At 42.4% G+C, this 71,178-nt stretch overlaps 5 protein-coding genes and 1 pseudogene across 10 annotated transcripts in view; 2 read left to right on the top strand and 4 right to left on the bottom strand.

The window, feature by feature from the left end:
- LOC127781583 (uncharacterized) overlaps positions 1 to 749 on the top strand; it is a 1,547-nt gene extending 798 nt beyond the window's left edge. The window contains exon 1 of the mRNA XM_052308559.1: positions 1 to 749. This exon is cut by the window's left edge and continues 798 nt beyond it. The gene's annotated coding sequence lies outside the window, so the exon portion shown is untranslated.
- A 7,904-nt stretch (positions 750 to 8,653) lies between these two features.
- On the bottom strand, positions 8,654 to 15,203 carry LOC127782299 (homeobox protein knotted-1-like 13). 3 transcript variants are annotated; one of them, XM_052309444.1, is made up of 6 exons: positions 14,461 to 15,203; positions 11,061 to 11,181; positions 10,431 to 10,618; positions 10,216 to 10,347; positions 9,172 to 9,308; positions 8,654 to 9,058 (listed from the first exon to the last, which is right to left on the bottom strand). In XM_052309444.1, exons 1-6 carry the CDS (start codon positions 14,974 to 14,976, stop codon positions 8,902 to 8,904), a joined length of 1,251 nt encoding a protein of 416 aa, XP_052165404.1. In that variant the 5' UTR covers positions 14,977 to 15,203; the 3' UTR covers positions 8,654 to 8,901. The 3 variants fall into 3 exon arrangements, with proteins under 3 accessions (XP_052165404.1, XP_052165405.1, XP_052165406.1); XM_052309445.1 differs by having other exon boundaries at positions 8,824 to 9,086; positions 14,461 to 15,200; XM_052309446.1 differs by having other exon boundaries at positions 8,939 to 9,078; positions 14,461 to 15,202.
- A 25,057-nt stretch (positions 15,204 to 40,260) lies between these two features.
- On the bottom strand, positions 40,261 to 45,244 carry LOC127783227 (peptidyl-prolyl cis-trans isomerase CYP28, chloroplastic). Of its 2 annotated transcripts, XM_052310459.1 has the most exons (3): positions 45,075 to 45,244; positions 43,541 to 44,385; positions 40,267 to 40,825 (listed from the first exon to the last, which is right to left on the bottom strand). In XM_052310459.1, the coding sequence occupies exons 2-3, from the start codon at positions 44,310 to 44,312 to the stop codon at positions 40,614 to 40,616; spliced, it is 984 nt and encodes a 327-aa protein (XP_052166419.1). In that variant the 5' UTR covers positions 44,313 to 44,385; positions 45,075 to 45,244; the 3' UTR covers positions 40,267 to 40,613. The 2 variants fall into 2 exon arrangements, with proteins under 2 accessions (XP_052166420.1, XP_052166419.1); XM_052310460.1 differs by lacking the exon at positions 45,075 to 45,244 and having other exon boundaries at positions 40,261 to 40,825; positions 43,541 to 44,368.
- Positions 45,245 to 45,444: 200 nt separating this feature from the next.
- LOC127781249 (uncharacterized) lies at positions 45,445 to 52,379 on the top strand (annotated as a pseudogene).
- On the bottom strand, positions 47,526 to 50,144 carry LOC127781248 (uncharacterized). Its single transcript, XM_052308178.1, has 3 exons — positions 49,653 to 50,144; positions 48,003 to 49,570; positions 47,526 to 47,914 (listed from the first exon to the last, which is right to left on the bottom strand). The coding sequence occupies exons 1-3, from the start codon at positions 50,079 to 50,081 to the stop codon at positions 47,716 to 47,718; spliced, it is 2,196 nt and encodes a 731-aa protein (XP_052164138.1). The 5' UTR covers positions 50,082 to 50,144; the 3' UTR covers positions 47,526 to 47,715.
- Positions 52,380 to 67,583: 15,204 nt separating the features above from the next.
- The window catches only part of LOC127782317 (homeobox-leucine zipper protein ROC6-like), an 8,398-nt gene continuing 4,803 nt past the window's right edge, over positions 67,584 to 71,178 (bottom strand). For 2 of the 3 annotated variants that reach the window (XM_052309472.1, XM_052309473.1), the window contains exons 5-10: positions 70,726 to 71,178; positions 70,543 to 70,644; positions 70,204 to 70,452; positions 69,375 to 69,546; positions 68,856 to 69,256; positions 67,584 to 68,211 (exon numbers count right to left, since the gene is read on the bottom strand). The exon at positions 70,726 to 71,178 is cut by the window's right edge and continues 216 nt beyond it. In XM_052309472.1, the coding sequence (XP_052165432.1) occupies positions 67,795 to 68,211; positions 68,856 to 69,256; positions 69,375 to 69,546; positions 70,204 to 70,452; positions 70,543 to 70,644; positions 70,726 to 71,178 (1,794 nt within the window). In that variant the 3' untranslated portion in view covers positions 67,584 to 67,794. The remainder of the gene's footprint in view (positions 68,212 to 68,855; positions 69,257 to 69,374; positions 69,547 to 70,203; positions 70,453 to 70,542; positions 70,645 to 70,725) is intronic. The other variant, XM_052309474.1, reaches the window with a different exon arrangement.

Below are 71,178 nucleotides of genomic sequence, written 5' to 3'. Positions count from 1 at the left end.
TCTTGGCTCTGAAGAACGTTGTTTTTTTGTTTTAGTGCTAGTATATGCTTCTGAGAAGAATGTTGTTTATTGGGGTAGCAAAATCTCAAGCCATTGCCTTGTTCTTTGAAAATACTAAGTTATCCATGTGTTATATTGCCAGCACCTGGACCAATAGATTCGGTAGATTCATATTTAAAAGAGTTTTAGTATCTAACATATGTTCACATGCTTCAGCTGTCAGAATCACACAACCTACTGCAACTGAAACTACAGAGTACAGACTACAGTTTGTATACAGATTTAAAGAAGGCTTTAAAGAATCACAGCATACGGTTAGATGACAAACAAACCATTAGCACATGATTGATTAAATATAATTATTAAAAAATATATGTTTCTTTGATTTTAAAATAAATTTTATATAATATATTAAAAAAATACAGTTTAATGGTTTAAAAAACATAATGTAAACGAAAAGGTTGCAAAACCCAGACTCTAACGAACTCGGCTCATGTCATCCCAGCTCTAAAGTAGGCAAAAGAAGCCCAACCCACAGCTCACTAGCCCAGAAGCAATCAGAATAGAGGGGTCACTCAACATTATTTATGTTTGGAAAAAGTATACTTTGGCTCCCTCAACTATCGCCCGAGTACGACTCATGTCCTCCAACCACAAAACTGGGTATATCGATTCCTCCAACTATTAAAACTGGTGCAAACAATGTCCCTCGGTGGTTTTCGAGGTGGTCCTACATGGCGGTCTTGACCAAGTCTTTGTCCTACGTGGCTCTTACGTGGCATTAGAATAAAAACAAAAATAAAAAAAAATGTGGGACCCATATATCATTCACACAAAAAAAAATGTGGGACCCATATGTCATCCTCCCTCTCCTTCCCTACTTCCTCCCCCTCTCTCCCTTCTCTCTCTCCCCTCGTCCTTTCTCTTGGCCGGAGCGGCTGCAGGCATGGCAGTGGCAAGCGGCGGCGGCGGCGGTGGTCGGGACGATGGCGGTGGGAGCGGCGGCGGCGGTGATGGGAATGAGGATGGCGGCAACCAAGGAGTGTGACGTAGCGGCAGCGTCACTAGCCGAGTTCCACGTGTCGCCCGCCGGTGTCCGCGGCCTCGTCGAGTCTGGCGCCACCGCCGTGCCACCGTCGTGCCACCGCTCTTCCTCTCGCCAGGCTACGGCCGTGCGCGCTCGCCGCCACTTCCACCGCTGCGACCGACGGCCTTTGACAGCAGCGGCGGCGGCTGTTGGATGGGTATGGTGGAGTAGGTGACGCCTCCTACGGGTGCTAGCGAGTAACACAGCGAGCGGGAGGCGATGGGCTGCTCGTGGAACGCCCTCATGGCGGCGACGGAGGAGGCGACGGTGTCGTGCGGGTCACCATGGCTGGTGACGTGGAAGAAGCCGCACGAGCATGCAGCGACGCGGATGACCGGGACGGTGGCCGAGCGCGGGAGGGAGGGGGTCCACAATCGGGATGGCGAAGGCCGTCGGTCGCGGCGGCGGAGGTGACGGCGAGCGCTCGTGACCGTAGCCTAGAGGGAGGAAGAGCGGTGGCATGGCGGTGGCGCCAGACTCAACGAGGCCGCGGACATCGGCGGGCGGTGCATGGCACTCGGCAAGTGACGCCACCGCGGCGTTGCACTCCTCGGCTGGCACCACCCTCGTCCCCACCGGCACCGCCGCCCGCTCCCGACCGCCGCCGCCGCCACTCCCCACTACCATCCTCGCCGCCACTCTGGCCAAGAGAAAGGCAGGGGAGAGAGAGAGAAGGGAGAGGAGGGGAGGAAGAAGGGAAGGAGAGGGAGGATGACATGTGGGACCCACATGTTAGTGGGTCCCACAATACTTTTTTTTGTGTGAATGATATATGGGGTCCCACATTTTTTTATTTTTGTTTTTATTCTAATGCCACATAAGCGCCACGTAGGACAAAGACTTGGTCAAGACCGCCACATAGGCGCCACGTCAGCCAAAACCACCTCCAAAACCACCTAGGGATATTGTCTGCACCGGTTTTGATAATTGGAGGAGTCGATATACCAGGTTTTGTAGTTGGAGGACATGAATCATACTCGGGCGATAGTTGAGGGAGTCAAATTATACTTTTTCCTTTATGTTTTGAAATGACAAAAAGTTTAATTGGCTCCCTGATCGAGTTTGAATAGCATCCCACAACCGCTAAACCACAAACGAGGTCCCAAGATGGTTTGGATGGCGGTTTCAGTTAACGTGGTTGGATTGACTTGATCCTCATCCCACTTAATCTAATACATGATCGAGTGGATGATTGAGCAATTTAAAAGATGGCACATATCTAGCCTTAAGCTTAATCGATATCATGAGGCAAATGGTTTCGTACACAAATACACTAAGGTTTGTGATCCCTAACTCACATGGTTCCTAGTCTACGTAGAAAATTTTTATTTCATGCTATCGTAGCCTACCCGTATCCCTTCATCACCCTATCTCCCTCTCTATCCCCTTTGGACGGCGGCAGATGTCGAGGTTGAGCATCGTCACCATCTTCCTCCAACATGACCCCTCCCTTTTCCTTGGCCATGCACGGTAGTGGTGGTGGCCGGTGGGGGGCGGAGGGGTCTAAAGGCCAGCGAGACGGTGCCTCTTCCCCTTCTCCCCTACCTCCCCGGATGCGGCCATCGGCGCCTCCTTCCCCTCCCTTCGGCGCTAGATGTCGAGCTCGTGTTTCGTCACCGTCTTCCTCTAGCGCAACCCCTCTCTCTCTCTTGGCTGCGCACGGTTGTGGTGGTTGCCTGCGGTGGCAGAGGGTGTAGAGGCCAGTGGCATGGAGGCCAAGCTAATGGATGTCCCGGTTTTACCGTTGTGGGACCCGATTCAATCAACCTCAATCATTAGATAAGAGAACTAAAGTGAACTTTTTCTTTTAAAATCGCTATCAAACGGATGGCCCCCGGGCCCTGAAGATAAAAGAAAAATGTCAATCCCATTTATTCTAAGCCAGAATCTTAACTATGACAAGTTTGGTTTTAAAATGGAACATGTTGCTTGATGATGGTCCTCTAGAATATTCACGGTAAAGAAGTGCTCGACCTGTCCTCGACAGCAGTTAAAAGGAACGCAAAATATAAATTCAAATAAACAAAACAGAAAAATAAATAACAAAACCACGTGCACCTCTATTGGGGTGCGGCTTCCTCCTAGTTAGAATGAATATTCAACTCAGGCAGAGTGAACGAAACAATTGCTCAAGGATTAAAGACATCGGCAAACATTGATATACATATGCCGTTGTTGATGCCAATGATGACAGCAGTGCCTCAAATATTTTATGGACGTATTCAGCTTGGTGGGCAACCACATCAGTACGAAGAACTACATCAATATTGGCCAGAAGAACCTCATCAGTATACGCATGGTGAAGAGTATCATTGTATGCAAGGAACAATGTCACATCACTATAACATGGACAATGTAAGGAATAATGAGTGGGCCGATAGAGATGATGAGAGAACAGTTTGGGATAGATCAAACCTATATGTATCAATGCCCATATCCTAAGTAGTTTGATAGGGTTCCAGATTTCTCTAAATCTTTAGGACAAGACAATATACCAACAATTGAGCATTTCAGTCGATTTTTAGCTTAGCGCGGAGAAGCATCAGCTGGTGAAGCTTTGAAAGTTAGATTCTTTCCATTGTTATTGTTTGGATCGGCTTTTATATGGTTTTCATCATTACCTTCAAATTCTATCAAAAGATGGGCCGATCTAGAAAAGCAGCTTCATAAGTATTTCTTTGCTGGAATCAATGAGATGAAACTCACATATTTGGCATTGCTTAAGCAACAAGTAGATGAATCGGTTTTGGAATATATTCAAAGATTTTGTGATGTTCGCGGTCGATGCTATAGTTTGAGCTTAAGTGATGCACAATTAGCAGAATTGGTATTTCAAGGATTGTCAACACCTATCAAAGAAAGATTTTTCCATTCAAGAGTTTGAAAGTTTAGCTCATCTGATGTAGAAGGTATCAACTCATGAAAACCGATTGCAAGAGGCAAAAGATGAATAAATTTTGAAGTCATAAAGATCAGGAAGAAGATAGTTTTGTAGCATGAGTTCTCATACTCCAAAATTAGGAGGCATGTGTTAACACCAAAATTTGGTACGGTTCTTTAGTGGATTCAATTAAGGAAACAAATTGATTTATCGATGGAAGTTTATCCAGATCATGCGAGGTCAAGGAGGAAATCGTGAAGACTACAACAAAGGCAGTTTCATATTTTTAGTATATCTCTTAAATATGTAGGTTTAGTTATTTTCCTTTTCTTGTTAGGAAATTTTATATCGTGTCTAATAAAATGTTGTATCAATCTGAGATTATAAATATGTACACCCGAAGTCTTTGTAAGACATCTTCACATATCAATACAATTCCTTTTGGTGCATTGTGTCACACCCTGAAGTTCTTTCCCAAGCTTAAATTGAATTTATAATCCACCAGAGAAAATATCGGTGTAAAAGCAAGAGAAAACCCTAATAAATTAATGCAAATAATAATCGGATTTGGCATGTGGAATTTTTCTTGAGTTCTACATGTCGAAATACGCTAACAAGATTTTTAGTGGAATTTTCAGAGCTCTAGAAATAATTTTAACCAATTAAAATTGAGCACAAGCAATATTTAATCCTAGGAAAATCCATTTTCCTTCTTTTCCCTTTTTCTTTTCTCTTTTTCTTTCAATTGGGCCGCCGGCCCATTCTCTCTTTCCTCCCCTTCTTTCCGCTGGGCCGGCCGACAGTCCGAGGCCCAGCCGAGCCGGCCGCCTCCCTCCTCTCCCCGGGGTCGCCGACAGGTGGGGCCCACCTGTTAGGCCCGTCCCCTTCCTCCAGCCGGCGCCGCCGCGCCCCTCAACCGCTGCCGCGCCCACATTCCCGCCTCCTCCGGGCCACGTCGGCCACGCCGCGCATGCGCCGCGTCCCCTGCACCCACTCCCCCTCCCTCTCGCCCGCGCCGCGCCCGAGACGGCCGGGATTCGAAATTCGAATCCCGTCTCTCTCTCCTCCCCCACTCCCCCACGTCGGCCGGCGATTCCCGCCTCTACCGGCCACGTCCGGGCTCCCCCTCCTCTATTTAAGCTCCACCGCCACCCCCTCTCTCTTTTTCCCCATCTCGCCGAGCCCTCCCGTGCCCTCTAACGCCCTAGTGCCGTCGCCCTCCTCTTCGCCGCCGCCGCCACCGCTCCGGTCGCCGCTAGCCGCCGCGCCGAGCCGCGCCGACGACGCGCCGCGTTCGCCGTCGTGCGGGCCACCCCGTCCACCCCTCTTCCGTTGGATCCCGCCGCCGGAACCCACTCCGCGCCGTTCGCCGGTGAGCATCGCCATGGCCGTCGCCTTCGGCCGGCGTCATCGCCCTCTTCCAATTCCCTCTCCCTCTCTAACCCCTTCCACCGTGTTCGCTAGGTGATTCCGGAGATCGTCCCGCCATCGCCGCCGCCCTCCGTCGCTCGCCGTCGTCGGTCGTCGTCGGTGAGGTCCCTCCTCCCCTTCCTCTCTCTCTCTCTCCCGCGCCGCTAGCCGCCGCGCCGCCGCTTAGCCGCTTGGCCGCCGCTTCATCGCCCGCGTTGTCGCGACGCCGTCGCCCTCCGCCGCCGGCCGGTCGCCGCCGGTCGCCGCCTTGCGTCGCCGCTGCACGCGCGCCACGCCGCCGCGCGCCATGGCCGCCGGGCCGGCTTGAGCCGTGCCCGCGCGCGCCGGCCACGAGCCACGCTCGCCGTCCGATCTACCGGATGGTAGATCGGAGCTGTCCGTTCGGCCGCCCACGTGGCTGCCGCGTGGCCGCCGCGTCGGCGCCACGTCAGCGCCACGTGGTGCGCCGTCCTTTCCCCGGTCTGTGGACTCGGTCCACCGCGGCCGCCACCCGTGTCACTGCCATGTGGGGCCCGCATGTCGGCGCCGCCCTCTCTCTCTCTTCCTGGGATTTATTTATTGCGCAATAAATCAATTAAGGATTTTTCTGTTTATAGTAAAAACATAGTGAATCTTCTAAAATTCATAACTAAATCATCCGGGCTCCGTTTAAGCCCATTCAAGTCTCAGTAAATCAAGAAAAATGTGTAGAATCCATTAAAAATGGTTTTGTTCTCTGTTTCAGTAGTCTTATAGCCTGTTTGTATTGTTTGCTTTGTATGTCGCTTAGATTCCGTCTCTCCCGACGCTCCGGTGTACCTTGAAATAGTCGCCGAAGTTCCTCTAGCTGCAGAGCAAGGCAAGTCATGCTTGTCACTTGAACATGTTGACCCTATATTGCAAATGCTCCATTGTTTTCCTTCAAATGCTGCATTGTTTTATAATATCACTATGGGATGTTTACCTACTGTCATAGCCATGCTGTCTTGTACCATGTTCCTTTGTTAGCTTGGGATATAACATGACTAGAGATTGGACTAGGGAATGCTTAGTTTTGCTTAGTTCAACTAGCACACAATGGGGAACTACATTAAATGCATAGATATCAGATTCTAGGATTGATGTTGGTTATTGCTCACCGCTCCGGTGTTGGCTAATTAATTAATATTAAATGGTGGGCCGTGGGTGCATGGTTTTGATGGTCGCGCCCAGGGCAATTAAGGACCGCTTCACGGGAAACCCTGGAAGAATTCCTCATACTTACCACAAGCCAGCGTGGGCAACGGCTGGGCTTGTAGTGTAGCTTTCCTCTAGTCGACGCATCCAGGCAAGGGTGGGCGTGATGGAGTTTGGATGGGCCCTGCGACGGCCTATGCGGCTTCCGGATTCACCTAGGCACGAGAGGGGACTGCCCGCTGCCTTGCAAGGAGTGGGGGTGAAACCTGAGGTGTGGTGTGCTTGGTTAGAGGGGGTTATGCGAAGGGTCCTGTCACGGCCTCTTTCTGGTATGTCGTGGTGGCATGTCGGCGCACGGAAACGTGTCGTGGGGCTGTGTCTTGTGGGTACAGTTGTACACCTCTGATCAGAGTAAAACTATTCGAATAGCCGTGCCCGCGGTTATGGGCGGTCAACCAGATTCACCGTGATTAGACTCACCCTAGACTAGTCTAATGGAATTGAATAGTATAGGTGGATGGTTGGGCCTATTGCAACGTGGTATAGCGTTGGACAGTGGATGATTAATATTGATTAATTATTACAACTGTTTTACTGCTTTCAACTTCTATTTATAAATGCCCGCTTTATGCAAACGAACCATTATAGCTATCCCTTGATAATTCCCTGCATCATACCCCTATTCCGGTATGACTTGTTGAGTATAGTGGGTAGTACTCAGTCTTGCTCTATTTTCCCCAAACCCCAGAATTTGAGTATGCGTCAGATGGTGGTTTCTCCGAGGAGTAGGCTTCGTCCGTGTCGTCGAGGATGCCTGTGGAGTGGTGTTCCCGCTGCAGTCCAAGTCAAGGCTTAGCTCCAGTTATCCTTTAAGTTTTCCGCTGCATTTATGTAAGACTTTTATAATGTTTGTAAGACGTGGATCTGTATGTCAACTTTGTCGTTTGTGTACCCCGGCCGGTCCTGGACAGGGATTTTAATGCACATTCTGCTTGGAATTCTATTCGGGAATTTTTGGGTGTGACACATTGCCACATTTTATTCTAGTGAGTTCTTAGTTTCGATCTCCGACAATGAAGTAAGTTTCATCAACTTCGCTTGTATTGGCGTGGCTAGAACTTTCTCGGTTAAGTCCGATATTTCTATCTAGGTTGATGAGAACATCCTCCACTATTACCCGTTGGCAAAGACGCAAAAGTCGAGCGGCGACCGTGTGAGTCTCTGAATAATCCCACCTTGCTTAGCTTGAGAGGAGGAAGCCACCTTAAAAGGGAGAGCCACCCTTCCCCTATTGAACTAGTCTTTTAGGGAGATTAGGCCTTTCCCCGAGTGGGTGGGCCTAAGAACTGTTGGGGTCCGGGCAACCTTAATTTGTTGGGCCTCGGCCAACCCCACCAATAAACCCCTACCACTATGTTTTGATAATATATTTTATATTTTTTATGCAGGAGTTGACGGTTAAAGTTTTCACTTAACGACCATTTATAACTATCTCAGTTAAATCCGATCTATCAGATTGCTATTAATAAGCTGATAAGTTTTTGTGTAGTGTTTCATCGGAGCGATAAGTTATTTTGTGATGATTTCTAAATACTGTATTGGCCTCCTAAGTTGATATCGGCTCCCTAAGTTGATGATCAACATCTTGATTATCAATCTATTTCCATCTTGTTAGTTGTCGGATCAAACTAACTGGCGCGCTCGAAACTCATAATACATTGAAGTTAAGCAATTTTCCTAGGTTTTCATGTATCAAACTCAGTGCTTTTTTTTTTGCAATATACTGGATTTTAAGGGCAACGTTGGTGTTATTTGAAATTTTTTTATAATTAGTATTTTTGTTATTATGAGATGATAAAACATGAATAATATTTATATTTTTTTAAAAAAAATTCAAATAAAACGGGCAGTCAAAGTTGAGCGCGAAAAAATCATGGCTGTATTTAAAAATGGGACGAAGGGAGTAGTATAAAAGAATGCAAAGTATTCATCATGTGTGATATTTTCTCAACTCTTGTGCACAAATTAACAAATGATACTTAGAATATATATAAGTGATTAACTGATTAAGCACACAGAGTGCAGCAGAACACAATAGATAAGCTAAATAAACCCACAGCAATACATACATATATACGTGTGAAAAAAATCGTCTGAAGCGGACGGTTCAACCGCTTGTCTACGACGCATGGAGAACAAAAACATCAACACCAGTGCTATGAGCAGTATTACCCAGTGGTATCTAGAAACTGAAATATAAATTTCGCCATTTTATACAACCCCTTTGGAAAAATTTCCCCTTTTCTTCAAATCAAGCGCTTACAGAACTATATATGTTTACTTGCAATTAGTTTTGTCTATAAAATATAACTGGTTGTCTAATATACGGCTCCTGATCCTGATCTTGCAGAACATTTCCTGATCTAAGCAATTGTCCTCCTATTGCTTTGGATGAATTCCTCCTGCCCTGTAACCCAGCATAGTGTTCAGCCCTCGGCGACAATCTGCTACGAATTGTTATCACCTGCATTACTTTTTTTTGTTCGAATTAAGTGCAAATCAATGGATCGGCAGAACTCCAGGCTATATGACAGATGTGCAAAGATTGATTTGGTACCTCTTGCGTTTGGTTTTGACGCTGGTGGAGGAAGATGGGTTACTGTGCCAGTTTCTTTTCCTTTGGTTGATGAACCAGTTGTTGATCTGCTTTAGCTGTAGCCCTGTTTCTTGGACTAGCCGTGCCTTGTCTTCCTCCTACATGACGAAAAAAAAGGGAGAGAAATTCAGTTATGTACATCCTGTGATGAACACCCAAAATGGATAAAAAGAGAGGGCACAAGTGGCCAAACGGCATTGCAACACAACAAGCGTGACAATAAAATAAGGTGCTTGAACAGTATAGGAGACCATAACAAGTTCAGAAAACTCGCAAGATTCAGAGAAGGCAGGACACATGGAAATAATAGACTTCTAGACGAGTAAAATATACCAACGATTCTTAAACTTGTCAGGAGTTTTCACTTAGGTGCACGAACTTGTAAAGCGCACATCGAGATCACTAAACTTGGTTTATTGTATCATACCGGTCCAAAGCCGCGTTTGACTGTGGTCTTGCCTACGTGGCACACCACGTGGACAATGACATGGAATTTTTTTTTATTTTTTTCTCCCTTCTTCCTTCTTTTTTCTCTTTCTTCCTTCTTTTTTCTCGGTGGTGAGAGGCGACACGAGGGGAGGGGTTGTCGCAGTGGTGAAAAAAAGAAGAAGGGAGAAAAAATAAAAAAAATCCATGTCATCGGTCAAACATGGCTTTGGACCGGAATGATACAATAAATTAAGTTTAGGGCCCTCGATGTGCGCTTTGCAAGTTCGTGGACCTAAGTGAAACCCCCCGACAAGTTTAAGGACCGCTGGTGCATTTTACTCCTTCTAGACTAACCTGTGAATGCAAATACTCCCTCCGTTTCATAATGTAAGACTTTCTAGCATTGCCCACATACATATAAATGTTAATGAATCTAGACGCATACATATGTGTAGATTCATTAACATCTAAACAAATATAGTCAATGCTAGAAAGTCTTACATTGTGAAACGGAGGGAGTATATTAGTCATAAGGAAGCTAAGCATGTGAATTGTCTCACTCTCATCATCACTTACTGTTGGATATGGCCACTTTGCATGAGACTGCCACCAAGCTTTTAACGTAGAAGTCGTGTCTCCCGGTAGCTTTCCCGCTCTTCGCTTGCGAAGAATTTCTTCTCTTATGTCAATCAGCTTCTCTTTGTAACCCTGAATTTGCCAAGTGATTAGTACTGAGATTCATCATGTCCATTTTTCCCCCTGAAAAGCAATTATTGGAATCCATTTCAAACCTGCTTTAGTTCATGCTTTAGCTCTTGACGGACACGCTCCATTAGGGATCGCTCGCTTTCTGTGGGAAGGCCGAAACCCATGTTATCCGCTCCATCCAAGCTTGGATCATACATGTTTGCCTCGCTATCTGCCTGATCATCTTCACCGTCTGACATGGTTGCTCCCGTGCCTTCACCGGGCGAGGCACCTGTCCATGAATTTCCAGTTTGTCATTTTCTTTAATCAATTTGATTGCTACCAGTCTACCAAAAACTAACTTAGCAAAATACTAAAACCCTCTCAATTTACGCTCTGATCGTGTCTGTAACACTCAAAGCTTTAGAAATAGAGAATGCTCACAAACTTGGAGTTTCTTTCTTTTTTTTTCCTTTTTTAGAAAATGGATTAAACCGGACTTGGAGTTTCTATCTGAAGCAAAAATCTTGAACTGAATGTTCAGCGCATATCGTGCCAGACTAAGCAAGAGCAAGGAACAAACAATTCGCTGCTCCAACAATATGCCATTTCCAAACCATTAGTCAATTCTTTACTATCATTGCATTACCAAGAAAAGTTTGGATTTTTTTTCCTAATAAAAGTTTTACTTTTGTAAATTATGAAAATTGAAAGAGATAACAAAAAGGTTGTACCTGTCAAACTCTGAAGGTTTTGTTCAAGTTCCCAGCATGCCATTACTGCTTCCATAGCATGAACACGGACATGCTGCTGTAGCTGCTCTTTAAACGAACATAATAGCAAGACGTAGTGCGTCTAAGAAAAGAAACAACTACAGGTTACTAACATGAAGTGATAAACTCTAAAACAAATGTAGTGATCAAGTATGTTGAAAGAATCACTATATATATAAAACAATATCATAAAATAGATGCAATACCCAAAGGCAATGAAAGGCAGGAGATGCAAAGAGAAGATGTCACATGGTACGTAGGACGTCCGAAAAGGGACGTGCAGAAGGATCAATCTTTGATTAAAAAAAAAGGAGATCAAACACCAAACATTAATAGCATTACACAATCTGTATGGCAGACCGAGCACACAAGTACAATTCCTCTGCTCTGAAAAAATCCATGTTGTGACATTGAGGTTGTCAGTGTCATACCAAGTTCATTAGCTGTAAGGCAAACGAAGGGCTAAATTGGAAAAATATATGGTCCCAACATCAGTAGTGCGTTGGTGCTGTTGCTAGCTTAGGCGAAGCTATCTGAAGCATAATGATGCTTTATGGCTGCTACCTATTATTACAAGGTCCAGCATACCAGCCAGGACATGACCAAAGAATCAAGAAACTGACCAGGACCACCAAATCAATAATGATATCTTTCTTGTGTTTTCTATCCAAGGCAAATTAAAAAAAGGGTGAATCCTTAGTTGCTTAAAAATAGATGGGACCGAGACTATATTGCATCGTAGTTCTGGTCGTATGACCCTTGATACGATCAAAGGCCTGCACTATAAGTGGACAAAAAGAAGATGAAACAACCAGTATCTTGGACCACTGTTGGCATATTTGTGTTCTGGTGGTCCTGTTCAAGTGTGCAAATACAAGATACTTACAGAAGATGTTTTGCGATGGTCCTAGAAATCAATGTAGATTGTCCATCTTTTCTAATCCAATGGACTGTGTCTAGTTATACTACCACCTCAATTATCAGTGGTAGAATATCTTTTCTACTGTTAAGGGATAACTAATAATCAATAATTCAAATCACTTCTAAGTTTAGACACATCGGCCACACGGGGTAAATGAGACAGTATTTTAAGTCCTAGAAGACATGTACCCGCATTTCTTGCATAGGGACCAAAAAGTACACCATATCACAAGCCTTCAGTGCAAGTAGGTACTGTAAGGACGGTCCTGCCCATGCTTGTATGGGTATGCATCATTTATTCAAGATCAACCACTACTTTTTTCACATTGCAAGGCACATTAGACACAAGAAACATAATATAATGTCACGTGCATTGGCCATTCTCAGTGTCTTGCCATTCTAGTACTATTATTTGCTTCTTCTGTTTCAAAAGAAAAAAAAATGTATTTGCTTCTTCACTCCTTAAAATATGGGAAACGTGTTTAGTACATGCAAAAAAAAAGTTCCATAGTATCCATTCCTACAATAATATACTCCGGCCTACTCAATCAAACTCTACTACGTTGTATTCGTCTGAGTAGACGCAACAGAGGGAAAACGATATCAAAATCAAATGAATGCTGGGGCTTTACGCATTATTATTATCAGCGCTGCTGAAATCAACGCTCATTTATAATTCACATTTTGAAACTCGCTGAGAACTGGACCATGCCTTGACTGATTGCCAAGACAACAGAATAACATGCATTTGCAGCTATCACTGCACTGGCACAAGGAGATATAGTAAACGAAAAATGTCCTAAAAGAAACCATACCCAGTCCTCTTCATAATATTTGTCCATGGCTCACTGTACGAACTAAGAACAGATCAATAAACCTCAAATTAAGAAAAAAATCAATGAGAAAGGACCATAGATACCTCTACATATAAATGCATGATACAACATCTTACCTCTTTTGGAGCATTCAATTAGAAACAAGGAATGAAAAATCGTAATAACTACATACTGTTAGCATTCTTAACAAACAAATATGTATGTGGAAACGAATTCTTCAGAACAATAGACATATACACAGGGACGGAGACGGCTAGCTTGACTGCTTGAGCATCCTAGGCTTGTCTCCATCCCTTGTAAATCCATTCAAAAATCCATGGAAAGTTTGAAGATTCGACGAATCGCATTGGTTGAGCCCTGATCTTTATAAATTCCTGGCTCCACCGCTGATATACATTTTGTGAAAAAGGAGGGAGCAAAGAACACACAGGTGGATCTAAAATGCAAAGGCCCTAGGGTACAATGGTGAGAAACATCACAACCAAGCCCACCCACAATCTTTTCTTTTGCACCCCAATGACCACCACCACCCACAACTGGTAACGGCAAGTCCCTACACCATTTATGGCGTGGTCAAGATGCACACACATAGTATTCTACATACACCCTCTCCCATGTCAAAACTGGAGAGGGAGAACCAGAGGAGAGAGAGAGACCAGCCCAGCTTTGGGAAAGGAACAGAAAATGGCAGCAAAGGTGGTCAATATTGCAGCAGAGGAGATAAGTGGGAGCCATGGCTGATTGTTTCCCTCCCCATGATCCCCCACGACTTGCCCGTGACCTCCACATTTTTGAATGCAGGAAAGAAACTGGTCGAAATCGGTGTGAAATTCCAGGCGAAACCGAAACGTGATATGTTTAGCGTGAATTCAGGACTCAGGTTACAGCGTCCTACGTCACTTGTCGCACCAAACTCATTTGAAAGATTGTTTCCATGAAAATTGTAGACCCCAGTAGAAACAGTCAAAAACCCTACTTGATTGCGAGCACACGGGATCTCAGAGCTAGAAGCCAACCAGCAGAAACCAGATTATTTCTTAAAAAAACAAAGGTTATGTTAATTTTTTTCTCTGTGAAAGGAATAAGCAAAGTTATCAGATGACATTGCTGCAAGAACAGAGCAAAAGGGTAAGAAAAAAAAAGAAGAAGAAAGGCAATGGCAGTACAAGGTACGGTTAATTTCTGCTTCAAAATCGATAAACCAGTAGGCCAAAAAGCAACAGAAACATGAGGCTTCGTGATTTGAAAACTGAAATCGCGTCTGAATAGCAACCGCGAATCCTGACACAAACCCTACGGAAGCAAACTTGGGAGAGAAGAAGAAGAAATAAACAAGCTTGCAAAATCAAAAAACGCATCAAAGGACGAATAGCTTTTAGCCTTTCACCCCTGAGTAATAAAGAACAGATCGCTTGAGCCTTTTCCCGCGATTAAATTAAGATAAACTAATCATCCAAATCCCCCTAATTAATCCCGCGGAACCACCAATCCCAAGGCAATCCGAACAACCAGCGGAGGGCGTGAGGATGACGAAGGCCGAGAGAAGAGAGAGAGAGAGACAGAGAGAGAGAGAGAGAGGTAGGGTAGGTTTGTGATGTGCTCACCATGAACTGGTCGAGCTCGCGGCCGTCGTCCCCGGCGGCGGCGGCGGCGAGGGCGGAGTACTTGGCGACGACGCCCTGCGACTGCGCGAGCTGCGCGTCGATGCGGGGGAGCTGGTCGACCGGGGTGGCGATGCGGAGGCACGCCACGTGCGCCGACAGCAGCTGCTCGTACAGCGGGTGCGCCAGTATCTCCGCCTTGCACCGCGCCGCGTCCGCCTCGCCGCCGCCGCCCATCGCGGCCGCCACCGCGTCCTCGCCGCCGCCGCCTCCACCCATCCACTGCTGCACCCCGGCCGCCGCCGCCGCAGCCGCCGCCGCAGCCGCAGCGCCAGACGGCGACGCCGACGAGTCCGACGTGGTCTGCAGGTGCAGGAAGCTCCCGTCGTTGTACCTCATCCACGCCGGCGCCCCGCCTGCCCCGACCCCACCCGCCGCCGCCGCCGCCGCCACCGCCGCGTCGTCCGCGTCGAGCGCCTGCATGGTCATCTCGTGCGGGAGGTGGCCGTGGAACGCCATAGCCTCCTCCCCGTCCGGCGGCGTCGCCCCCCTAGGTAGCAGGAGGACTAGCTAGCTACCTATAGCTAGCTAGCTAGAGAGGTAGAGAGCTAGGAGTATGAGGTGTAGAGGAAGAGGAGGGTAGGCAAAAAGCCAAGCGGAGCGGGGAAAGGGACTCCTGCCTCCTTCCCCCTTCTTCTACACTCCCTCTCTTCTTCTTCTCATTCCCTTGTATTCTCTCTCTATATCCTAGAGAGAGAATGCTATAGCTAGCTACAGCTCCCCTCTATATCTCTATATTTCACTTTCTCTCTCTACATGCTCTAATGAGGAGTATATAGTAATAACCTCTCACTGTCCATCTAGGGTGAGCATGGCTGCATTCCCTGATAAAATAACCCTGTTTTGGTGACTGTACCGGTTACATAGTACTACTACTATATGCCTACTAGGAAATGGTAAGCTTGGGGAGCTCCATCTTGTGCTAATAATGATGTTGCAATGGGGGGAGAAAAGGACCTTACCTCATGTAATTTTCTATGTCCAAACCAAAACAAGGTAGTAGCAGTGCCACCAACATCAAATTAAAAGTGCCCTCCTAAGAAAACGATCGATTTCGGCCGCGAAAACCATGCAATAATACATATCCATCGGTTAGAAAGCGTCGATTCATCCGGGGCTTGTCATCCGCGAATAACATGAAAATTTTTGTATCCATAGTTTTGTTTCACACGTAGACGGTTTTTTCGTCCGTCTTTAGAACAGTTTAACGGCACTACGTTGAGAACGAAAAATCTAGAGTTAGGTATTTAAATTGCATAATTTTGGAAGAGTGGTTGTGAGGAAACCAACAAAGAGAGGGCGTTCCATGTTTAATAAAGGGGGTGGGGTTAGTTAGGTGGGGGCTGGGATTAGTGATATAGGCACCCGTGCTGTTGTGATTGCTGCGCTGCTGTGCTGCTGCAGGCTTGGGGATTTGCTAAATGCGTTGATTATTGGCGGGGACTGGTGCAATTAGAATGGTCAGAGCTTCCACAAGAATCTTTCTCAGAGCCCGTTTTTTTGTCTCTGCCTCAAGCCCTCAACATTTTAGAAAGAAAAGGTAGCTGTCATGACAATACCTACTAGTGTTGTTTTTTCACTAATTAACTTGATCGCCATGATTAATTATGTGTTCTTTCTGGGTTAAGTGATTATGTTAACGTTCTCCGTGCCAAACTTTGCATTGTGTGCTCCATGGGGTTTTAGTGTTTGCAACGGTAATTTTATACAGTACTTCCTCCATCCCATAATATACTAAAGGATATTGGGTGGATATGACAGGATGGAGGAAGTAGTAGTATATATGCCTGCTAGGAAATGAGAGGGTACAATTTGCACATAATTCCATGATTAGGCCCCTCAATATTGCATCTTAGTTCTTCAGTATATTAATGTACATGTAAGACAGTACAAAGCAATGCAATAATTTGGACAAAGTTGCTAGCTCTACAACCTTTCTTGGATTTTTACCGTTAATATTCACCAAATATTTGTCATTTTAAAAGTCTATATGTACGTTCAATCATATATATCGTTCAAACTTGTGTACGACGTGCTTCTAAAAAATATGGAGTAAATTATGTAAAACTACAAATATATTTAACAGAATTAGAAAGAACGTAACAACACAATGATATAAGAATGTATAAAAATTCAGGATAAAAGCATAAACCTATATTTTGTTTTTCCAAGGATAAATATACCTATAATTCTGTTCATCAGAGAGAGCCTAGAGACAACAAATAAGAGATGAAACAATCACCATGGTGTTTGGTTCCCTTGGAATCAACAAACAACAAAAACCGATTGCGATGTCGGTAGTCTTACATCGTATAAAATTTCTCACAAAATTTTCATGTTTTTTTTTTGCAAAAAAAATATGTGTCACAACTCACATAAGCCTGAAAATATGTCAAGTGAAATGATTGTGGAAATCAAAAGGTACTGTTTAACAAAATATATATCCAACTCAATCATTTCAGCTTGTCTGTTTTAAGGATTTTTCTGTCTTCATTTTTGTACATATCAAGAATTCAAAGGGAATTGTGTTGTCCTTTTGATAGTTTTGTTGCTGAATTACTTATTCTTGAAATTTACTTTAAAATAATGTGGTAATGCAAACAAGAATATAGTTGCAACAAAGAAATTATACAAAGATAAATTAAATCCCATTAACTATTTGATGTATGTATTATGCACAATGTCATTTTTTGCAAACCTACTTGGCTGTAAGAAGGCTAAAGTGAAGATTTAAACGCAGTGAATGAAAAATGTAACAACTAAATTATGGCAAGGTTGTATTTATAACTTTTAAAGTACATCTATATAGCTAAAGCTTTCCATTTGAAAAAGTGTCTTCTTTATTTAATTGTGCAGTTGACAAACAACTAATAATTGTCACATCTAATAGTTAATTGACAAAATTTCACATGGATTTTATTTAATCGTATAATGAATACTTTTCTTTCTGTTTTCCATGTAAAGCTCTAAAATAATTTCCCTTTATAATTACCCCTTGTATTTTAGATTTGCAATTCTTTTACCATGCAATGTCTATATACTTGTCAAATAAAAACTATACAAGATATACAAATATCCATACTTGGTAGAAAGGCCGATATATAATCTCTGTACTGATTAATAAATGCTCATAAATTCAAAATATTTAATTTTTAAACCTTTGACTAATAATTGGCCTAAAAAAATGTATGCTTAGAGGCATAAATTAGTTACATTGGATTCATATTGGAAAGTACTCCCGTATTATGTAACTCTTGTAGTTGTTCATATAATGTATTTAAAAAAAATGATGTTCAAACTTTGATTCTGGAGACTAGTAGTACACTAAACAGATCCTTGGATCTTGATCAATCCCAATCTTTGAACTCCATATTTAAAACTAAATTAATAACCACAAGTTTGTGGATAAGAACTCCATATTTAAAACTAAATTAATAACCACATCCATGGTTCAATAAACATAAAACAAGCTCTTTAAATTTCATTTGACTATTGGCCAGATAACACATATTATTTGTTCTTTTTAAAAAAGATTTGACACATTTCAAATCAAATCACAATAGCTAGCTTACCGCAGAAGCAAGATCAAGTTATTGATCTATACCATTGACAAGCTATTATACACTCATTATCAACGAATAATAAAGCATTGGTCGTGGATTGCAAGGCAACAGATTCTGCATACAAGAATTTGGTCGAATGTGGTCATTATAGGATTATTATATGTAACTACCAAGAAATGTCCAAACTAAACTACTAGTCTAGCTAATCCGTGACGTTGAGCTCTTGGTTAGATAATATAAGAACGGATAAAAAAAGAGCAATTGTGTGATGTATTTACATATGTTTTTGATACATTTGCAAACATATACCGACAAATCAACGATATTATTTAGTAGTAGTAGCTGTTATAGTATCATATGTAAAAAGACCAAAACCCCCTCCTTGAAAGGGTAATATATGCATACGTACATTGTGAAACTGTTGCATATTGAGTTATTGACACTCTTTTCATTGAACAAAAAAATGTTAAGATAACAAGGACTTGTTTGTAATTTTTTGAAAAGAAAAGAGGCCTCCGTTCAAGCCAGACAGAGAGAGAGAGAGAGAGAGAGAGAGAGAAGGGCGGGTAGAATTAGGCGCGAGTGACAATGGCGCGAAGAGGAGGCGTGATCCCGGCGTCCGGTCCCGACGCGACACGTGTCGCCCGCTCTGCACCTGGACCACATCTCCGTGGGCCCCATGGTGTGGAGAACGAGGCCGTGGGCCGTGGGCAGCAGCAGCCAATGGGAGCCGGATGCGTAGGCCAGTCGCGGCCTGCAGCCGACGGACAAGTGGACGCGGGCGTTACCAACTCTCCTCAAGGCCACTCACTGATATCTGGGACCCACAGTGACCCGGGCCCAGCGTCAGTGATTAAACAAAGTACGGCGTGGCTTTCAGGTGGGCCCGGCCCCACTTCCGCGTGCCCCACGTCGGAAAAAGGAAGAAGACCTCGCACGGCAACGGAGACCGAAAAATCTAGACCGGCATTTACTATCCGGTGGGGGCACACCGAGCCATGGCCCACATGTCAGTCGCTGTTTGGTGGGATGCCACGCGTGGGCTCGACGAGGTCGCGTACTTGCTCCAGGTGATGTGGGCCCTCATGCTACTTTACTGTGCCGCCATGGTCCCCGCGGCGGCAGGATAAGCAGGCGGACGCTCCCCACTGATACCGTGAGAAAATACTGTCGCGTCACGGGCTGGTGGGTCCCACACGCGTGGGACCAGCGCGTCGGCGACGCGTGGTGTGCGGGGTTTGGTCGGCATGTACTCCTACAGGGGTATGGTGGGAACGGAACGGCAGCACGCGCTTGGAAAAAACGGTGAGAAAGGACGAGAGTTTCGTGGAGGCAAAAGGTTAGGAGCGTACTTATCACTGACTGGTGGGGACCATCTGTCATTGTGAGAAGCGTACGTATTATGCGGTGGCGATGGACCGTTGGGTTGGGGCTAGTGTTTCTATGACTGCTGGCTGATGAGGCTTCTGTCAGAATGGGCCCAAGTGACAGGCGTGTCAGAATTCAGAGGGACCCAAGTTTCTGAGCGGTAAGCTAGTGGGCAGATGGCTACTACCGTTAAGGCCTGTCCCCAAGTGGCAGGTGCTCCTCAGACCTGAGTCATCATGTACCCGTACCCTTCTTCTGATCTCTTGGATAGGAGTTGTACGAGCTGGATTTTTTACATTTTATTTTTTTTAAAAGATTATAACCTCCGTCTCAAAATAAGTGCAGCCGTGTATATCCGTGCCCAACGTTTGACCGTCCGTCTTATTTGAAAAATTTATGAAAAATTTAAAAATATTTAGTCACACATAAAGTACTATTCATGTTTTATCATTTAATAGCAATAAAAATACTAATCATACAAAATTTTCAAATAAGACGAACGATCAAACGTTGAATGTAAATAGTACAAAACTACACTTATTTTGGGACATAGAGAGTATTTTATAATAAACATCAAAAAAAATGTTTTAGAAATGAACCTTGTAATAAACGTCTTGTATAGGTCAAAGGTCATTGCAGCCTAAGTTCAATATCTCAGCAGCAATGATACTGGCCCGACACCCTTACCCTTTCCACTAATATTAGATGTGATTCACTTATTCAGATTCGTTTTACTATAAAATATCATATCCGGTTCTAGTGCCCTTATATTAGGATGGAGGGAGTACTAAGGCTGTGTTCGTTGAACATTTGTCCAGCGCACGGAAAACGGAGCAGTCTATTAGCGCGTGATTAATTAAGTATTTACTAATTTTTTTTCAAAAATGGATCAATATGATTTTTTAAAGCAACTTTCGTATATAAACTTTTTTGAAAAAAAACACACCGTTTAATAGTTTGAAAAGCGTGCGCGCGGAATACGAGTTACATGGGTTGGAACCCATGCTGCCGAACTAAGCCTAAGTCGCTGATGTGAAGGGGGTCGCTACCAAAAAGACCGCCTTTGAGGATCCATTTGTAAAAGTTTTTTTTAAAAGTCTTAAAATATAAATATTTTTTTCTACAAATAGGCTCTTGGCAACATATTTATAAGAAAAGATATTTACATAATGTCCCTTTTAAAAAATATTTTACAAACAATTATTCTAAAAAAATATTTTAGAATAGCCAAAAATGTAGCACAAAAATCTACAGCCCACAGTAATCATCCTTAACAAGTGCCAAGTTTGAGGCAGTAGGGGTCGCCGATTGAACCCTCAACGAGTTGCATGTTCCAAGAAGAGGACCTTGGTCGCAATCACCTTGGCTTTGTGGCATTGCTGTTGGCCCCAATCAATTGCATTAGTCCCTGTGGTCTACTTCCAATTGAGAGCTTCACCTTCTAGATTGCTTCCAAAGTACTCTTTTTTGGATGGTGATTAGATCAGCCATAGCCATGGTGTTGCTTCATTTAATCAGATGTAATGTTGTTGTACCTAAGGATATACAGCATATATTTTTAGACTGCTTTATAAACAAAATGCATGAGTTTTGAAAATAAAATAAAAAAAAAGAAGCCGGCAAGAGAGAGGGAGAGATGGTCAGCTACTCCCTAATGGTAGGAGAGTCCATTGGCGCGGATGAGGTTTTTTTAGGCACAAGATAAACATGCAGATGGGAGAAAAGTGGGATAGCGAAGGAAATAGCGAGAAATTGGAGTTTTAATTTGAAAATTTTGTAGAACAAATGTAGGAAATTGCAAATATATATGCACTAACAGTTGTTGGATCTCGTGAAACTTACCCCTATTACCTATATCGATCCCCAATTATCGTTTGATGTTCTTTTTTCCTTCTGAAGGGAATTTGTGTTTTCAATATTATCTTTTCTTAACCCAAGTAGTTCTAATCTACCGAAAATTTTGACAAATTGACCCTTTATTAAAACTATTCCAAAACTAGACCGTACAAAAAAAAAAAACTTCAACAAAAAATGGACCGCGGCATCAGCACCAAACGTCTTGGCGTTGAGGTCATACGGGTCAGCGCTAGTCCATGTCGGTGTTGACCCCCTCTGCCCATGTGATGCCAAAGCAGATCCCCTCGCTGACGTGGCAAGACCTCATCACCAATTGTCTTGGTTCTAAGCTCCCAACCTCAGTGCTAGTCCTGTTGGTGCTGAGCTAGGGGACTTTGTATCCTCCTCCCCGTGCCATCCACATCTCAATCTAGTTTTGCCTAACTAAACTAGGGTTTTCGAGGAGCCTAGGCAATTTCGAAGGTAAGTTTACTTCTTCCCCTCTCACTATCTCAAATCTGTTGTTGGATCTTGTGAGCTTGTGTTACCCTCTCATGCCTTAATAAATTCGAGTTCATGGTTAGGGTTTGAGTTTTATCGTCCATTGTTTGTGATTTTTTAGTGGGATTTGTTTAATACCTAGTTGGCTTGGTTTGTTTGATTCATTTGTGGATATTAGTACGGTTAGGATAGTGGATATTAGGAGACAATTGTTTTGACCTACTTGACCTGATTGTTTTTTAGGAATGATTTGTTGGGGGTGGTTATAATACTTATGAGTTACATCGTAGTGATGCTGTAGTATTTTGTAGGTGTTTGATATTTTTTTAATTTGTCTATGCTTTGTTTGCTAGGATGGATTTGGTGGGGTATAGCCCTCGTTGATAACCTTCGTCAAGTGTTCCTCGTCTAATGTGTTGGTGTAGCGATGAGTGGCAATTTGCAATAAGTGACAGTCAGATGACATTTCACCAAAGGTATTTGAGCTGCAACTACACATAGACCCTAGAGAAGCCAAAGCCTAAGGGAAAGAAAGAAAAGTCGAAAAAGCCGATAGAGGTAAATTCTTTTCTTCCTGATGATTTCTCTTGTTATGCATGCAATTTGTAGAATGAATTTATAGTGTGTTGTCTGCTATGCAGGTACTGAAGCCACCACCTCCTCTATGTGACTTTGTGGTGTGGATTGATAAGGAGACCCACCTGAAAGATGTCGAGGATCTTCGCAGGGGGGAGCTTTGGTGGGAAGAAGACTTTCACTACCGGTTTAGGAATGCATAGATTTAAAATAGAAAAAAGAAGGGGGTCAAGGAGAAAGAACAGAAGGAGAAGGAGGACCTTGCGGCTGAAAGGGAGAGAAAGGTTGCTAGGGAGAAGCATGCAAGGAAGCCGGACCGGAGGCCGCTAGGAAGGGCAAGTACCCCCGTTGCACCTAGTAGGATGTATTTAATTCCCCTAAGCTGCATGTGATCGTTGAAACATTTGTAGTTGAACAAAATTGAGGATATGTGAAAACTATTCAATCCTTTTGTTTTTTTGATTTATCAAAACTAATTTATGTGCTTCCAACTCGAAATATTCTATCTATATATAAGACATTAGTACATGTCCTGCTTTCTATTGATATTTGTTACGATCACAGATAAATCCGCAAGCGCACGTATACCGCTGTAGCATTTCTCCTTAGAGTATTCGAAGGGTATCGAATCACAAGGAACATGTGTGTAGAATCTAAGAAATGGGTTCGTCCAAGGACAACCAATGGAATGCTTAGGATAGAGATGATTCATGTGGGTTAAGATTCTCGAAATAAGTTAGGATAAAAATCTATCAATTGCTTCGGGTATCAGCTTTCCACTGGTCTGCCAAGTGATGTGGCCTACAGCTCTATGACATACCCAAACATGGAAGATTATAAAGGACAGACATGTTTGTCACCACCTGCCGCCTACCTCTACAACACGTGGAGCACGCAACAACACAAAGGAAACCTCTAACCTAGATACCAAGTCCACGTTATCAATTACTACTCTAGCCTCGCGCAAGAACATCCTTCTTCATCTAGAGTCTTAGTACTAGAGCACTTAATTTAAATACTAAGCGATGAATATGCAATGATGAGAATATTTCTTACTTAAACAAGAAAATTAAATAACCAAAAGAAATCTTAAATACTCACTTGTATAAAATAAGCGTATGCCGAGGTACAAGAGAGGAGAGAGTGCCGACAACTCTGGCACTCCTCCAGAACTTCCCCTCACCCTCTCCCTATTTTCCAATACTCTACTAGAAAGTAGCTTTGAATGAACTTTAGAGATCTCCACCTGAGATGTGTGTCTTGAGAGTGATGATGAAACACTCTTTTATAGGCAGTTATGATGGTTATGTAGGTCAGTTTCACCCACAACCATCATTAGCATCCAATGAAAAGCTACCACGTGGAGGGCCAGGATGAGAGGGGGCCAAGGTCGGTTCGGCCGACCCCCTTGGTCAGCCGAACTCCTGGTCCCACCTCTCAGCTGCTCCTTCGCTTGAGTGGCTGCCTGGTGGGCCCTTGTGTGGTTGCATGGTGGATTAGCTCGATTAAGTCGGTTTTCTCTATTTGTGGGCTCTCCAATCCTTATGCTCATGTCTGAGTGGCTGGAGCTGTATTTCTTCACATGGCAGGTGTGTTTTTCATTCAAAATTACCTGCATACAAATATTTCACCAATACTTGTGGAAAATGGTCAGTAATAAACCCTACCACTAGGTTTGGTGTTTTCTTTTATTTCTTTTATGCAGAAATTGACAGGCATATTTGGCATTTAAGAACCGTCAACACTTGCATTGTAAAACCCGTAATGTGCTACCCTCCTGAGGATTTAAGGAAAAAAAGTAGGGGGCTACTATCCAGGGCTCAACACCATTCTATTTGGTGTTGAGGACTGGGTAGCAACCAGCCACCAAAACATTGGTATTGTGTTGGGTGGCGCGCTCGGTGCCCACATCTCAGCGCAAAATTAGCTAGTGCCGAGATTCAACATCTCGACACTAAGGGGAATGGAGTTGAGCTGGTAACCTCAGCGCCAGCTCATTTGGCGTTGAGGTGTACTAGCTCAACACCATTCACTATGGAGTTGAGGTTGGCTCCCATGCAGATGGCTCTTTGGGTAGTCTTACAGCTACGAATAGTCAATAATCACCTGCATACAAATATTCACCAATGCTTGTGGAAATGAGTAATAAACACTGCTACAAAGTTTGGTATTTCATTTCATTTTATGCAGGAATTATCGGTCAGATTTGTTATTTAAGGACCGTCAACAGTAAGCTGTTACCCTTAATGTTAGCTACAAGTGTTGCCCGATGCCTTAGAACGACAACACTTGTGATCTTCACATACACCAGTTATCCTCTACCTATCAGCTCTACTCTTTCTTGAAGAAACCTCCCATTTGCAGCCTGGATCGAGGCAAGCCACCATGTACTTAATAGATGCATTGGAGTTCTTCACAAGAAATGGCGGTGCACATGGATAGAGTAGCTCTGCAGCCATAGTTTCAAGTCTTCTAGAGATCGAAATTCCAAACCTTTCCTCGATTCCTCCCAAATTTCATTAATGGGTCCATTGTTGATGTGACTATGGCTACCATTGATACAACCATTGCTCACATCATGGATCAATAAGAAGTCATCAAGGTCAAGTCCTCCAAGTGCTAGAATTCGATTCGGCCACCTACTGCACTGCTGACTTCAAACGGCCGCAAAATATGCGTACGACCTCCGTTTTCAGCCCATGAGTACTTGATGGAAAGATCTCGGAGTCCTGTTCCAATGGATCGAGCCTCATCACCAAACTCCATCTCAGTTGTCCGCAATCAAAGAAACAAGGTGCTGCATCACCAATAGTGGGCCTATGGGCATGTAACTTTGTCTTGGACCCTAGCCCAAGTGGGTTGTCTTGGATCCCGCCCCAATCTGGTGGAGCACGACCCTAGGGCATCCTTGGTCGTCCTCTCACCTCTATAAATAGCTAGGTACCCCTTCAGGGTTTTCTCGGGTTTTATTAGATTAAAGTTTAGCCATTGTTATTTGCTTGCAGCGCGCATGTCGGCTAGACCGCCCGTCTACTTGTTCTTCGGAATCCCAACTTATCATTTGTATTCAATTCCTATTTGCAATATCAGTTTGCTTTTATCTTGTTCTTGCTTATTTCTTCGATTTGCTTGTAGGAATAGGGTTGATTTGTACAGGCAAGATCAACAACCCATGGAGAGGTGTATCGATCACTAAGGCGCAACGCAATGTCTTGTACGGTTGTAGTCGGGTCGTCAACATTTCTCCCAAATCGTAGTTATCATCAACTCATCGAAAGATCGGGCCAACAACAACAGTGATTGTCTTGAGTGGTGCTCAGCGTTTATCAGTATTCTAGATCCTTGTCAGTAACTACCCATCCCGCATTGCCAAGATCCTCGAATTGAGAGATTTCAGAATTGCAACCTACAATTTCCTCAAACACCTTCCTCTCTTCCTCCAACATCTTGCCCACAGGACGATCACCATTCGAGTTAGAAGCCATCTGCCTATCATCAAGTTCACCTCCCATCTCATTCTCTACATGATTATCATCCACCATCTGACAAATTCTCCCATACCTCCACATCCTCCTCAACTAGTACTTCCTCCCCTACCATGACGTCTTCCTCAATCACTTCTTCCTTTCGAGCATACCTTGGCTTCTCCTTAAACTCCTCTTTTGATCCACCACAAACACATCGTTCTTCGGTTCATGACAATACTGGGGGATTGTACACACATACTTCAATTAAGGTCTAAGAATTCATTTGTGGATTCCCTGCACTCCTTCTTCCAAGAAAACACCTCAAACGAGTTGAATTGTGACCCAACACTATATCCACATAGGTTTTTCATTCCATCTCTCCGTTCAAGTCCAACACATACTTATACGACATGGGATCGGCTCCAACATCATATATTTCTTGTATACCAACTGACTTATAAATCCTACCCAATTCGTCCTTCATATGAAAAATTACCTCATATATGTGGGTTTGGCACCGAGCACTAACTGCCTAACAATCATCATCTCAAAATGGCTTCCACCGGTTCTTTTCTCTACCACACAACCACCAAAATGAAGGTGTACCAATCTATCCATCTACAATATGTAACCAATAAAGAAAAATAGAGCATTTCAAAATAATACATATAGGAGGTAAACTAATAAATGTCACATCAATCGGAAAATTAACAAACGTAAGAGCGTAGTAGTTCAAAACATTTTAGACATCGTGCCTATTACAACTCTGAATTGGATGCCTAATTTACTTGCAACAAACCCTATCTCACATTTATCTATACCTATACTAATTGGACACTTTCTACGAGCTCCCATGTTAACCAAAAAAATCTAACCGTTGATTAAGTAATTGATATTATAGTCACAGTAGATTGCAAAAACCAATCCGTGTGTGTAACTTTGTGGGCTACCTTCAAATCAATCTATTTTCCACCCCTTCATGGAGGAGGAGATAAGAGAGAGATTGTGCGAGAGAAAAGATGATATTGGCAGTTATAGCACTGGGGAACACGATTAGATCTATTTCACGATGCAGGAATTTATCGATGGAAATCGATCAGTCAGGCATGCATGCGACAGTTGGGCATCCATCAGCATGGGTATATGCAATAGATGGGCATCAATAGGGAGCTAAAGCCTAAATACAAGGAAGAAGCGGCCTACATGGAAAGACGCATGATCGATTCATCCGGGCAGTTGACGTCCATGTAGCCGCGCGCCAGCAGTTGTAGAGGCTCGATCGTCATAGTTCATGCCATCAATCAGATCCAAACCTTGGTAGTAAGTCATGTATGTGCATGTATTAAGTATTACTAATTCTATCTGTATCCGTGAGCCATGCTGATTATATTGCCTCGCTCTTGATATGTATAAAGCTAGGATCAACTTAACCAAGGTTTGATCCAACCCAATATTAGCTTAATCTGTGCCTTTTTGGGGGAAAATCCATGCTATGTTTACAAACTAATATTATGCACAAATACGCTAACATCACAAAGATAGATCGATCCATGCAAATCAAAATTAAATTGGAACGTGGAGGCCAGTTTAGCTATACCGAATCTTTTTATAGTGCACTGAGTGTTTTTTGTTTTTAAATTTTGATTAGGTTAGGATAGTTTTTATAGCTACCTATATTACCCCATCGTAATATATGTGTGTGTGTGTATCTTCTCCTCTTTGTTCTTGCACTTGGGGCACACTCTCATTTTGTCCTGTGGCATTGACTCTCTCCTCTAATTTCAGGCAATTGAAATGTAGCAATAACTTTTTCTTTATTTATTTAATTTTCTACTATGGGTTCAAACAAACTATATTTTAGCCATCCGTTTAGAATAACTATCGTTTGTATTAGTCTTTATCCTTCAACACTTAAATTAGACATTGAATTAAGGTGAATTACACAACCTCTAATAATGCATCTAAATAAAGATAGGTGCATGAAGTTGGAATGATGTATAGCATTTTTTGAACATTCTATATTGATTGTTGCAAAAGTTGGTTTTCAGAACACAAAAAATTTGATCGTTAGTTCAGAATTGTACCTTTTTAGTTTACTATTGAACTACTAAATAAAGTATTTAAAAATTTGAATAGTTTTCACCATAATCTTTTTTTTTGGCATTAATTTATAGATGAAGAGATTCATATCTACAGACTGTATGCAATCATATTTACAAAGATTCATCTTTTTATCATTGAGGTAGGTCTACATTTCGGTAGTTACTGATACAAATTTTGCATGTGTTCAAATTATATTATTTAGGACAACAGTTCCTACAAATTAATAATTTAGTATTATTGTCTACAACGATTATATTTGTAACAAATAATATATAATTGTAAAAGACCTGCTCTCTTGGCATATAAAAATATCTATATGCAACCCGTACATATCTAATGACCATAGTTATATAAAACATTGAATTGGATTACCAAGGGTTATTTAGTTTTAGTTTTTATAAAATTTAATAATTTTAAAATTCAAAATTAATTAATAAAAAATGTACATCGATCTCGAACTATAAGTTTACTGTTTTATCAATTTGCTTTCAGAAAACTAAATTAGAAACATTAAGCTTAATAATTTCATAAATAACCAATGACTTTAACATATGATTACAATTTTAGTATTTATTGTACCAATAACAATAGCCCGTGCAACGCATGGGTGGATGACTAGTAGTCCTAATGTTTTCAAAAGTAAAAAAAATATACATGAATCAACTACTGATAATTTCAACATTGAAATACAACTTAACACATTCAAACTACTATAAATTACATCGCACATACACACACACACACACAAAATCAAATTTCATAATTATAAGTTGTAACCCTACCCATTCCCACACAAAAATCAACATGAATCATCCTGAGCAACATCAATACGGAACTACCACACTTCATCCCAACCCACATTGATTCCCCAATTTAGGTTTTTACCAAAACAACCAAAATACATGGAGAAAGATGGGTCTTGGAAGGAGTTTACTTTGCAAATCAATCTCCCAACAAATCCCTGAAATCCCTTTGATTTGGGGTGGATTTGAGGAGATCTGGGGAAAAGGAGAGGGGGGTGGGGGGGGGGGGGGGGGCGTTGTCGCACATAGACACAGAAGGAGAGGAGAGGAAGAAGAAGGTTGGTCGCACACAATGCTAAGTCCCCAGCTTCAGCACCAACAAGCCTTGTGAACGTCAAAGCGGTTGGTGCTAAGCACCTACCATGTTTACGAGGGGATCAGCTCAGATGTCATGTGAGCACATGGGGCGGGGGCGGGGAGGTGTGGGGGTGAAGATAAACCATAAGACCGAATAACTAATATTGATAGCAAAGGAGGTCAAATAGTCACCGTCAATAACAAGCAATGTGTAAACTAGTCCTTTAAGAAAAACTTGAATTTTAGCTCTTTAATAATATCATTAGAAGTTTAAAACTAGTCTTTATTGCTAAATTCTTTTAATGTAAACTATTGAATAATCTCACAAATAAGTATCATCTATTTAACTTGAAAAAGATGAGAAATCACAAATTAATTTTGTAGATCATGTTTCTTGCTAATATTTTTAGACTTGCTAACTAACTAAACTTATAATACTTTCAAGCTACACAAAATAAACTAGATAAATACTTATCTTAGCTAACCTTAATATAGAGTAAAAACATAGTGGTGTAGTGGTAGTAGTGTTTGGATAGGGGGGTGTTGGCACCCTATGGCACCCCCCTAGCTGCGCCACTGGCGCTGAAGCATAGGAACTAAGATTCGTGCTGAGGTCATGGTTCAGTTTTTATTTAAAGTTTTTTTTACAAGATCTAGTTTCAAAATAAGTTTTTGAAAATGGTTAATTTATCAAAATTTCGGACTAATCTACGACACATCTAGCTTGCCATAGCTTAAAAGCCATCCGATCGAGTCGAGGGAAAGAAGACAAGTTATATTGGTTCCCCACAACGGGACCAAGCTAGCCAGGAATGAAAAACGCCCAACCCAACCGTGCCATATCTAAGCAGAAGTGCAACCTACAATAAAACAAGAGGATCACACAGTAGTACACTAATACTCCCTAATTCCTCTCGTAGTAATCGTACATTGCAACAGGCGTATATACATCAGCACTAGCTGTCTAGCTGCAGCTGGTCCCGGGCGGCATTTGGCGGATGCGGTGCAGTGGATGGTGCATGGCCATAGAGTACCAAAGCTGCGACCATTATTCCCTGGAGCTGGCTGCCCGACAGACACTGACAGGGATGGGTGCCTCGGTTTTCCACGAAACCCTGCGCTCCGTCCGCAACGCCCCAGGCTTTGCAGTTGCTGCCAGCCTGCAGGCCTCACTGGTTGCGATCAGGTACGGTATGGCACGCTTTGCACCGGCGCTGGCGCACGCAGCGCCACAGCGTAGCGAGACGTCGATCCCGTGGTGGTCGGTTTACCACCAGGGGCGAGAAGAAGGGCTCTAAGCTCGTACCCCCTTCGTCCTATAATCCAAAAAATATAAGGAGTTTTAATTAAATACATAGTCTATCTAAATTCGTAGTATTAAGATACGTCTCATCCAATTAAAACTTTTTATATTTTGGGACGGAGGGAGTAGTAGTTTAAATTGGCTTGTGTAGCGAGCTCGGCTCGAATAGACACTAGTTTTAATAAGCCAAGTCAAATTAGTCTTATAGTTTGTAAGTTTAACGAGCTAGCTTTCGAGTTGCTTGTTTAGCATGTTAGAGCATCACTAGTGTGCAGATCACATACACACGTATTAAATATGGATCTATGTCAGTAACAGATGAAAGAAGTTATAATGTATCCCATCATAAAAAAGTAATCAAATGACGTGTTTATGTTCATAGCCAAGATTTAAGTTTTTTTACGAAGGGTGTATAGATTAGCATTGGTACCATGTTCGGTTACATGTATATTAAAATAAAATAAAAAAAATATCTCTCTGCTTTGCCACAATAGGAGCTAACATATGGGCCCAAACATTTCTCTCTTCACAAGAGTCAAGCCTCAACCTGGTCTTTGGCTAAAACCATCCGGAAAAGAACACAATGTATGGGAGCGATTTTATCCCATCTCTCTTATGTAGTACCCCTTTAATCTCTGAGTACTAGACATCACCGTATCTTCTTATACCCAGCGCTTCACAACTGGTGTTTAATTAATTATTTAATTATATCCAACTATATATATGTATTTACTATTTAGTGGATTCTTCGTTTCCACACATATATGATAAAATGATAAACTTAAAATTACACTGGTGGAATAAATGTTAATGAGCTTAACGAGCCAGCTCACGAGTCAAGCCTAGCTAGACTTCTCGCTAATAACACTGGTGGAGAAACCATTTATACTCTCGGTTGGTAACCCCCTTTAGTCCCGGTTTTTCAACTGGGACTATGAATCTGGAACTAAAGATGCCCATCTTTAGTCCCGATTGAAATAACCGGGGCTAAAGATCCATTTTTAGTCCCGGTTGGTAACACCAACCGGGACTAAAGAGAGGGTAGCGGCAGTCCCATTAGGTCTCTTTTTTTTTTCATTGTTTTTTAGCTAGAGTTTAATCCCTGTATTTTCTCCCAAATCAAGTGAGATACATATCCCAAATCAAACCTCAAATCAAAGTAACATTCCAAAACATTCACATTACAAATCTTAAGTTACTTATACACACAAATCAAATACATCACAAATCTTAAAAAAATTACACACAAACCAAATACATCACAGATTATACATCTCAGGTCATGCCACAAATCATAAAATTATACATCTTAGTGAATCACAAATTGTAAAAAAAAAAAGATGCCGGCAGCGGCTGCCGCCGCTCGCCACTGGGCCCGTGCGCGGCCCAGCCGGACGCCTGCTGGGTGGGAAGGGAGGAGGGGGAGGAGAGGGCTGCGTGGGAAGGGAGGAGGGGGAGGAGAGGGCCGGGGATGGGTTGGGAAGGGGAGGAGGCGGAGGGGGAGGAGGAGAGAGATCGATCTGAGAGGAGGAGGGGAGGAGGAGAGGGAGATCGATCTGAGCGGATGGGAAGGGAGGACGGGGAGGAGAGGGCCGGGGATGGGAGGAGGAAGGGGAGGAGGCGGAGGGGGAGGAGGAGAGGGAGGAGAGGGAGATCGAGATCTGAGAGGATAAGTGCGAGGCGGTTGTGGAGGAGAGGATAGGGAAGAAGGATTATATATTAAGCGTTGAATTTTAGTCCCGGTTGGTAATACCAACCGGAACTAAAAATCTTCTAGATCTTTAGTCCCGGTTGATAACACCAACCGGGAGTAAAGATCCCAGGGGGCCTGACAAGGTCTGACAGGTCTAGAACCGGGACTAAAGATGATCTTTAGTCCCGGTTGACCACTGTAGCCACCAATCGGGACTAAAGATCATCTTTAGTCCCGGTTTTTAGTGGAATCGGGACTATTGTGGATTTCGGCCGACCGACCAAAAATGGTTTCTCCACCAGTGTAAGCTTAACAAGCTAAGCCAAACTAGCTCAATAAAACAACGAGGCGAACCTTAGTTTGGATATGTTACTTTCTAGTTTCTAATACGTGTCTTTATATGTTCTCTAATCTCATCAACACAACTTCTCATATTAGGCTAACCTACCAATACTACGTACACTATACAAGCGTCTACTAGTGTGTCAAAGTATTCACACATACAAGAGAAGCATCAGTGGTGTGGTGGGACAACCACCAGAGTTCGAATCATAGCGCTCATAAATATTATGCATACGCAAGTGGGTTTTCAACAAGAATTTAGTGAGATCAAATATATATCGCTAGTTTTCGTCTCTTCAAGCATGTGTTAGGGGACGTATTCGTGAGTGTGTGAGTGTGGTGTAACGTGTATAGTGGTGTGCGTGCGTACCCGCCGTGTAATCGCAAAGAAAAAAGAAAGAAGTATTTCACATGCAACGCCTTCCCCTCATTTTCGACAGTTGTAGGCACTAAGGTTTGTTCACTTTGTTGCCGAAATTAACACTTCCAAATTTTGGTAAGATCAAAATTCGGCAAAGTTTGATAATGCTAAAATTTAATAGGGTAGAAGTGTGCGGGTGTTGTTTGGTTTGTTACCATGCCAACTACTACTGTATAGTGTTGTGTGGAGAAGTTTCTAAAAGATCACCAAAATTTGGTATGGTAAGGTGCGGTAGAGTATTTGGGATGTGTTTAGATTGCTATCTTGCTAAAAATTGGTAATACCAAAGTTTGGTGTGGAAGAAAATAGTAGCAAACTGAACAACCCTTAAATCCCCCCTCCCCTCCTCCTCCTCCTCCTCACATCTCGTTTTGCTCTACCCTATTTCTTATATCACTACTCTCTCTCTCTCTCTCTCGATCGACCTAGTGTTCACTGATGGAGAAACCCTTTGTACTCCCGGTTCGTAATCCCACTTTAGTCCCGGTTATCCAACCGGATAACCGGGACTACGAATCCAGGACTAAAGATCGCTATCTTTAGTCCCGGGTGAAATAACCGGGACTAAAGAATCTTTAGTCCCGGTTGGTGACACCAACCGGGACTAAAGATACTAAAGAGAGGGTAGCGGCAGTCCCATTATGTCTCTTTTTTTTCATTATTTTTTAGCCAGAGTTTAATCCCTGTATTTTCTCCCAAATTGAGTGGGATGCATATTCCCAAATCAAAGTAACATCCCAAAACATTCAGATCACAAATCTTAAGTTACTTGTACACACAAATCAAATACATCACAAATCTTAAAAAAATTACATACAAACCAAATACATCACATATTATACATCTCAGATCCATACAACAAATCACAAAATTATACATCTCAGTGAATCACAATTGTAAAAAAAAAAAGAAAAAAAGAATGGATGCCGTAGCGCCGCCTGCCGCCGCTCGCTACTCGGCCCGTGCGCGGCCTGCGTGCGGCCCCGCCGGCCGCCTACTGCGTGCGGCCCCGCCTGACACGTGCGGGAAGGAGGAGGGGGAGGAGGCGGCCCTCGCTGGGCATCGGATGGGAAGGGAGGAGGGGAAGGAGAGGGCTGGGATGGGAGGGATGGGAAGGGAGGAGGGGGGAGGAGAGGGCCGGGATGGGAGGAGGAAGGGGAGGAGGGGGAGGAGGAGAGGGAGATGGATCTGAGGAGAGGAGAGGCCGGTTGTTGAGGAGATTGAGGCCGGTTGTGGGGGAGAGGATAGGGAATAGGGATTATATACTACGTGTGATTTTAGTCCCGATTGGTAATACCAACCGGGAGTAAAGATCTAGGAGATCTTTAGTCCCGGTTAGTAATACCAACCGGGACTAAAGTGGTGATCTTTAGTCCGGGTTTGTGACATCAACCGAGACTAAAGATCCCCGCCCCTCTGACAAGAGACTGACAGGGGATGAACCGGGACTAAAGATTGTAGAATGGCTATGGGGTTTTAAACTGATCTTTAGTCCCGGTTATTTTTATAACCGGGACTATTGTGGTTTGGGGGTGACCGAGCAAAGATCAGTTTTCCAGTAGTGGTTGGTAGCCATCATCACCTCACCGACTCCTTAGGGCATTCTCAGTGTATACAACCCAAGTTGCCTATAGGTTCCCTTTAACTTGGGGCCCATGGAAATTTTCTACGAGAGCTACAATGTTTTGTTGATGAGAGATGTATAAGTATGGACCTCACATGCTAAATAAAATATGCAATTCCTAGCTACCTTTACATCTAACCTCATCATCGTCCATATATATATCTCGCCCTCAGAGAGATGGCCAGGCGTACTTTCTCGCATCGAGACGAGAGTTGATGCGACTTATTTATTCATTAAGGGCATGTTGTAAGCTTATAGCCGATTGATAGCATAGGATCGCCTAAGATTTTTTCCACAATTAATGTATATGTCAGTCATAAGAAGCTTATGACATCTCCTTATTTCCATATTGCATATGTCCTTACCTGCTATCTATCACGCTTATCAACCACCATCACCGCCCCCCTCCTTTCTGCTTTCCCACCCTAATCCTGCTCAAAAAATTGTCATTGGGCTCACTGAAAATGGAGCGGGAAGCTAGCTCGTTGGAGCATGAGTGATGCAACAGACGAGAGTCTGGAATTTTCAAGATTTTGCTCCAACATTTTACTTGAATTTACAAGATTTTAGCCATTAAATCCGATATTGCGGTAACGTAGGAAAAAAAAAACGGGATTGCTATATGGCATTCGAATGAAATTTGGGGATGAAATTTTACAGATTTTGGACCATTGGATCCATGCCAAGATTCGTGCATTGGCTTATCTCCTCCAACTCCAGTGGGCTCCCCTTCTTCTCCGGCGCCGGCGACACCTCAACTCCGGCGGGTTAGGGTTTGGGGTTGGGGTGAGGGTAGGAGGGTGGTTGGGGGAGGGGGAAGAGGGGGTTTCCTCAGGGCTTAGAGGGATGGCCGTGGGCGGCGGAGGACCGGCGGTGGGCGGTGGACTCCGGCGGGCGGTGAGGCGGTAGCGGCGCCGCCGAAGCCGCGGGGATGAAGGAGGGTGGTGGGCCGGCGTCGGCGGCAGGGGCAAAGCAAGCGTGGGATTAGGAGGCGGCGGCCGGTGGTGGCGGATCCGGCGGCGGGGAGCCGCCGGAGATGGGGAAGACGGCGGGGCGGGGGCACCTCATCGTCGCCGCCATGAGGAGAAAGTGAGGGGGGAAGGGGAGGGGGAAGGGGGAGGGGGAGGGGGCTCGCCGGGAGGGGGCCTCGCCGGCGCCATTGACCTTTTCCGGCCAGCCGGCGAGGCGGGCGGCGGCGCGGTGGGGCAGTGGCGGTGGTGGTGGCGGCGGATCGCACGTGGGACAGGAGGAGGGTGGCGGCGTGATCTGGAACTGGGGGAGGAGGAGGAGGAGTTAGGGTTTAAGGGCTGCACGAATCTTAAAGCACATCTAATGGTCCAAAATTCGAATGATAGGAGGTGGGATTTTCTGTCACATGATATATAGACAGCCAAAAAAATCTTTGGAATCCTTACTTGCGCCTCATCATTACCAGCTTAGCATCATTTTCCTCGGATTAGCTTGCCATTCTGGCTCAAGCTTCTTGTCCGCGTTGGCTTTTTGTGGCAATAGCCGCATCATATCGTCGTCCTGGTGGCCCAAGCTCTCTTCTCCGTACCACTTGTAATATGAGTCTACTTTCTCGATCCTATAAAAATAAATATTGTATAAGATATGATACATTCTAGTACTATAAATTTAAATAAGCTATTTATATAGTACTAGTATATGCCATATCACATATATATTATTTTTGTTTTTATAGAACGGGGAGAGTATATAGGTAGTTTAATTACCGAACTTCCCAACCTAGTGGTAGGCATGAGACGTCACTAGTCAGATCATTTAGGCCACAACAGAAGTTTCATGTTTCTTCTTGTCATGTTTTCTGGATATGCTAAATAGTTCCAAGAGCGTAAAAAAGAAAAGAAAGAGTAAAATAATTAAATAGTGTTGTCTGATATCATTGTAGTGGACACAACAGTTATGGCTTTGCTAGTCTCGCCTAATTTCAGTACCCTACGGCCCTACCACAACCCTCCTAAACTAGCACGAACCACTGTCTCCTACTTCAAAACATTCTGAACCAAAGTCCAGCTTCTAGATTTTTCACTTTTGATCTTTTTAAAATTTTATTTTACAAATAGATCCATCATAACTTATTATGAGAATGGATCATTTTTATGGCATCAACATCATTAGCGTCATGGTCCAATATAACAGCGCAATGACAGTGATGCCATCCCCTAGCTTCCTTGCAAAACCTATGGGCATGTTTCCGAAGCTTAAGATTTTGAGAAGCTGTGGGTTGGTAGCCAGCTTCTAAGAATCTAGAAAAGCTAAGTTCCCCTTCCCGTGGATGGTCGGGGCATGGTGGACCCCACCGAGACCTACAACGTCTGCCTCTTCAAGGTTACAAAAGGAGTGTCGAGATCTACTGAATCTACATCTTCCAGGTGTCAATAAGAGTATCAAGATCAACAAGATCTATATCTTCAAGGTGTTAGGAAGAGTGTTGAGACTTACAAGATCATCTTCAAGGTGCTAAAGCAGACACTGACGGATACCAGTGTCTTGTCTAAAGCTATGCCCACCATGAACTCCTTCTTCATCAACATCTTCGAGAAGCTCATCCAAAACAACAATAAAATCTATCTTTGGCAATATGAGCGCGCTCGAGTGGGCAGGGGTCATAGTTATTGAGACCGGACTAATAATTGAGCCGACAAGGCTCTTGGTTCGATGGTTCACTGGTTCAACCGGTTGAACCATTGGTCCAACCTAGTTCAATAGGTATTAAATATATTACTCATTCCTTGACATCACGAGGTGCATGATAGCCTAGTGGTTCGTGAGCTTCCTCTCTCACATGTGATCTTGTGTTCAAATCCCATCCTAGTCTCGTTTTCCCCTACCTGCTCCCCTGCATGCATGTCTTCTCGCGCATAGCTGCCACAAGGCTGGTTCAACTACAGTTTTCCCTAGTTTTATAGCAATTTTTCCTCAAAACAGGACGCTCCAATCGGTTCGATTGCATATCCAGTCTTTTAACTAGACCGGACTGGTATAGGCTCTGGTTTTGGTTTTTACAGGTCCAACCGTCGGTATGGTTCGGTCTTAATAACTATGGCGGGGGTGCCCTGAGGATTCGAGGTGACCCAAGCACGGTGGCTAGTCGAACACAAGTTTTCAATCCCTTGGGGACCTGAGCACTGATTAATTAGTGCCCTAAAGGTTTAAGGAGAGTAGATCGGATCCGGTGATTACTTTTAACCACCACTTTACGTTTATTGTAGGGTGGTTCAAACTTAATGTACAACTCATCCACAACTTGTACGTGGCCGCATATGCAGCCCCTTGCATGCCCACATCACGTTGGAGAACACGAGACGTGCGATGTGGCTCATCTTCAGCAACATTCCCTAGGGGCCACCTCTATTGGATACAGTGGCTAATAGGTAGGCTCGGGGACAGTTTTAATGAAGACTTTTACCTCCCATCTCTACTTGTCATTCGGTATATGTAGCTATCACATCTGACCGACTAGCTTGGAGGTACAACAATAATACTAAACATATCAAATTCAGAAGAGTAGACCTCACTCCTACATGCATGCAATGGCATTGTGGACTCCCCTTCACGTATAAGGAGAATTCACACCACCAAGAAAAGGTTTGCACTTTCATCTAAGCTAGGTTAGCCGAACATTCAGTGAGCAAGCAACCTCTCCTTCTCACTTAGAACTTTCTACATCACTTTGTAGTTCACCTCACCATCCATGCATAGTCCATCACACAAGAGTAAAGTGTTACGCAACCGTGTGGGCCGAATTTGTATATCCGATTGTGTTCACTCTATTCACGTAATTAAAACCCTAACTCAGAACTGGCACCCCGGCCGAACTCACAGAGGGAGTACTTAGCTTTCTCACTAGAGGAGTTCCGTACTCCGACAAACGCCAATATCATTTGCGCCATCATGTTGGACCACAAAATCAATGATGTTGGCGCCACGAAAAGAGACCATTCCTAGAATAAGTTTTTAGGTGTCTATTTGTAAATTAAGTTTTCAAAAAGATCTAAATTAAAATATAAAAAATCCAGAGCCCAGCTTAGCCCTAACCATGCCTGGTATGGCCCAGCCTGGCTCTCCTAGCGCAGCCCAAACCGATCAGCTGACTCACTAATCCAATTCCAAATACCACACGTAATGTACTCCACTCCATTGATCACTCATCAGTCATCACTCACTGTAATGCACTATCCATCCATTAATTTTCCGCCCTTGATTCACGTCGACCGACCGAGACGGAGTCATGTCACACGGTCCTAATTTCTTTCGCCGTGTGGAAGGCATTGGATGGATCTCCCCAGCCACGGGGCAAGCGAGGGGGAAAAGGGCTCCGAGCCCACAAAGGACGAGCCGGCTATGCCATGCCATCATCATGGCAAGATCACAAACTTCACGGGGGATATATGTAATGTAGGACTAATAATAATATTGCAACAATTGTGTTTCTGCCTTTTTCGCTGTGATCATTACACGGGTCCAGCCTTTTAGGGATAACAATAGTTACCTATAACACTTGGAGGGTTGAAAATCTAGTGTGTCCTCATATACTTTATGTGTATACATCTTGGTAGGATATTTGGATTTTTTTTTAAGCCTTGTTCAGTTAGTCTCCAAGAGAGAGGGAATTGAGGGAATTAATTCTACATCTTAATAAGTACGAAATAAATTACCTTAACCCTCGAAAAAAATCACCTTCAGATCCCCTCAACCTTAGCGATCAATTATCCCAGCTGAGCACATACAAAGTGGACATTCTTATGGTGCGGGTGTTTGGGTTTTCCATGTAATTAAAAAGAAAGGCCACGTGTCAGCTTGATATAAAGATCGCACGATGGGTACGTATGGGCTCGATGGTGTGTTCAAGGGTTGATGCCATGCCAAACCAACAATATTGTTGAATAATAGAGGATTAGATATTGAACACATTATATTGATCCTTGGGAGCCTATGTATATAGGAGTACAACACTTAGTTCTCAAGTAAGCATAGACATATACTCCCTCCGTTTCAAAATATTTGACACTGTTGATTTTTTAGCACATGTTTAACCGTTCGTCTTATTTAAAAACTTTTGTGAAATATGTAAAATTATATGCCTACATAAAAATATATTTAACAATAAATCAAATGATAGGAAAAGAATTAATAACTACTTAAATTTTTTGAATAAGAGAACGGTCAAACATGTGCTAAAAAGTCAACGGCGTCAAACATTTCGAAACGGAGGTAGTAGATATATAGGAGATACACCACGACGTGTGAATCTCATATGTATCCATGTTTTATGCAGTCATACACCACGATGTGTGAATCTCATATGCATCCAACGTTTTATGCATCTATAGTGTATCACGTTGTCCCTTTTTCTGGATAAGGAATGATTCAAAGTTTATGATATTCGAGGTCACACACAAGTTAATTTAATAACATCAAAAAGTTTAAAAATTGTTTCAAAAACTTTTCTAAAATTGCTGATAAAAAAATATTATGAGACATTGTCCCGTTACAAAGCTTGGAAAGCGTGATCCGAATAGTCCATCTTTGCCAAACGGGTAGACGGTATCATCGCTTTGAAAACGTGGTGAGGGAGGCCCTACAGAGTCTCGAGTCTTCTAAACTCTAACACGAGATGTTTACAGTCGATTGCATTTCAGTTTGACTTTTGAACCTCTTGTGTCTGCACAGAAATTGAACCCGACAAGTGTCCTGCTAGATAGTTTCAGCCTTGATGGAAGCCACATGCTATATATAAACCAAACAAGCTAGGTTAGCGATCAAATAACCATGTCCATGCTGGGCCAAATAGTTGCTAATCCTCTGTACCGACAGAACATGCCCCCGACACAACAACAGTTCTTGGATAGAGAAAAGAAGTTTCTCGTCCATCCATGTAAAACAGTGAACAGTCTGACATGAAAAAACATCAAAAGATGTTGCCCAGGTAGGTCAATTCTGTGAGAAGCTAATCATTAGCATCATAGTCTCAACGGTTATCCAAGATGAAAGCTGACAGGTCAAGAATTTTGCACAGCACTGTAATATATTTACTTCGATGAATCAGAGACCCGTCGTACACATTTTGGGCCAGAAACACAGCAGATGTCAGTTAATACTAGATGGCATATATACAGTTGACATTGGAGGGAGAAGAATAAGTGTAGGTACACAAAATTGCCTCTGTGGTTTTTTATGGCAGACTTGGAGGGGAAAGTGATGGTTTGGTCACTTTTAGCTCTCCGCAATCACTGATATAAACAGTTTTTAGCGGGCGATCCCACAACGCTCGAGCAGTTTGAGCTCTTTCATCACCAATCAACTGGGCAAAATCATTGAAGAAGCGGATCCTTTCAGCTGGTTTATAGGTAGGAATAGTTGCAATGCTGGTTATAACATCCATTCCTGCACAATAAATTAAATAAACATTAAGAAGAGATTAGACTAATTTAGTCGGGGGACTGTTAATGCATAACAACTATTTTCCTAAAATTAGCATATATTTACTGGGCAATCTAGTAAGTATCATAGCCAAATTGCTTCAATTGCATGCATGTTAAGAATGGCAGGATCATATGGTCTACGGTAGTCTACAATGTAGTAAAAGGAGAAAAGATATGGACTGCCTCAGGCAGAGTTTCTGCAGCACTACTACAGTTAACGGATACAATTTACGGAATAAATTTCAATACAGATAAACTCCAGAAGTAAATTAATTTATACTGGACTGATAATCTGATATTCACAAGTTTTAACCATATTCAATATGTTCATAAGACAATGTGATCTCTAAATTATTTCATAAGATGTCGGTGCCATAGTACATCTTTCACTGTACATATGCATTCCAAACAGATGAACCTAATATCTATTATCCACATGTGATAAATCTGCCACTTGGAGAAAAAAAGAAGCAGCATCAAACTATCGGCCTTAAATGTGCATCCACATCACCATTCTCAACCACATATCAGTGGAGTATGGCAATGCTACCCAACAATACATGGTCCCAAACACTTTAATGAAAGCACTATTGAGAACATAATCGTTCACCACATGATTTGACTTTTTGTATTTTATACTTTTTTCTCATTTGCTCAAGAAAAATGAAGCTAATAAAAAGATAGTAATGGCTACCTTTACATATTCACAAAAAAAATGTCATACAGTCTTTCTGTTTTATGTAATTAATATATACTTCCATGGCTATACGGAGAGTATGCTTTGTTAAGAAAAAGGGTTCTTCATGCAAAGAAAGATAAGTGGTAGCTGATTTTTTTTTTCATACACTGACTTAATCAGAAATAGATTAAAAACCACTCGGTCCTCTTTTTTTTTGGGCAAGGAAATCAAGACAGTTCTCTATTATGCTAGAAGCATCCACTTGATTTATACTATTAACACATTAGCTCTTCTGTAAAAAATTTCAACCTTGAATTGAATGGACTGCCAATCGTGCAGAAATAATCTGATAAAAACACAAGTTGCAAGACCAAATAGTAAAAAAAAGGAATTGCGGAGAAAACAGTTTTTTTTTTTTTTTGACGATGAAAACAGCAGGAGAGACTCCTACTGCGATATATTAAAACTATATAATAGTTACAAATTACATATGTACAAATTATCATGTAAAATCTTTCGAATTAGCCGCTTTCTGTTAATCTGAATCAACAATATCATCATTAATCATACAGTGGCAATACTAGTTTCCATTAAGACAACAGAAAGCAACTCGTACAAAATTGAAGCTTCATGTCAATTCCACTGGAATATATCCAATTAATACACTTGTTTAACTCAGTGCTTGGAAGTCTGTTTTAGTCGCCTATGTGTGCATGTGAATGCAGAACTTGACAATCAAAGTTGCTTATAGAAGAAGAAAAATGGATGCTTAAGAAAAAACTGTTGGTAATAATCAAATACTGAAACTGAGACTAAGTAGCTAGTTCAGTTCAAATGAGTAACACTATTACACTTCAAGTGGCAATGGGTCCTAATGACAAGCATTAGTGTGCCTCAAGTGTCATGTGAATATAAGTTATATAGTTGTATGTGCGCATGCATTTGTTGCGTCTGCCCATGCATGTGCATGAGAGCATGCCGCATGGGCATGCAGATGCAGAACGTGGGCATGTGCTTTTTTGGGGATAGAAGGGCCGTGCTTTTAAGTTCTTGATGCATAAAACTTAAATATGAACTGCTTTGTAGTTAACTACTGCCCTGGTTGTTGTTGTAAAGTTTATTAAATTACGAATCAAACTGTCAAAGCAGACATGTCAGTCTTAAATTAGCTAGAAGTAGATTCTCTTTTGGGGTGACATGTTCAATGGCAGTATAAATCTCATTGATGAGTTGCTTGGTTTAGTTCAATCTACTTCTGATAACCACCAGAGATCTAATAAATCAGAACAGGGAAAAACAATGAAGTATGCACCAAATTTGACTATATGAGGATGATACACTCTCTGGTGCTGTTTATTGACAATGTGGCACATTGTTAGAACAAACCATGGCAGGAATTGATGATGAGTTATACTGTGGTGAAGTGCAGAGAAGAAAAAAAAAAGAATTAATCTTAGTGTGATAACCATCCTTGGTGTTGAGACAACAAAAAGGAAGAAATAAAATGACAATTTCTTTACAAGCTGATATTACTTGCAGAAATTGGTAATAATAAAACATCTAACTTTATGTTCTGCATGGATGAAGTCCTAGCCAGAATACGGACACAACTGTTTGTTATTTTGTTAATACTCATGCAAAGCTGCAAAATTTGCATTTTTTTCTTCTCTGTTATGTACTAATGTTGATTACTTCAATGAAAACATGTTTACCTTAGCAAGTGTATATAACTATACCAAAAGGAGAATGGAAGATGTCATATAATTATACTTGACAAAAAATGAAACGGTTTGAAATACATTTTATTTTTCTCTGTTTGAACCAAAGAAAATAGATTTATGCATGAATTTAATCATGCCAACCTTGCATTAGTAGATTACGCACAGGTCAAATCCCAACTTGTTCGAGGGAAAGACATTGAAATTCTTGCAAGACAGAATTTAACACAAAGTGTGCAAGAACCATTTAGTAAAAGTTCAGAAAATGAAAGCAACTAACCTTCCAATACAGTTCCAAAGACAATGTTCTGTCCATCAAGCTCTGGGCAGGGCCCTGGTCCAGTGGTAACCAAGAATTCAACATTGTGATAATTAGGATTGAGCTTGATGTCATCATCGTCATCGTTCTGTCCAAGGCACAATGAGAGGGTGCCAGGCCTTGCATGCTTTAGTTCAAATGCTTTAGGGTCAATAGTCTCAGCATTCCTCACAAGTCCGGTGGGAGGTTGGACCTCACCCCTGTCACGCCGAGGACCTTGGCGGCCAGCAACGAAGAACTGGCCCTGAAGGAGCTTGTGGACAAGTGTTCCCCGGTATGCAGCAGAAGTGCAAGCAGCTTTGAAGTTGGCAGTAGTGAGGGGGAGGAGTCGACCATACAAACCAAAAATTACACGACCAAGAGGTTCAGAATCAGGACATGTAGCAAGCTCAGCTCCTAAAGTGCGGTCAGAGCGAAAGTAGCTAGGGCAGACACTGAAGTCCATGAAGATCCGATCTGTGATGGTGGTATCAATGGCAGAGGTGGATGGAATGTTTGTGTCATCTAAGGCAGGGGATGATGAAGCGTATAGAAGAGAAGGGAGGACAGGGAGGAAGATGAGAGACCGTCTAGAAATTCTAGAGGATTCAATAGGTTTATGAGTATTATCATGGTTTGTTTTCGAGGGAAGAAAAAAAGCATGGTGGTTGTTGGGGTGGTGGTGGAGGCTGCTCAGGGAAACAGGGTAAGCCATGGAAGAAGTGGCCCTGGTATTTGATGAAGGCAACACCATACTGTTGCTAACTGAATTCTTCAGTTCTTGTCCTTCTGACGAAACAGCAGTAGAAAATCACTAATATCCTTCCCTGCAAATGTAATAGTTGGCTTTTGAGATATAACATTACTGAAATTCTAAAACCTACTGTTAGCCTCTTCGTTGTAGGGTCACAATTATCACTTGTGAATAATGGCAAATAGCTGACAGCCCAAACAATTACAATTTTAAAATGGAAGCTTTAATCTAATTCTCAACATACCATTCTCCGATTACTTCAAATGGAACCTGCATTGCGGTGAGGGGGTGTATGATGGTCACAGCAGGTCAGCAGCTATTCCAGAGTGAGCAAATATGGTCCTCTTAAGTAGTTGTAGTATGAGCGAGTGAATATTTCTCACCATGTCTTTGCATATCATCCATTCACGATTTTACTATAAGCAAGGTTTTTTGTTCTAAAATTTACCAGTTTCCTATAGGGCAGTTCCAACAATCAAATTCAAATCAGCATACTTTTTTTTTTACATTTCCAGGCATGTTGTCTCTTCGTTTAACTAGCTCGAAATTATGTTTCAGCAATTCAAACCAGGGGCGGATCCAACTTGGGGCATGGGGGTTCGGTTGAACCCCCGAACTTTTAGGTAAACAAACAAACTGTTATTACTTGAATTAAGAGAGGTTTAAGGCTATCAAATTCACGAACGCAAGCAAATTCCAGGTCCCGGTGGGGTGGGAGAGAGAGAGAGAGAGAGAGAGAGATGGATCAGAAAGAGGACGCACCAGGATCCCCTCCTCCCCTCCGCTGCTCTGCTTGCCAGATGGAGATCGCCGCCCGGCCCTCCGCTCGTCTTGGCGGCGGCGCAAGGAGCGGAGGAGAACGAGAACGAGACGGGAGATTTCTTTTTCTTTTACGCGATACTCGATTACTCCGCCCTTATCTCAATATCCCTTTTACATGGGAATTGTGCCGGCTGTTTTTTTTCGTTTTCATCAGCCGAATTTATGGCTATCAGATCCTTCAAGATTCGTGCTGGTTATGCAGGCAATCTGGTGTGAACCCATTTTGTCCCCCTATAGAAAGGCACCGTATCTGGTGCAAACCATGGTTGGCAACCTTAGAAACTCTCAATCAAGACTACAGGCTCATCTAATGGCTAGGAACAAAGGTGAGTTACTTTTGCACTTAACCGCCCGCACTCATCCGATGCTAACCTCATTTTTTTACAAATCCCCCCTCGTCACTTCGTGTGGCCGCCGCCCTCCGCCTCGCCGCTCCCTACGTGCCTGGCCGCGAACGCGTCCCCGCCTAGCCAGCTCGACGCCGTCGCTGGCCCGCCGAGCTGCGCCTCCCGCCGTCGCCGCTCGCCGCCGCGGCCGCGTGCCCGCCCAGCCGGCTCAACGCCGTGGCCGCGCCCCCCTTGTGCGCCTCCACGACTCCATCCAGCCATGCCCAGCCGCCACAGGTCAGTCGCAGCAGCAGGTTCGGACCGACGCCTCTGTTCTTGTTCTTGAGGTTCGGACCGGCGGCAAGACCCTGTGCTCTTCCAGCGCTAACGAGCAGTGGACGGATGTGCAGCTTCTGATCCACACCAGTGCAGGGGCAGCGCTGGAACGCAGGCACTACACATTCCCTGGCCTGCCAATCAAGATTTGTTAAATTGGGTTAATTAGACACATGCCATTACTAATTTGAAGGTTTGGAAAAATGCCATTACTATTTGACAAATTGTAAAGATGCCATTACAAATCGCACGATACTAGAAACATGCCACGTTCTACGCCTGATCCGCGATTGTACTCGTTTTTATGCGTACCGTATTTACGTATGGACCATAATGCCCTTGTGTATGAGTATGTAGGGACCAAGTGGAATCAGTTTGACAAGTGCATTCACAGTGAACTGTAAACCTAACACTAGGCTTCTCCGGCGGCGGCGGGATTTGGAGGCGGTGTCGGCGGCGTCGGCGATGGCATCGGGCTTTGGCGGCGTCGGCGGCGGTGGCGGCAGCGTCAGCGGCAGCGGCGGGCTTTGGCGGCAATGGCGGGGAGAGGCAGCCCGATTCATTCGACGGGCTCGAGCGGTTGCAGCTTTCAGCGCACACGGGCCGCAGTGTCGTCGGCACCATGGTTGAGATGTGCTTGCGGCAAAACCGCTGCAGTGAACAAATCCAACACCCCGAGGAATCCAGGGCGGCGGTGGATTCAGTGCAGGAAAGAGGTAAACCCCATTGTTTTTCATTTTCTTTTATTGAAATTCCTTTCTTTTTTGTTTCGTTTTCTTGATTGATGCCATTGATTTGAGATGTGTTGTGCAGCCAAAGTGTTGCTCGTTGTGGATATGGGAGGATCTGTTGAACGAATATGTGGAGGAAATGGTTGCTTATTCCCATGCTGGCGAGGACGATGGTCTAAGAGACATGTTGCGACAGCTTGCAGAAGAGCATAAGGAAGAGAGGTCGAGGATGTAGGGTTTGGTTGAGGCAAACCATAGGCAGATGCAATCCATATATCAGCAGCTGAATGATTCTAAGAAAAAGTGTGAGCAGCTAAAGAAGATGTTGAAAGAAGAGAAGTGTAGTCGTAGTAGACAACTTTATGTGATGTTGTTCTTGTTGGCCATAATTATGTATTTCTATGTATGTTCTGTAAATTTTGTGGCCATATTTGGTGCAAGTAGGTAAATCAGTGCCATTTTGTGTAATGTTAATCACTGTCTATGAATTATGTGGATTCAATTTCTGAGTAATGACATAGGTGTGTTAATTATGTGGATTTAATTTCCCACTCTGGGTGCTCTGTTAAGGATAAGTCTGGCAGCTCAAGGTACAAGCTGATATTGTGTGTTTGCAGCAAGAGCTAACTGCTGACTCCTGCACTAAAGCTATGCTAATATATGTTCACTTGGTGTAAAAAAAAGGAAGGTATAGGACATCGAAATATCTTTTGGTGTGAAGTATATAAAGAACTGAAAGTTCTGTGTTTTTATTTCCTCTTTGAAAAGACTGCCCATCATTGAGACAGATGAAAAAGAAGTACAGGAAAATGAGTTCACAGGAAATTTGTGCATTCAGATGGTATTAGTTGAGATGATCAGCAACAAATATTTCGGCAACAAATATTTCACATGGTATAAGTTGAGATGATCAGCAACAAATATTTCACATGGCATGTGTCCAGATGATCAGCAATATTTCACAATATGGACTGCATGTTCACAGGTTTGGACTAATTTCAGCACACTGCATGTTCACATGTTGCACACAGTGCATATCACAGTGCCAGGCAACATAGGCCTCAAAATACAGGTTCAAGACAGTGGCAGGTAACATGAAGACCTCAAAATACAATATAGAGTGCATATCACTACAGCAAGTTAGGAAGGCCTCAAAATACAATATATAGTGCATATCACAATGGCATGTCAGCAAGGCCTCAAAACACACAAGCTTCGGGATTGTAGATATTGTGACAGGCTTCTAACAACTTTAGCTGGGCCTTCTGGGGCAGCTCGAGCATCCTTCTTCTTTTGGGGTGTCTTCTTTTTCTTGGGCGTCTTCTTTTTTTTGGGTGTCTTCTTCTTCTTAGCAGGCCTTGATGAACTTTCATCTTGAGTTTTCTTCCTGCAAACAGTGATATGGATATGTTAGTTAGCAAATGCAACATATGTAAAAGAATTCAAAATAAATAGTCAACCATGCAGCATATTACCTCTTCTTGGGGGAAGCAGTAGGTACTTCATCAGTGTCTTCTAGTGCTTCAGCCTCTTTGCAAGTCTTGGCAAAGTGCCCAAAACCATGGCGTCTCCTGCATCGCACCCTTCTTGCCCCTGGTTCAAGTGCACCCCTGATCCTAGTGACTCTAGGCCTCCCTGCACCCCTCTTGAGTCTAGGTGGACAGACTTTGAAACCTAAATTCACCACAGGCCATTGTGATCTGTCTGGCATAGTTGGCACTCTCCCTGCATAAGCTGCTCTGAACATGCCAACAGAAAAGTACTCTGAAACAAAATCTTTAATCTCAACTCCTCTGTTGGAACATATCCATGCTAAGGCATGGTTGCAAGGTTTTCCTGAAACCTGCCACTTTCTGCATGAACATGTTTGGTTGATCAAATGCACAGTGTGCCTTCTGGTATTGTTGTCACTCTCAACCAATGTGATCTCAGCCATGTCATCATCACTCCTAGCAACCTTTACAACTTTCAGGTTGGTTGTTGCTGCATTGAGCTGTTTAATCACACTGGGCAGGATTCCATCAGTCAACTTCTCACCAACTTGTCTCCTCAAATACATCTTCTCCATGAATAACTCTCTAAGAGAATCAACTAGCTCATGGAGATGTAGACCCTTCAGAGATTTAATCTGATTATTGAAACTTTCAAATGCATTGTTGGTCAAGTAATCACACTTGCAAGTTTCCTTGAAACCAGACCTATACCATATCCTTGAATGATGTTTGTCTAGGTAATCAATGGCTTCAGGACAGAAATTATAAATCTGCTGCATATGATCTCTAAAACCATCCTCTGTGAAGCATCTTGCAGCAGGATACAAGTGCAGTGTGAAAATAGGACCACTAAACTTCTTCATAAAATTACCATAAAGGTGTCTCATGCACTCCCTATGTTCAGCTTTCTCAAATACAGCACCTACAGCTTTCTCTAGCCCTTTGCATGCATCTGTTGATATGACTAACCCTTCAGGAGCACCTATAGCTCCATGCAACTGTTTCATAAACCACAACCAGTTGTCATCTGTCTCTGAGTCAAAAATTGCAAATGCAACATAAAACAACCAATTGTGTCCATCAATAGATGTGGCTGAGGCTAGCTGACCAGTGTATTTACCAGTTAGTCTAGTTGAATCTACACCTATATATGGCCTACAACCATTAACAAATCCATCTACACATGCTTTGAAAGCAACAAACATCCTTTTGAAACACATATTTTTCCCTAACTTCTGCAAATCAATTGTAACAATTGTACCTGGAGACCTCTTCTCAATCTCTGCCTTCCAGTTGAACAACAGCTGAAAACTATCTTCATAAGTGTCATGAATCTGGTTCTCAGCAAGCCTCCTTCCTGCCCAAGCCTTTGAATACTTCAGCTTGATCTCATATCGCTCTTCAAGTTTCTCTTTTGCTGCCTTAGCTCCCTTGTCAGGGTTTTTCTTTAACCAGTCCTTCAGCCTATCTGCAATCCAGTCTTGAGTGGCCATCTTCCCTTCCATGAGCTTGGTTGTGGGACACTCATGTGCAAATGGTAGCTTCTTTATCTACACACACACATTTTAAATAGTGCTATAAGTCACAACTTTCAAGCAAAATGGATACAAATGTGCAAATTGACATACAAACCTGAATAGTTTTGCCATCAGACAACCTTGATGCATGAATGCGCCATTTACACCCCTCATGCTTGCAGTGGGCAATGAATCTTGTTGGATCTGTTTGCAAATTAGAGAGTTTAAATCCTGTAACAACCACAAAGTGCCTAATAGCTTTTCTGAATGTTATCATGTCAGGAAAAACAGCTTCCTCCTTAATCACTGGCATCTCAGGGTTATGAAGAACATTAAACTCTGCTGGGTCATCATCAGTGACCTCAACCTCACCATGAGGTTGAGCAGTCCCAGAAGGTCCACCAGGTTCAGCATTTTCAGCACATGGTTCAGCATTTTCAGCACTAGGTTGACCAGAGGTTTCAGCATGATCTGTAGGTGGAATGGTGTGAATAGGTTGAATATAAATTCCCTCATCATCAACACCCACATACTCCTCCTCCATGTCAAACACATTAGGCAATGTTTCATCCGCTTCTTGAGTTGCAGGTTCACCTGAAACTGCCACTTTAGATACAGATGCTCCCTGCCCTGTCTGAGTAAGTGGAAGAACACACAATGGCATTGATGTTGGCTCTATGTTATTAGCACTAGCATCGCAGAGTACACTCTCAACAACTAAGACCATTAATTCGGCATGCATTTCTGACTTGTACATTTCAAACATGTCAACCAGTTGAGATTCATGGACAATTCTAACGTCCTCATTACTGCCCTTGTCCAAAAACCACACGGTTACAGTCTGCTGCTCACCCCATCTAACCTCTGAGCTTAAGCTTAGCATCAACAAATCCAAAGAGAAGCTACCATACTCAACATCCCATTTCAGCACACAACCCTTAGTATACCTCCGTCTACCATCTGAATCTATGGTGGTAAAACCATGAACCTTTAACTCTATCGAGAACAACAGTGTACTGACATTGGAATGAAATCAAGTCAACCACACATGGACTGCACAGAAAAAAAAAACCTACACATCCAGCTCATAGCACATCGAATCGAAGGAATCGATTACCTTACCTTGATTTGGGCTCCATCCCTTGCAGTACGTTTCCTACCCTTCCATGGAAAGAAAGAGTCATCGCCGCTGACGCCGTAGACGCCGCTGCCGCCGAATACGCCGCCGCTGCCGCCGTAGACGCCGTCGCCGCCGCCGCCGAAGACGCCGCCGCAGCCGTCGTAGCCCGCGCCGTCGCCACCACCGCCGCCGCCTTAGACGTTGTCTCGCCGCGGCCGCCGTAGACAACGTCACCGCCGTCGTGGCTGCTCCTGCTAGGGTTAGGTCTAAGAGAACGAGAAAGGGGATAAAATGTGTGCTGCTCCTGCTGACCCGACTCCAGTCGGTATAGCCGGTCAAACGGGGGCATTTTGGTCACTAAGAACAAATTTTAGTCACACGTGGTCAACAATCGCGGATCAGGCGTAGAACGTGGCATGTTTCCAGTATCGTGCGATTTGTAATGGCATCTTTACAATTTGTCAAATAGTAATGGCATTTTTCCAAACCTTCAAATTAGTAATGGCACGTGTCTAATTAACCCTTGTAAATTAGTGTTTCCAATTTAATTACATAGAATAGTAGAAAGATTTACCAACTGAGATTGACACTGATGTACGGATTTTGTAATCCGAAACTCTGAAGCGTGGTCGAGGCGCTGTCGGCGCACGTCTCCTCCAACCGACGGAGCCCATGGTCTCGGTGTCTCCTCCGGTAGAAGCGGAGTCCGCTGCAATGGATGTGAGTTTTCTGTTGGCAGGGGTGGTGGGGGGGGGGGGGGGGGGGGGGGGGGGGAGAGCGGTTGTTCAAAGGGTGGTCGCGGAGGTTGTGGTGGTCGCCGACGAGGTTTCAACGGAGACCTTCGCGGGGGATGTTGATGCAGCGCGAGGCCGTTCTCGCGGCGGGTGGCGAGGTGGCTAATCCGATCCTTGCCTGTCTGTTCCAGGAATGAAGCTAGTGACATCTGAACCACCAAGCAAGGGAGGCACACCGATCCACACAGTGAGTCAGTATAATGTCATATCTCAGAACTGATTATTGTTTCACATATGTTTTAGAAACTATTTTTAGGGGGGAATGAAATGCTTGATATGTGTAAAACATTTTGCTGGTTTGTTTGTCCAGATCTATAAGTGCGTCAACATATACCCAAATCCCATTATGAAACATTTGCATGGCATGTACATCAACAGCTCAATGTCTCTTTGCTGGCTTTTTTCGTGGCCAGGATCAATCAGATTTGTGGTAAAAAATGAGTGGTAGTTTTCATTGATATAATATAACTAACGCTAAACTGTTGTGTCAATTCTTAATTGAAGTACTATGTTATTGAACACTGCGCTACTTATACTGAAATGCCATGTTCAATTTTTGCTCTGTTTGATTCGGCATTGTTTCAGGTTCTGGTAAAAAAATCGCCAATATTTTTGTGATGTGCTCAGCTAGCTACACAGCCGATGATCTGGTGCCTTCAGTCTTTGACCCTGTTTGGTAGTAATCTGTATTCTATGTACTTTTTTTAATGATGTATTCATTTGTGTAATTTAAATCACAAGTTCTCATGCAAAAATTCTATTGCTTAGCCTCAGGAGGACACCATGCTTGATAGTGTTAGATTGTTATAATATATAGCGCTTCCAATATTTGTAAGACAGCTTATTTTTTAGGATTCTAAGATACTTTAATTTTGTGTATTTTTCACTGATAGGAAAATAAGTACATGAGGCTGCCCTAAATTGTGCTTGCTGGGTGTTTCTACCAGTATTAAAGACAAGTTGATTCAGACCTATGTAGGATTTGTGCTCTTAAAGACGCATAATTTTTGGACAATTTGCATTGCATGTGTTCATGGATGGAAAAATCCATACTTTACATCTGTTTACTGCTCTGCTCTTGTGTTGTGAGCAATTTGTGCTGACTCACATCCTTCATGCTCCTCCTTTTCAATGCTGATGATTATTTTCCTTTTTCCTGAAGAGCTTGGTTGGCTTTTCTCTCTTTTCGAGTTAGCTTTTGTCCCCGTGAATGTAATAAGGTGGCCGATGCTTTAGCATCAATTGGTTGTAATAGCCCAGAAAATACTGTTCTCAGCTGGGATAACACTCCACCTGGTGTTGAGGATTTGGTTGTCGACGATTCTATCGAGAATATGGGTTAATGGAAACAATTAGTTTTCCTCTCAAAAAAAAAGAGCTTGGTTGGCTGTTATTTTTGCAGTAGGTGTTATCCCCGTGTGCCGCATTAAAGGCAAGTTGATTTTCTCTATCTCTGTGTTAGCAGCACACAAGATCAATCTTGTTGGGAAAGATGAGGAGATATGCATATGTAAGCTCCCCCATCCCTCCCATTACCTCTGTTGGTAATGAGTTTATGCTCTGCTAATTTTTTATCTCTTGGGGGGATAAATGCATGTTCTGGACAATGGTTGCATGGTTAAGGTGGGATGCAACCATTTTATTTTTGACTGATCCTACACTAAGTAGTTAGAATCATGTATATAAAACAATTTTTGAATTATGTTAGTTCTTTCTCCATTCACTATTCTGTTAACTGCAATCTTAACAGATTCATTTTTGTTTAATGAGGTTATATGTTAACTTTTTTTTGTCAGCAAGCATCTATTTACTAGCAATATTTGCACTAAAGCTTTACTATATCCATGGAAGCATACAAATTTCAAATAATTAGTTTCCTAAAGGTCACTGTTTAGAAGTAATTCCAAGTACTTTTACAAGTACAGTTAGCAGTTTTGTTAGCGATGAAAACACCTAGTTTTGTCCATAGGGATTGCTAAATAACTAGTTATTTGAATTATGTAGTTTTGTCTTCTACTAAACATGGATTTGGTGAGCTACATGCCATGGATCTTCATTTTTTGTTTTTGTTCCTTTTTTTTGTCAGTTTTTAAATTTTGCAAAAAGAAGAAGAAGAAGAAGAAGAAGATGATGAAGAAGGTGGTTTTGTGTCCCATTTGTGATTTTGTGTTTGTTTTTGTCCAAAATTTTTACTTTGGACAACAAAACTATTAAAACTGGTTCACTTTACTGCTTAATAGCATGAATTTCCATTCTTTCTCTCTTTATAGGAGTTGTATTTTAAGCAGAAAAGTTTTAGAGCTTTAGATTACAACACTGAAGCAAAATACTACTGACGAGTCATATGTTTTGTCTGTTGCTAACATTTGTATTTTGTCAGTAATAAGACTGCATCACCTCATAATTTTAGTGAATATCACTTAGTTTTGTTAGTTTTGTCTGAAGAACTTATGTTGTGTCAGCGTTGTGTTCACTCTCTCAGTTTTGTTTTTTTGTATTTTTGATTTTGTGTTTGTTTTTGTCCAAAAATTTTACTTTGTAAGAAATCAGTATAGTTTCAGAAATGATGTATTTTTGTTTTTGTATATATTTTTATTTTTTTGTCTTTGTTAGATTTTTATAATTTTGGTACATATTAATCAGTTTATCGCTTATTTAGGTCATAGCCTAACCACTGGAAATCGTTCATAATTCCGTTGTTTGCTTGCCATAAAAATCTCTCTATTCTAACGTCCATGTTTTTGTCAAAAACAGTCTTATGTCAAATAATACTTATAAGGTGCATGTTTATCTAATGCTATGACAGAAAAAAGCCTTGGTATCTAATTCATATATCAAATAATCCTTGTAAGATGCAGATTTTTGTGGTCTGAACTTTTGATGCTCCTATACTATAGCTTTGTATTTTTTTTATTGTATAGCTCCTATACTATATGCTCCTATAGGCTTATCTGTATGTAAACCTCTGCTTGCCTAAAGTTCTATTGGTCATTTATTTTCAGTTTCAATAATTACAGTTCTGTCATCTAACTTTTTTTTGGGTTCACAGGCTGTTGACTCCTCCAGAAACACCACTATTTGTTTTTGTGATAAATTTTTCACTACTGCATCTCTGTGCAGAAGTTACACATTGTTTTTAGATTTCTATTTGGTAGCTTTGGTAAGCATGCATAGCAGTGCATTGCAGCAGCCATGCAACAGGCAGGCTGGCAGGGCGTCTAAATCAGAGATGAAGCCCATTTTTATCACTCTGAATATGTTGGACGATTTTTATGAGTTTTTTTTGCTAGCTGATGCTTGATGGGGCTATCTGCAATGCATCACTACATTGTACATTTTTGTGTGCCCTGATGTGTGCACCCTGATGGATTTATGAATGTGTGTACCATGTACATATGCCTATCTGTACACCCTTTTCTTTGCATGTGTGTGTCCTGATGGATTTTGTAAATGTGTGTGCTCTATGATTATACTGTAGCATATGTAGCAGTGTTTTTATCCCAGAAAACAAATAGCTTATGATTATACTTATGCGTGAATGATTTGTATGTATGCCATGCATACAAAACAGTTTGTATGAATGATTTGTATTGTATGTAAGTTTCTAAACTTAATAGTTATAAAAGCCGTGGGCCATGGGCTGTCGTGGGCTGTATCGCTGATATAATTGATTTATTCTAGTATTGGGCTTTTTTCAATCATGTGGTGGGTTGTGGGATATGAGCACACGAACCAGTGGGTTGTGGGCTGCAAGGGTTTCTGGGTTATCACAAATAAGATGATGTGGGCTGTGGCCCAACAAAAAAAAGGACAAAAACAGAGACAATATTTTTGTGCATGACGCCATCTAGCGTCATCGATACAGAGACCCTTTGTACGGTAGTACCAAAAAAAAGCCGCTGAGATACAAATTTTTTTCAACCGGATTGTACATAGACAGTCCCTATTTTTATTTACTACTCCCTTCCTCCCAAAATAAATGCAGTTTTGCACGGTTCATGTCTAACGTTTAATCTTTTGTCTTATTTAAAATTTTTTTATGATTAGTATTTTTGTTGTTATTAGATGATAAAACATGAATAATATTTTACATTTGACTAATTTATTTTAACTTTTTCATAAACTTTTCAAAGACGGACGTTTAAAAGTTCGACACGGATTTTCACGGTTGCACTTATTTTGGGACATAGGTAGTATTTTAAAACTAGCTAGTGCTATTTCTTTATATAACTGGTAACCCACGTATAATCAATATTTAGGGAAAAATTAAGTGATTGTGTCGACAACAAATTCCTCATACCACCAGCAACCGCTAACTGCCACTCTACGCACCGCTATCACCGCTCTTTCTCCATGAGCCACCATCGTTCCTTCCATTTGCCTTTACATGCGCAGCCTTACCCTCTAGTAACAAACATGCCTTTTTGTCCTTCCCTATCATGATGCGCACTATTGTTATGATTGTCGTTGAGGTCAGGGATGTCGGGCTTGCAGGGACTTTAGGAGGCAGGAGCTGACCTGACGAAGAGGGAAGGCGCTATATATCTAGGCTCCTTCTTGCTAGATCTATCGGTTATCCAACTATCGGAGGGAAAAAGAAAATGGAGAGAGAGAGAGAGTTAATATGCAGAGTGATTACTGAGTCACCGGATTTGGATATGGATAGAATATGGTGGTCCAAATTGAATGTAAAGTTAGCTATTGTGTAAATGAAAATAATGGTTAAAGCATAATATTATATGAAAACTTTTAAGAATTTTCAAGAATATATAGTATGGATTGTAATTTACTCCATTTGTCCCAAAAAAACGAATCTAGAACTGGTGTGGCACATTCTAGTACAACAAATCTGAACATATGCATGTCTAGATTCGTTTTACTAGGATGTGTCATATCCAGTCCTAGGTTGGTTTTTTATGGGACGAAGGGAATACTTTTTTTTTCTCTAGCACAATTAAAGATAATTGTCCATTACCCGACAGTCTCGTGATATGCTAAGTATGGTTGGGCCGGTGTACTTAGCTACAACTAATAGTCTCATGATATGTTGATGCATGACGATACAGACTTCTACTAACACGGGCTTATTAATTATGGTTAGATAGATTCCGCTAAAAGATGATAAAAATAATACCATCATTTTTGCTCAATAATAAAGCATTCGACTATGGTCTTCTTTTCTCATTGCATTATACATGATGACTACATTAGTACGTATTTCCGTAATTCTTTCATATTGTTTTTTATTTTCTACATATATGTTAATTTGGACTAATATTATTTTCATAATTAAATAGATAATAAATCATTTTCCATATTTCTCCTATAAAATGAGAATAGGGCATTTTATAATTTGAAAATTATATTATAAGTGTATGTGAAAGGACCTTAACGTCGCCTAGAGGGGGGTGAATAGGCGTTCCTAAAAATTATCACAACTTAATAGCATATTAGAATGATGAGAACTTTCGGTTCAAATAGGAACTTCCGATATCATATTGGAAGTTCCGGTCTCAACGAAAAGTTCGGCGGATAATGGAATAAAACACTAGCTATGAACTTGTAGCTCAAATAAACAAAATGTATACGGATCAAAAGGTGACAAATAAGGTATCTAAACAAGATATAAGGTCACCAACTAAATCAATTAAGCATGCAAGTAGATCGGGTAAAAACAAGCTCAAGCACAATATGAGAGAATGCACAAATGGGCAAGCCAAGAGAGGAGACGCGTGATTTGTTTCCCGAAGTTCGGATCCACGGATCCACGTTTCCGTTGAGGAGCCACAAGGGCTGGGCCTATTTCAACCCTTTCCTCACGAGGTTGCACAAATGCACTCCTCGGTTTCACTCTTGATTTCTTCCCTTGCGGAGGCGAAATCGAAGCCTTCACAAACTTTCTGTGGCACACCACAACCTTGGGTGCTCACCGGCAACGCCTAGACGTCTAGGAGACCTTAGTCCCCAAGAGTAACAAACACAATCGAAGATTTGCTTGCTATGAACTCGAGTGCTCAAAGTATGGAGTGAAGCTCACTAGCTCTCAACTTCTCAATCACTCAATCCAACCCTTTCCCCTTCTCAAATCCCTCTCACAAAGAGGCACCACAAAGGATGGAGTGAATCTCACTAGCTCTCAACTCCTCACTCTCTCAATCCAACTCTCTCCCCTTCTCAAACCCCCCTCACAAAGAGGCACCACAAAGGTAGGGAAATGGGGATGGCTATTTGGCTTTGGATGTGTCTAATGTTGCCTAAGAACAGCAGCCACTCAAAGGAGGGGTGGAGGAGTTTATATACCCGAGCCCCTCAAAAACTAGCCGTTGGAGGCCAAGACTGTAATTTTCGGAGTTTCCGAAAAGAATTTTTGGATAAGTCCGAAAATCTACAGAAGCAAATCTCATCTTCGCAGCCATTTTCGGAATGTCCGAAAATTTTCGGATTTTCCGATAATTTTTCGGACTTTCCGAAAAGCACAGAGTAAAACGACTATAACTTTTCGCTCAGGAGTCGGTTTTGATGATCTTGGACTCTATGGAAAGCTTACCCAGAGGACTACCCAACTCAACCAAAAACAAGGTCTAAAACCACTCAAAGGATAGGTTAAAGCTTGGGTTTCTCTCAAGGTAGCACTATGATAGGTCACTTTGAGCACCGAGACATACACAAACACCTCGACGTTGCATCCCTCTTAATAGTACGGCATTCCTAAACTCAAATGTAAATAAGAAGAAAATTATACCATTAGGAATGCCTTTTTTTCGTCTTTCTTTCATTGTCTTGAGGGCCAATGCCGATACCGTTTCACCATATATTCTTCAAATGATTGATGCGGTTATTTGTAGCTTCAAATGATCTCGCACGGTCCATCATGACAAAGCCGTTGCTCGCCCTTCACCACTGGATTTGGTTCTTTAGCGCCAAGCCCCTTGCTTGTCCTTCACCGCCGCATGGTCCATCGCGACCGAGCATCGCTTGCCCTTCACCGTCTTTGCCATAATAGCCACTTCGTATCACACATCTTCAATATCTTCACTCTGTCATTCTTGGTGTTGTTAGGTGTAATGATACCACTTGAGCATCAACACCTTTGTAATCCTTGGGACCTATTTCTTTCATTTAACTCAATAAAATTATTAGTCCCAATTATCCGGTTGTCAACCTCCACATGTTGACCAACCGATCGCATGTATAAAAGGATATGAATAAATGATGAGTATTAATCAACACCACAAGTGTCATATACTCAAATATATGTTCAAATGTAAAGATCCCAATTAAATGAAGGCGAATAACTTGGATCGATTACATGCATAACTAAAGTATAGGATTTGCTCCCCCTAAATGTATGCATACAAAATATTTGTGTGAAGCAAGAGTATGCATAATAAGATATTAAACATTGAGAGCTTATCCTATATAAGAATAGAATGCATTTATCAAATATAGACAATAAAATAAAAACATACCTTCATCATCTCCATGTTCTCAATGTAAAGAGACTAAACAAGATATGGCTCAAACAAAACATTAGTCTCACATGCTTATGTAATCACATGAAAATATTATATATGAATATATCAATATGTGCATGGATAGAAAGAGTGATACATATAGCTTGATCTCCATGCATTTCATCCTTGTGATTTAGGTACACCATCAATGAACGTTTCTCTCTCAACTCATATGAAGTCCAGAAATCACCTTTCACATATTCCACTTTCATATCCATATGAGACTAGTAGACAAAGAAATGCTTATAACAATATTAGTCTCATGTAATTGGATTTGTCATTAATCATCAAAACCAAATTAATGGCACTTGAACTTTCAGTATGCAATTTAATGTGTAAGATAGGGACTTATAGTATAAGATTTGACTTTTTCTAAAAATGCCGCATCATAGTAGATAGGTAGTTAACCGAACAACCATAAAAAAACAGAGACAATCCATTGTGTCACTGATTTTGTCCCTACTCTGCAATATGTCATTGGGTTTGTCAAGTTCTAATATGGCATCGCATTTTGCTTAACTTCTATAATATAACATCGTCGTCTAGTTAGCCTCCGTTAGCATTGTACAATTTTATAATACAGATTGTAAAACTTAAAGAGTTTGAGATGGACAACTTCTCTGCCTAATTTATAATATGATATTTTAGAATTTTCGGCCAAATTTTGGAAATTTTTGTCCTAGGGATATTTCAATCATTAGGACAAAATTATACAGTACTAACGGGATCTAAATGGACAGCGATAGTGTCATGCCCAGAAATTTAGCCCAAATTTCCAGACTATTTTGTGTATTAAATCCCTGTCCAGGACCAGCCAAGGTACACAAAACGACAAGTAAGAAACAAATCCAAACGTAAATAAAGCGTACATACTTACAGAAGAGGCACTTAGTCCTTACACCGAAAAGAAAACAGCAGCAGCGGAAAAAGGCGATCCTAGCAGGGCTTCAGCTCCACTCCACAGGCAAAACTCAACTGGGGTCTGAGCCTTGGTCTTCTAACTTCGTCTTCAGCTCAGAAGCACTACACTTCTGAAAAGGGGGAAATAGCAAGGCTGAGTACAACCATCGTACTCAGCAAGCCACACCAACAATGCAGACATGCAAGGGGACACAAAGGGAGGTTTGTGGCTATTTGCATAAAGGCGGTTGTAAAACATTTATTGCGCAAAACAGTAAAACAGTTAAGTAAATAAGGTAATATTAAATCTCCACTGATCAATGCTACACCACGTTGAACAGGCCCAAACAACCCACCTGAACTACAGTGCATTGGGTCGATTTATTAAGTGTGAGACTAATCACGGTGAATCCGGTCGATCGCCCATAACCGCGGGCACGGCTATTCGAATAGTTTTGCTCTGGCCAGAGGTGCACAACTATACCCACAAGACACAATCCACCGGCATGTCACCGTGCCTGCGCAGACACGTCACCATGTCGAGTGATTGTGACAAGACCCTCCGCATAACCCTCTCCTAACCATCCACACCACGCTAAGGTTTCACCCCCACCCCCTATCCCGGAGGTGGGCAGTCCCCTCCTGCGCCGCGGTGAATCCGGCAGCTGGACAACCGGACACCCCGGCCGACCCAACTCCATCACGCCCACCCTCGCCACCGGTGCCTAGGAAAGGGTCGAGCTATACTTCAGATCAAGCAATTACCCACTCCCGCTTGTGGCAAGCGCGGTAAGTCTTCCAGGGTTTCCCGTGAACCGGTCCTTAATTACCATGGGTGCGACTCGCAAAACCACGCACCCACCGCCCACCATTTAGTCGCATTTTAGTTGGATAGTTACGACCAATGAAACATGGTCGGGTGTCTCGAGCACGCAGCTCGTCAAGATACTAGAAGGTCTAATACTACAATTATCCCATCAACTGAGCTAGTGATAATTAAGCATGGCTAAGCAAATAATTCTAGCTAGGTCACATAAGTAACATGATCTAGTCGATTTATCACCCAAGGTTGACAAAGGACAGATATCAAGTAAACATGGCACAAGCGAGCAGATAGGAAAACCCTGATCCCATGTAATTAGCAAAACATGCATATTTATTTGCAAACGGTAAAACATTTGTAAATTGGGATCAACATGCTCAAGGGGAATGTGTGACTTGCCTTGCTTCTTCAAACAATCTTCTGAACTCTTTTCCTCGCGACCGCGGGCTTCCGAAACGACGGATTCTACACGCGAGGGCGGCGACGGCGAGACGGCACCGGGGAAGCAACCGGCGGTGGCACGGGAGACGGCGGAACGACGTCACCGGCGGCGGGCGGCGCTCAGGAAGAGGCGGACGGGCTCGTCCTCGATCTTGGGCGGAGGAAGCGGAGTTCCGGCGACCTTTGGCGAATGTAGTGGGGCGGCCGGGCTGCGCACGATGGCTGCGGTGCTGAGGAAGGCGACGGCGCAGCACGGGGTGGACAAGGACGGCGGCGAGAGGCGGCTAGAGGCGGCTGCTATGGTGGCGGTTCGGGTGGTGTGGTGACGGTGGGGTTTCGGTGGCAGATTAGGGGAGTGGAGCAGCGGACGACGTGCAGGGCAGTGTGGTGAACCCGGAGGTGGCACCGGCACCATGCGGCAGCGACGCGCGGCTGGAGGCGATGGAGGAGGTGGCGACTCGGGTTGGAGGTGTTGGTGGGGTTTCGGCGGCGGTTTGAGGAGGAGAGGTGGAGGCCGGGGTGCGGCGTGGAGCGGCGAAGCTGGTGGTGGCGACAGCGCAGCGCAGCGACGGCAAGAGCGGCGGCTAGAGGCGGCTGGAGCTCGCCGGAGAGCTGCGGAGATGGGGGCGGCGTGGAGAGAGCGGGAGAAGGCGCGACGAGCCTGGGTGAGGAGGGGAAACGAGAGAGGATGGCACGTGGATGGTTTTTATAGGGCTCGGGGCGACGGGGCGGCCTGGGAGAGGCGGCAACCGGCGGCGGAGTGGGACGCCGACGTGGGGGAGGAAGTGGGGTTAACCGGCGCCGATTTTTGCGGGACGAGTGGGGATTTGGTGGAGGAGGTGGAGGGGATCCATGTCCGCACGTTTTGGATGAGAGGCGCGGGCGGGACGAGGCGTATTTGGCGGCGGAGTGGGCGGCCATGGCGGCGGTTGCCGGCCAGGCTTGAGGTCGGGGATGACAAGTGGAGCCCACGGGTCCCACCTGTCGGCCAAAGGGGAGAGGGAGGCCGGCTGGGGAGGCAAAGTGGACTTCAGAGAAGGAGAGGAGAGGGCCGAGCGGGCTGAGGGAGAGGAAGGGAGGGCCAGCCTGGGAGAGAGAGGGGGCGGCCGGGCCGGGAAGGGGAAGGGGAGGTTTGGGCCGAGCCCAAGAGGGAGGGAAGGGGATTTTATTTGTTTTCTTTTCATTTTAATTGGTTAAATGAACTTTGTGATTTTAAAATTACTTCTTGAGCTCCAAAAATTCGTGAAAAAATCCGGAGAGTATTTTAGGGCACGGAGAATATTACAAAATATTTCCGGCCAATGATTTTTAAAGGAAATTTTTAATTCCCTCAATAATTTCACTTGATTAAATTGCTTTAACTTTTATTTAATTTCTAGAAAATGCATTCTTAATTGATTTTTAATCCTGAACGAAAATCGGGGCGTTACAGATAGTATATTATAGAATTTAAGAAAAATACAATGACATACTGTAGAACTTAACAAATTCAGTGGCATATTATAGAACAAGGACAAAGTCAGCGGCACAGGATGGATTCTCTCTAAAAAATGATTTTAAATTGTTTCTTTTTTATTCAAACCAAAACATCTTTTACCTAAATACGTTCAGAGAACTTCGAAAGAAGTAAGAAAAAGAGGAGGTTAGTCACTAGCCCAAACACATGAGGGTGGTTGCTCACATCCATGGTATGATATATACACACATTAATCGATAATATACTAATAGTATTAAAATTGTTCATTGTAGTAAATGGTGTGAAAGTAAAAACTTTAACCTTATATTCTTCTGTTGTTCCATCTTCTTCTTGTTTTCTCATTCTTATTTATTTTTTATTATAATATTGCTACAGCCAACACTATTACTTGCATATGAATACTAAGCAAGCTAGCTCATGTGTGTGTGCTCCGTAATATATATTATCTATGTTTTTACATGAGGAAATTTAATGATATTGTATTTATAAAAGGTACATGACTAGGTTTTTTAAGAGAAATATATTTTTGCTAAATATAATCTAGAATGCTATAAAGGTTATTAATATTAAACGATATAGTCATATAATTTTTATTTGGATGAACTAGTGATCAACACTTGTAATGAATCCAATGATCATAATGCACTATATATATTGTTCAAGTGAGTTGTTAAATTCACTATTTACCAGTTACATGCCTATGCATTACAATGACATCTACATATAAAAATAAGATTTAGTTTATTGCTAGTCTTGTTCTTTATGATGTATCGGATCTTTTACATTTCTTTAGAAATAATATTATATAATAATTAGATAATTTATTATTTTTGTTTGATGAATTTTTTTTCTAAAGATCATAGAAAATATAATAAATTATTGGGTATTTAATTTTATATGAGAATATTATTTGCAGCCCAATTTTACTGAATACATATGAGGCGTGTCTCTGTGACGTGTGGACCCGGAAGATTCAAATATCACACGATGTCCAAATATAATCAATATTGGCTTGAAAAGAGAAGAGATTAACTAGTACTAGCTAACATGCAATACGTTGTTTTTGTTTGTCGCTAAAGTTAAGCACATGGTTATTATCTGTAACTAGGAGATAAACCTCGGCAAACGCGTGTGGTACATGGGACCCACCTGTCATAAGCATCATTAATCCCATGATCATCTAATCAGCAATGCACATGACTTTCTTTATCTGCAGCAGGTCAGTAGATTAACACATTCGCTGTGATTAGGCGAGGCCGCCGTCGCCTCTGCCTCTATATAAAAGGCGCAAACCCCATCTGGAGCCGGAGACGTGGAAGACGCCACAGGAGGCACCCAACTATTATTTTCATTCGTCCCATCTCTCTGATTGTTGGTGGATTAGGAAAATCAGAAGATCGAAGCCTATCGGTGATAGCAGAACCTGCGCCACTGCGGAGAAAATTAAACACCACAGCTGGCGTCCTTCGTCAAGTTGGTTTATTTATCCACAACATGCCACCGTTCAGGATATTTGCGCTGGACGGTGGGCACATTGAATAAATGTTAATCTTAATGTTCGGCCCTCATTGGCGATTGGACATCTACGTGTTCTTAATCTGTCACCATGATTAAAGTCATATCGATGAGAGCCGAAACACGGCTATGATCAGACTGCATTTATATAATCAATGGTATTAGGCTGGTCTGGCCCTCATTGGCGATCGGATCATCTAAGTGCCATTTGATATTTTCTATGATTAAAACTAGGCGTCTAGCCCTCATTAGAGATCGGATCTTCTATCAATTACTATGATACCAATAACAATGGTACTAGATATGTCCGACCCTCATGCGATCGGACTATCTAGGCGTTGTTTTCATAATTAAAATATATTTTGACCCATGCATATGCACGGGAGCTGTTCTTGACTCATGCATACGCCAACTACGAAGGCGTTGCGTCCAAGGCTGGACGACATGTTGGCTAAAAGCTAACAACGCTACAGCCATTCACTCATTCCATCTGTCTATGACCGACGAGGCTAGACGAAACCATGGAGCCAACAAGGCCAGGTCACTATACTATTAACACGTCTAAAATGGATGGGAATCGGAGACACCGTTGCTGAGCACCGACGAGGCAAAAGCAACCACAAAATCTATGTTTGATGAAGGCAGGGTTCATGACTGGGCACCGATGAGGCAAAGGTCACCCCGCTTCACCAAATTCCCTCCTCACACCGACGTGATGGTAGTGTACTGTGACCAGGTTTTGGCGAAACAAAGCCACCCGTTCCACATTCACTATATTCCCCGTTAAATTTGCACCAACCTCAACCCTCGGTGAGCAAATAATTCTAAAGACGACGATCACAAGCGCAGCTTAATCGGAGGTGTTCCATAGGCTCGTTCTATGGATGAAATTAACCGGTAGCCTCATTACTAGGCGCCAAGAATCAATGGACTGCAAGCAATCTCCAGTCAGCATACCTTTTTATTAAGCATTCCTCACGAAGGCAAAAGGCGAATTCCTATGGGAGCCCCCATGTATCTATAAACATTCATGTTAATGAATCATGATTAATAAAATATAAGGTTTCCCTATTTTTCATGTGTTTGTTGTTTTGTTTTCATCAAACAGTTTTATAAATAAATTAGTTTATCGTACCCCCATTTATAAAATCCTATGTCCACCACTTATTCAAACTAAAAAAATACTCCAATTCTCGCAGATACTTTAATTCATAACAATTAACAACACACAACAAACATGAATTGGCACCAGGTAAACCAATTAAAAACTTCTCTCTTTTCCCTTTTTTTTCTTCTTTTTCTATCCCAAGGGGCTTCAATTTGGGATACATTTTCAATATGCTCAAGTGCGGCTGATGAACTGCCGCGGAAACGAGGGGAGAATGAGGAGTACCTTGAGTACCTTGAGCTCGATTGCAGCAGAGATGGAGGTAGGTGGCACTACTTGCAGGAGAAGTCAGCCTCCACGTCGCCTCCTCCCGCAGACCTACGCGCCCCATGGAGGCCCCCGCCGCACTGGAGAGGAGGTTGTGCCCGTGGGAAGGCAATCTCGCCCGGAGGCGGTAGATAGGAAATGGATGGAGAGAGAGAGAGAGAGAGGAGAAATGGATGGAGGATTGGAGGACGGAGAGCCTAGTAGCTCTAGCAAAAAAAATGACCCGAAAAACCAGAGAAAAGCCAGGCGGTTTTTATGGTTGTCGATTTTTACCTAAGAGCAAGTTCAATAGCATGCTTACCTGGAGGTGAGAAAATAAATAGTGAGTGCTACCTTTCATACAGGAGCTAGCTAGCTATATACTTCCTCCGTTTCACAATGTAAGACTTTCTAGCGTTGCTCACATTTATTTAGATGTTAATGAATCTAGACATGTGTATATGTTTAGATTCATTAACATCTATATGTATGTGGGCAATGCTAGAAAGTCTTACATTGTGAAACGGAGGGAGTATGTTCTTCTAAGCAAATGCATTAATTATATATAGAGAGAAAATAGAGATAACCACAGAGCAAAGATAATAGTGAACTATAAACCAACTATAAAAACTTATGTGGATAAAAGAGAAAACAAAAAAAAAGGTGTTAGACTGGTAGCTCTCATGCAAAAGCTAGCTTTACATATGTTCCAAGACCAATACATTATTCCTTTAAATCATAGGAATGGAAAAAAAATAAAAACTTAAAGGAATGACCGTTTGATTAGACCGTAGGAAAAAACACAGGAATTTGAGAAGAAATAAAGACTCAAAGATAACTTTCCATGAGGTTCTACCTCATGTTTAATTTCCTCAAAAACTTGTATGTAATGAGTTATTCTGTAGAAATTTCATAGTATTCAATATGATTCATTCCTTTAATTTAAAGGGGTATATAGGAAAAAAAATCCTACAAGAATAAAATCCTTCAAAATTCCTATGGTTCCTTTGAATCAATATTGATTTTAACATTGAGTAACATATCTACTATTAAACTTGCTTTTATAGCTAATCTATTATATATGTTAACTTTTAGATTAACTTATAGCTATTAGTTAGCTCTACTATTAAACTTGTTCTAAGAGGACATGAAATTGGGCTTATACGATTGCACAATTAGTTTTTTAGATAATAAATTTTATTAACATTTGTTTCATGAAGTTATAATCAATAATTGTAAAGATTATAGGTTGAATAACTGTAAATTAAAAAATCATAGTTTAATTGAAAACAAGACTACTAATTTAATTGCTCTATTAGTTCATATTAATTGTCTGCTATTTAATCGAAGGTGGTTATGGACCGTCCGCTATACATGTTTTTGTCGATGCAAAAGTTACTCGAAGGTCTACAACAACAACACTTATATAATTGAAGTTAATGATAGCGAAAATCACTATCATATCGATAAAAACCACATGGAATATGATTTAGGCTATATTCCGGTTCCAAAAGTTAGGAGTGAAAAATAGGCTTTAAATTTGAGGAGTAAGATGGACTTTATCTTTTTTTTTTCTATGCCTCAAAGGAACAGCAAGAATTGGGAGGCCAAAAGTCCAAAGAAACTTCACGTATACAATAATAATAGAACAAGATAGCAACTCTCTATCTGGAAGATATATGTGCCATAAATAAGTTTCTAAACAGACATTAACCGAAAACTCTGCAGAAACAAAATGGGATCTGACTACAAAAAATTGATCGATTGAAAAATTATTTTCGTTCATTTGTCAACTAGATAGCCCCAGCAATTGTGGTGGGATGACGATTGCTTCCATATAGATACAATTCTCATATTTTCAAATTGCGTTGCCGCTCGTCTCAGTCTGACTACTGAACATAACAAGAAACACCAATAAATCAATCAATCATCATCAAACAACCTGGACGTAAACTTACCATTTTCATTGTACCATTGCAGAAACTGAAGGCTTCCCTTTGCAAAAAAGTAAAAAAATAAAAATAAAAAGCAGAAACCAGAGAAACATTGATGTCTCAAAGTTCCAATTATTATAAATGTCTGATCAACATTTCAAATCGATAGTCTGAAAATGGTAAACAAGGTAAACAGCATGATCCACGGGTCTATCAGAGATAAAGCCATCCCCTGAACAACAGAAACAACATAGTCTTAAACACTGAAATTTAACTCGATCTGGATTTCACTTTCGCATGCAAATGCTACCCCTGGGGTATTGCGCTATGCCACGGTGAGAGTGTCGAGGACCACCTTGAAAATGTCGGTGGCTTTCTTGAGCGCATCACGGCCTTGATGAATTGATGAGCTGGCAGGTGCTGCGCCACCTTGGCTGCTGAAAAACATCTGGTAAGTGACGGTGACGAATGACCCACCGGTTTCGCTCCTGCTAGCGATAGCGGCACTGGAGGTGCCGGCCTGATCTGCAGTTGCAGCTGGGTGTAGAGGGAATGATTCCAGGCAATCAGGAAGAATGGCACATCCAGAGGATACGAGGAAGACGGTGGCAGGGTTGAGGCCACTGTTCATGATGGAATGCACGGTGTTCACATCTGTCCTGGCGTAAACTATGAGGGAGCCAGAAAGATCAGTTCTTGCCTCTTGCAGGAGCAGAGTGTTGCTTATGTTACCACCCATTTCCTGCATGTGTAAAAAAGGGGTTTAGTAAACTAAAGACCACATGCGATGCAGAGTATTAATAAAGTAATTGTTTTGCAGATAAGAGTTAATTCTTTATGAGAACTTATAAAGGAATTCGCTAAATATTAAACCAACTTCCCAAAAAACATCCTACTGGTCAAGACTCAAAAGTGACTTTTCAAGAAAAAACCAGAGGAGGTCTAGATTATCACATTGCTGTCCTACTGATATATCAACAATACATTTTTATGGGCGCTGGCACCTCAACTGGATTTTGGATGAATGCGGCACCTACGCGTGACATAAATTATTAATCCTTTGGTCACAGGAACTTGATATTATCTTCTAGATTAAAGTTGAATATTAGTCCTCATCAAAGTGTGTGTCTGAGCAAACTATAATATCCTTATATAAGCATACTTTAATGACTTTTAATGTGATCAATGATTCACTGAACAAGTATTATCAAAGATGAAAAAAGTTTTGGCAGCAACATATTCCTTGGTGAAAGGCACTCGAGACTGTATTACTGTAGGCTATAGGGAGTAACAATCAATGGAAGTTTCTTTCTAGCTAAAACTGCACTGTACTGGAAGTATGCAACTTAATAGTTACAGGGAAACAATAACTAGTAAGGAGCTTACTCTGGGGCTGATCAGGGAGATAGTATGCCCTTCATGCAGCCCGTTCACCATGCGATAGAACTCTGGCACGGTCTCACCATTCAGGGGGGCACCATACGGCAAGGCATTGCCCTGATGCAGCTGCTCACCGAGGAGGCAGCGCCATTCACCATGGCACTGCTCATCACGCAGGTGGTCATACACGCGCCTCGGGTTCACGCCGGGGAGCCATATGGTTGTGGTGGCGCTCAGCAGCAGTCCGGCAGGTTCACCTGCTGCACCACCAACTATCTGATGCGCGAAGTGAGTATCATCACCATCTTGCAGCGTGGCCTTAGACATCGACGCAAATAGGCCTGTGAAGCTGCTCGTCATCTGCTTCACCAGGTACAGGACTTTTCTTCGCATCACCACTTCTGTCACTATCGAAAATTTTATATAAAAAACATGATGTGGCATAGTGTTAACTGACTGTTAATATCAATATGTGCAGATTAGTTAATTCTTTTGCATATATAATAGCACCAGTCGGTCACTCACTTGTGCTGTCAGGACAAAAGATGTATTTGTGCAGGCCGGAAAGGAACTGGCTGTGTCTCTGGAGTGATGCTACCCAGCGGCATGCACCAAGGGCTTTTGCAGAGCGGAGAAGTGAATGATAAAGCACTGGCACTGCTCTCTCATCATAAGCTGCATGCACCATCCAGGTCACCTGCCCACGAAAAATGATGCTAAAAAGGTTAGCTGATTCTGTTGTTTGAAATATGAGTTCAATGCACGTCCCGTCAAGAATAATAATAAAATAAAAAAATGAATGTACTTTTAGTTTAGAGATTTTTTGACATGATTGTGTGTTCGTACAATGTTCAACAAGGGCCAGAGACCGATAGTAGTGACTTCATTCTACAAGAACAAGACCATATCTAGTAAGGCACCCCTAAAACAGGAAACTACAGCCATCTTTGTCAGTATATCTACAGTGTTCTTTTTAAGTGATGCTTGAATGTAGTTTTGTTCTGTTTTCTACTGAAAACTTGTTGGTTAGTGTGCCTGTTTCCTCTTCCTTTTGCAATGCAATGGTATGGCTAGCACAAATGCAGGTGGGTATATTAGTCATTTTATTACATGCTTTACATGCTGGGATAATAGAGTGGGTTCTCTGACAAACGTTAGTATCTATACTAGTGTTCAAAACTACTGCTACATTTTGTCATGTTATGTGACTGATTCTCATTTCATATGTTCCTGAGAATTAAACATCCTCAATAGTTGTCAAACACAAATTTCTATACATCACATCAGTGACTGAGGAAACCAACAATAATTAACACCTTGTACCAGTGATTGAGTCAATGAGGAAGCAAAGCACCTTGGAGTAGCCATTCTCCATTTCTTCAATAACACAGCCTGATGGCAACAGCCTGACTTCCATGCGTCTGGCAGCTGTACTGCTGGTCTGCACACTGGACTGAGCTGTTTTACTCTCTCCAGGAAGGATGGTATCAATAGACACATCAACCACACACCACAGTCCACTTCCAAACTGCACACTCTGCCTCAAGAATGTCACATCGCAAACTGGGACTTCAGGTGACATTACCTGGAGCTCTGCACGCATCTGCAAATTTTTCTGCACATCAATCCACCACATGCAAGCAGTCGAGTATATGGATAACCACATCAGAAGAGATTATGATATGTAACCCACCAATTGAAGCAACCCGTCGTGCAAGTTAGAGGGCCCAGTAGAGATGATCTTGGTGGTGTTTGCACTTGCCACGATGCCTGGAAACAACTCTCTCCAGCGGTTCTGCATAAAGAGCATGTTTAAGATATGCAGGCAAACCATGATACTAATTAAATATGCAGCACATAGTAGTTGCATACATACAGCATCCAAAAGGCTTTTGACGAGGTCAACACAGCTACCATTGACAATGGCAGTGTCCCTGGTGACGACCACTTTGAAGTCAACAGGTTTTTGTCCAATCGTCCTGGATTTTGCAAGGTATTCCTGGTAGTTAAGTGATTCGACTCCCAGAATATCCATGTGTGGGAGCCAGAGAAGCCCATTCTCCTTTTTTTTGACAAGAAGAGACTCATTCTCCTTCATTAGACTAAAGAACTCTTCCATTGCACGGTTCGCCAGATCAAGAAGTACGTTTTTTTCCGTATAGCCATCATTTGCATTGGCAGATAGATTGTGCAAGATGGGAAAATTGGCACCAGAGACGGCTGGAGCAGGCTGCAAAACTGATGATGGCATGGCAGATACGGGCATGAGCACAGCATTGCTACTAAGATTGGAGCCTGAAGCTACAAAACCACTTGAGCTGGGGAGCAA

This window comes from Oryza glaberrima, chromosome 8 (assembly GCF_000147395.1).
Source record: "Oryza glaberrima chromosome 8, OglaRS2, whole genome shotgun sequence".
In the NCBI taxonomy this organism is placed as follows: domain Eukaryota; kingdom Viridiplantae; phylum Streptophyta; class Magnoliopsida; order Poales; family Poaceae; genus Oryza; species Oryza glaberrima.
The sequence above is the reverse complement of the archived record's forward strand: the minus strand, read 5'-3'. Positions and strand labels throughout refer to the sequence as shown.

Excerpts from the sequence above, each read along its gene's own strand:
- LOC127781248 (XM_052308178.1), bottom strand. The coding sequence starts at position 50,081 with ATGGAGGAGGAGTATGTGGGTGTTGATGATGAGGGAATTTATATTCAA. Across the intron at positions 49,571-49,652 it reads CTGATGGCAAAACTATTCAG|ATAAAGAAGCTACCATTTGC; the intron begins GTTTGTATGTCA and ends GTGTGTGTGTAG. Across the intron at positions 47,915-48,002 it reads ACTGCTTCCCCCAAGAAGAG|GAAGAAAACTCAAGATGAAA; the intron begins GTAATATGCTGC and ends CACTGTTTGCAG.
- LOC127782299 (XM_052309444.1), bottom strand. The coding sequence starts at position 14,976 with ATGGCGTTCCACGGCCACCTCCCGCACGAGATGACCATGCAGGCGCTC. Across the intron at positions 10,619-11,060 it reads AAACCTTCAGAGTTTGACAG|GTGCCTCGCCCGGTGAAGGC; the intron begins GTACAACCTTTT and ends ATTCATGGACAG. Across the intron at positions 9,059-9,171 it reads GTCAAAACCAAACGCAAGAG|ATTGTCGCCGAGGGCTGAAC; the intron begins GTACCAAATCAA and ends AATTCGTAGCAG.
- LOC127783227 (XM_052310459.1), bottom strand. The coding sequence starts at position 44,312 with ATGGTGTTGCCTTCATCAAATACCAGGGCCACTTCTTCCATGGCTTAC. Across the intron at positions 40,826-43,540 it reads CTTTGGAACTGTATTGGAAG|GAATGGATGTTATAACCAGC; the intron begins GTTAGTTGCTTT and ends TTTATTGTGCAG.